The 72,089-nt window shown below is 43.6% G+C and overlaps 2 protein-coding genes across 7 annotated transcripts; one reads left to right on the top strand and one right to left on the bottom strand.

Annotated features, from left to right (window-relative positions):
* Window positions 1-35,876: 35,876 nt before the first annotated feature.
* LOC117269413 (uncharacterized) lies at window positions 35,877-51,896 on the top strand. Of its 5 annotated transcripts, none has more exons than XM_078165866.1 (16): window positions 35,877-38,244; window positions 38,352-38,609; window positions 42,305-42,382; window positions 42,480-42,605; window positions 42,708-42,848; window positions 43,014-43,109; window positions 43,217-43,334; window positions 43,420-43,597; window positions 43,682-43,969; window positions 44,255-44,439; window positions 44,523-44,743; window positions 44,831-44,953; window positions 45,387-45,445; window positions 49,048-49,143; window positions 50,799-50,859; window positions 51,297-51,896. In XM_078165866.1, exons 2-9 carry the CDS (start codon window positions 38,589-38,591, stop codon window positions 43,863-43,865), a joined length of 942 nt encoding a protein of 313 aa, XP_078021992.1. In that variant the 5' UTR covers window positions 35,877-38,244; window positions 38,352-38,588; the 3' UTR covers window positions 43,866-43,969; window positions 44,255-44,439; window positions 44,523-44,743; window positions 44,831-44,953; window positions 45,387-45,445; window positions 49,048-49,143; window positions 50,799-50,859; window positions 51,297-51,896. The 5 variants fall into 5 exon arrangements, with proteins under 5 accessions (XP_078021992.1, XP_078021991.1, XP_078021993.1 ...); XM_078165865.1 differs by having other exon boundaries at window positions 45,387-45,449; window positions 51,297-51,895; XM_078165867.1 differs by lacking the exons at window positions 45,387-45,445; window positions 49,048-49,143; window positions 50,799-50,859; window positions 51,297-51,896 and having other exon boundaries at window positions 44,255-44,420; window positions 44,831-45,256.
* Window positions 51,897-54,251: 2,355 nt separating this feature from the next.
* On the bottom strand, window positions 54,252-66,609 carry LOC144461936 (uncharacterized). 2 transcript variants are annotated; one of them, XM_078165911.1, is made up of 6 exons: window positions 66,475-66,609; window positions 62,288-62,478; window positions 61,635-61,806; window positions 61,318-61,496; window positions 59,822-60,219; window positions 54,252-54,394 (listed from the first exon to the last, which is right to left on the bottom strand). In XM_078165911.1, the coding sequence occupies exons 4-6, from the start codon at window positions 61,366-61,368 to the stop codon at window positions 54,259-54,261; spliced, it is 585 nt and encodes a 194-aa protein (XP_078022037.1). In that variant the 5' UTR covers window positions 61,369-61,496; window positions 61,635-61,806; window positions 62,288-62,478; window positions 66,475-66,609; the 3' UTR covers window positions 54,252-54,258. The 2 variants fall into 2 exon arrangements, with proteins under 2 accessions (XP_078022037.1, XP_078022036.1); XM_078165910.1 differs by lacking the exon at window positions 54,252-54,394 and having other exon boundaries at window positions 57,201-60,219.
* Between the last annotated feature and the right edge of the window lie 5,480 nt (window positions 66,610-72,089).

Here is a 72,089-nt window from a genome sequence, read left to right as displayed (position 1 = left end):
ACACTTGAAAAAGATCTCCATTATCCGTCCATCGCAAACTGTCTCTTCTTTCCCAAAAAAAAAAAAGAAAAAAAGATGCTTAGAGGAGTGTTTGAAGGTGAATGAGTGGAGGGGGTGTGAAGCTCTATAGGACTCAGGGGTTTGTTTGAGGATTATGAGCGCGTTTACATTCAGAGCTTAAGGCCTGGTGCGATGAGCTGAGGCCTCTGAAGGCTCCTGGATCAGCTCTGCATTCCTGTGAAGAGTGATGGACAGGTGAAGTTCACAAACAGTGTGGACGGGAAATGGAAAACATTTGTGGGTGAAAACTGGATTTGAGAGACACGTTTTCCAAATAAACTACAGATTTTCGTACCTTACACCCAATGTCATAAAGCCTCCTGTAGTGGAGCTATATAATCTCACTGATAATGCTTCTAAAAAACAGCTGCACACATTAAGACTCACATTTTAAATACAATCACTCACACTCTCATCAACTTCAGGTCTTCTGACTTTGAATCTGAAAACAGCGTTGTTTAGCAGTGAGATTAGCCTAATAGAATTTGCTAATGCTAGCAAACTAGTTTGTGTCAGTAGGCGATAAAGTAGTTTTGGTTTTGGGCCAAAAATTTAGAAAAGAGTTGGTAACCTAAAATGTCCAGATTGAGATTCTGGAGAGATGAAAAGTGGATCCTGCCAACAATGTGAATAGATTTTGCAGGTGCTAGCTACTTCTCATACACAGTGCATAGCCAAAAAGGGTTGAAGCCCAAATTGTAACCCTGGTCTGAAACACTTGTTTATAGTTACAAAAAGAGGTAGTGTGAATTAATAAAGCAAGCCAACGTTGGTTTGTTACAATAGGCAATCTACAGTGGGGGGGGTGGGGGGGGGGTCATAGCCTGACATAGCCTGACATATTTTACACAGCTCATTTGCATATTTAAATTCATTTCCAAAGAAACTTGTAATACAAAAAAAATGTTACTTTTCATGTATACTTTCATTGTGTTAAGTTTCATTGTGATAAGAGTTAAGGGAAAAATAAGCCTATTGGGGTGTATTTTTGGCCATATTTTAATGAGTTTTGAACTCATTTGCATATTCAAATTCATTTAAAAAAAACTTGTAATACAAAAGTGTTTACTTTAATTTTGGAAAGTTTCATTGTGATAGGAGTAAAAGAAAAAAATAAGCCCATTTGGGTGTATTGTTGTTTGGCCATATTGGCACACATCTAGGATTGATGAGAATTAAACATATTTCCGCAACTAGGATTTCTTAGGATTTTTAGTACGTTGTTCTGGACACCTCATAGAAATGATGTAGGGTGAAAAAAAATCTCTTACAATTAGTCTGATTTTTGGGTCCAAAATGAGCTAGATTTCCTGGACTAGTGAGAGCACACAGAATTGTGTGCGCTTTTACGCACGCGGGTCTAGGCAATCATGGATATTTAATGTGGGAAAGATGTAGCCAGATGTATTACCTGTTTTTAAGCGGCACTGGCTTGTCTGTCCATCTGTCTGTCCGTCCATCCATCCATAGCATGAGTCATCGGGCCACATGTGCTTAATGTCACCACAGGATACTGTTAAAAAAAAAGAGAACCTCCCCACTATCGGGGCTTCAGTGGTCCCTATTAAGGACTTACTGACCTTTCAAAAAGGGATGGCATTAAAAATAGCTCCACATCTCTCAGTTGCAGCCATTGAGCCAAATAATTTCGAAAAGACTGAAATACATGATGCAGCAAGAAAACCGCCCTCTGTCATACATGACCACAGCATGGCTGCTGGAGCAAGTTGATCATTGGTTCAATGTCATCTCGCCATCCAATCACAGCCTTGAGCAGGATCAAAATGGAGGAGTACAAAAAGGCCATCACCTTCCTCCAGGACTTCGTCCATCTGTTCAATGGGATGAAGATTGGCGACAAGGGAGGTTGGAAGCCTGTAACCCTCTGCAGTCCACAGCTGCGCCGGCGCGTCAAAATCACGCGACCGATTTGAGACGACGTAGCAGCAACATGCAGCCTCGCTGAGTCCCCGTTTCATTTTGTGTGGAAAGTGCAAACTTCAAACTTTGTACCACTTTTTAAATCGTCTTGATAGGCCATATAAAACCGGACTTATGATAAATAATAAACGCCATGATTTTCCTGAATATTATTGTCACGTTTGATCCACGTTTGATGCAGGAAGAAATGGTAAAAACGGGCTGTTCGGCCTGACGAAAGTGCTGAAGGCAACAACAACAGCAAAAAAAACAAAAACGACACCCCCTTTCCTATTGGTTGAAAAATGCACCACGTCAACCAATCACAAAATTGTATGGCAACACACATCATTTGTTGCTGGGGAAGAGGGGAAAGTAGTGGGAGTGACGGCAGCGAGAGACCGCGATCATAGATAGTTGGGATTTGTGACATTTAGCGTGTTTGGAGTGTATAGGTAGTGTGTGGTGTAGTGTGTTTTGGACGAGGAGAGAGGAAAATGAGCCTCTGACGACCGCACTGAGCAGTACTTGGAGGTCCGCACAGAGGAGCGGACGGTGTGGCAGGGCACGCCCACCAGATCCGGATCTCCGCTGGCTCAGGCAGCAGAGCCACACAGTGTGTGTCACTCCTCCCGTTGTCCTCCTGTTGTGTCCTCCTCCTGTAGTGTGTTGTGGTGGACAGGAACTGTTTTTCAGAGTGGCACAAATAATTTGTGTGGCATGTGATTGTTTTGTAAATAGTTGTTCAAAAAACGCCTGAGGCATTGCTTGCATTTTAATGTAAATAGTTAACTTTGTTGTTTGCTAAATTGGGACAAATGTTTTTTAGGTTTACAATTTATATTTCTATTCTAAGTTACAAAAATGGTGTGTTAGACATGTTCACAGTAAAAAATCAAACTTTTTCCTAGTCGAATTTTATGTTTTTTTGTGTGAATTTAGGTCCAGTGTGTTAATACAGTATGTCAAAATGAAAAAATAACTGTAAAGTCACACAGGTGAGGTTGTGCTGAAAAGAATGATACCAAACAAGGCAAGGTAAACAGTGTTTTAAGGTGAAATTTAAAGGTAAAATGAAAAGTAGTCAAAAACGGCCAATTATCCCCTAGACCCCATAGGGTTTAAACAGGGGTGATAATGGCAACAACATCAATATTGGCCATACAGGAGGAGATGTTGAATCAAGGACATAGGTTTGTGTTGACATTTTGGTTCACACAAGAAAACACATTTAGCTGTATGAGATCTAAAAATCCTGTCCCAACTCCAGTGGAATTCCATCATGCACTGCGAATGATATCTGTGGGGCAGTTCCTCACAACCATCAGGTCAGGAAGCTACCAGGAAGATGACAGTACCTTTTTGGCAGACTTCCAACAGACTTGGACACAGTGGAGCAAAATGTCACTCCGTCAGTCAGGGTGGAACAGCTGATGGTGGTGAACAGAACAGCACCTGACCTCACAAAAAATGGAGAAATGCATTCTCTTCCATCTCGCAGGCTACATCATCCACAAAGTCATCAAGTTTGCGAGCATTTGTGGAAAATGCAAAATTGCAACAGAGCACAATGATGACAGTCCTGCTGGAGAAAACCTTAGTGGACCTTAAAGAGTTTAAGGCAGGTGCTCTTTGTCGTTCCTCCCAAGAGGCCTATGATTTCATCCACAAAATCGAGGAACTGTTTAGGACCAGGACCGGATCCTCCTTCATGGAGCTCCCCAACGCAGTGGGTGCCTTGGAGCGTGAAGCTCAGGCACTCTCCAGCAGGCTTCCATCATGCTGTGGAGTTAAAGAAAAAATCATTAAAAGATTTATATGGCTGAGGTTCCGAAATGACAGAAAAAAACAACGCTTAAAAGATAGCCATCTTGGAAGCAAGAGCCAGTCCAAAAAGTTGAAAAGGAACAACAGTAGCCAAGCGTCAACATCCAGAAACCCCCACACAGCTCCAAAAGTGCTACCAACCCCACTGGTTATTGCAATGGAGACATTTGGTCTAACCATTGCTCCCACAAGTACTCCAACACCCAGTCAGTTGTCCACCTACCATGACCAACACAACCCACTTTTCCTCCACCTGCCAGCACCCAGCCAACAACGCTGTTCTCCCAACTACCAGAACCAAGCGTACAACAGTGCTCCTCCACATACGCGTACCCAACCTCACTGCTCCTCCACCTACCATCACCAAGTCAACATCACTGCTCCTCCACCTGCCAGCACCCAGCCGACAACAGTGCTCCTCCACCTGCCAGCATCCAGCCAACATCGCTGCTCCTCAGCCTCTAACATTATTGGTCCTCACCATTCCCCGACTTATGTAACATCGTTGGTCCTCACCACTGCTGACCTGCATAACATCGTTGGTCCTCACCACTCCTGATCTATAAAACATTGTTGGTCCTCACCACTCCTGAGCTATATAACATCGTTGGTCCTTACCACTGCTGACCTGCATAACATCGTTGGTCCTCACCACTGCTGACCTGCATAACATCGTTGGTCCTCACCACTCCTGACCTATAAAACATTGTTGGTCCTCACCACTCCTGAGCTATAACATTGTTGGTCCTCACCACTCCTGACCTATGTAACATTGTTGGTCCTCACCACTCCTGACCTATATAACATCGTTGGTCCTCACCACTGCTAAACCTGCATAACATCATTGGTCCTTACCACTCCTGACCTATATAATAGGGATGCACCGAAATGAAAATTTGTAGCCAAAGCTGAATATTATTAAACGCTTGGCCGAGTACCGAATATCATTGTTTAGTTTTTCATTAGTTTTTGTAGATGAACCCCCTCCAGATTAGTGTTGTCACGGTACCAAAATTGGGACCCACTGTGCGATACCAATGAGAATATCATGGTTCTGAGTAGTATCACGATATCACAGCGAAAATGAGGCAGATGTGCCTTTTGTCATTTATGAAAAGATAAATCACTTTTCTATAATACATCAATGATATTTCAATGGAATAAATTACTTATTGACTTATTCATACTTCAGAAACAGCATCAATAAGTGATTAACATAGGGGGGATCAAAATGAAATAAATAAATAAAATAAAAATCAACCAGCCACCCTCCTCCCCTGACAGTCCCTTGATAAGTAATGAACAGTCCCTAAAGTGCGGTGAGGTTTGTGGGCCGTTACTGCCAGAAAGAGAGAAATGTGAAAGGCTTGTTTCTCCTCTGACACATCACATATTTGTGTTAGGCTGGCTCGGCTGTTCAGGTACTTCTGGGCAGTCATGACACCAAGAAGAGGATATTATTGGAACCGACTTCTCCATCGCCCGGTAAGCCGATGGCCTCCGTATTTGACAGGAATACATTAACGTTACTGTCTGTGTCTGTGACCCCCGTTCAACCCACAATCGGTGGGATTCGCCTTTCGTTTCTGCTGCTGGTTGAAATCTGTAGGCTGCTTGCACAGCGTGCTGAATGATTCAAGCCTATTTTGCTCGCTCAAAACTATTTTTAGTCGCAAATGCGAGTGCCGTGACGGACGGATCGCCACACTACCGACATTTTATTCCGCCCGTCACGGCACGCCGTTTGATTGCATTATCAAAACGCCGCTATTATTTGGCCTTGCTTTTAACTTATTCCACCGAATACCGAATGTGTGTTTTTTTGCAATATTTGGCGGAATATATTCAGTTACCGAATATTCGGTGCATCCCTACTATATAACATTGTTTGTCCTCACCACTGCTGACCTGCATAACATCGTTGGTCCTCACCACTGCTGACCTGCATAACATCGTTGGTCCTCACCACTCCTGAGCTATAACATTGTTGGTTCTCACCACTGCTGACCTATATAACACTGTTGGTCCTCACCACTGCTGACCTGCATAACATGGTTGGTGCTCCCCACTCCTGACCTTTATAACATCGTTGGTCCTCACCACTCCTGACCTGCATAACATTGTTGGTCCTCACCACTGCTGACCTGCATAACATGGGTGGTGCTCCCCACTCCTGACCTTTATAACATCGTTGGTCCTCACCACTCCTGACCTGCATAACATCGTTGGTGCTCACCACTGCTGACCTGCATAACATCATTGGTCCTCACCACTGCTGCCCTGCATAACATTGTTGGTCTTCACCACTGCTGACCTACATAACATCGTTGGTCCTCACCACTGCTGACATGTAACACCATTGGTCTCATCACAGCTAAGCTGTAACATCACTGGTCTCATCACTGCTTAGCTCTATCATCACTGGACCTCCCCCCTCCTCACCTGTAACACCACTGGTCTCATCACTGCTAAGCTGCAACATCACTCGTCTCATCACTGCTTAGGTGTAACATCACTGGACCTCCCCGCTCCTCACCTGTAACACCAATGGTATCATTACTGCTGAGCTGTAACATCACTGCTTAAGGCCCATTTATGCTCCCTGTACGTACGGAAATGTATACATCCGTTTCAAACGATGTTACCGTCACTGCCCACATACTTCCATGCATCCTTTACGTTGGCAATATATCCACCAAGGGGCAGCCCCGAGTCAAAAGTTTATGACAATAACAAACTCAAAAACAAACATGGCGACTGTGGAGGAGATATTGATAATGTACCTCTTGCATAAAAGACAAAAACAGAGGGACCCCAGTCAGAGGGCGCGAGGGTCGGCCCTGGGAGCGGAAGGGGTATGTGCGGGGCTGGGAGGGCGGGCGGGCTCCGCGGGGAGGGAGGCCTCCGTGTTTGAGACGGGAGCGGGCAGCGGGAGGTCGGACGCTCCCAGAGAGGGGAGAGGGAGAAATATAACAAAATAAGATGAAATAGGAAAAACCTGTCTCCCTCTTTTATTTTATTTTCAGCGTTTCAAGCGAAAAAGTTCCGCCATTGTTATTTCTTCTTCATGTCTCACTAGAGCTACATATTGGGTTGTGACAGCAACACTGCCCCCACAGTTTCCCGTGGTACTGCTCCGTTTGGCCCGTATCCGTAAGCTTTATGGAAACGTGCAGAAATACGAACGAAATGAATGCGGAGCATGGACAGAAAGCTCTGTCCGTATCCGTATTTAACGTTGAGCATAAATGGGCCTTTAGCTGTAACATCACTGGACCTCCCCGCTTCTCACCTGTAACACCATTGATGTCATCACTGCTAAGCTGTAACATCACTGGTCCTCATCACTCCCGTAACATCGTTGGTCCTCACCCTACAGCACTGCTGGCAAAAAGCATGCAGCATCACTGCAGTATGACTCCTTATATGATTACTTATATATTACAAATTCAGTATTATTCCTTAATTAATATCAAATGCAGCAAGAGACATGTTACGTACAATTCCTATTTGAAACATACCTTGTCATGTTTTAGTCTCAACAAGGTCCACTCAGCACTGATCTGCAGCATCCTCCATCAAGGAACAGTCCTGCAGCAGTACAGCTCCTCCACCACCAACCAGCACCCAGTGCTTCTACAGTAGATTATCAATATATACGAACAGTTTATATAATTAAGTAAAAAATATGTTTTGTGTGATTGCTTACATAATTCAGTAGTAAAACACTTTTGGATTTAAGTATACTTCCCCATGCAGCCTAGAATGTTTCATTTTTCAAAATTATTCACCTTGGGTTTTTAATCTCACCCAGGTCCTCCAACTTCCGTGTCCTTTAGCCACCTATGCAAAATCAGTTGGGCTGCAACATAACATAGAAAGTGACATTATAGTCATCAGACACACAAAGCCTAAAGGCACTCACGTTTTTGTTTACATACAGTTCCATTATTGTTTGCTTTTTTGATGCCTCATATGCACTCTAAATCCATATCAACAGCCAGGCCTGGAATTTTGTCATTTTAGGGCAAGGCCACTTGGCCTTTCGCGTTGTCAATTTTTTGAGGGCACAAAGGTCAAAAGCCAGAGTAGCAAGGCAATAAAATAAAACATTGATTTTAAGTCCACGTTCACAATTAATTTAATTTAAGGACTAAGGATGTATAATTATCTGTGAAATGAATAAATAACACGAGCTCAAGTAATAATAATGAGTATAATAAGTAATAATGTGATTTATTTAATAGTATTAATGTGTTTTAAATATAGAGCAACCAGGTTTATATATTTATAAGCAAACAATCTTAAATATTAGGCCTAAATACTTTTTAAGTGTACGTGATGAACTGATTCACTGAACAAGACTGGCTTACAATTAGTTTTGATGTGCTGTTAGATAGCTAACAAACAAACAAACAAACTACAGCAGGGCTATTCAATTACTGTTTCATCTGGGCCGCATTTCAAAACCAGAAAATGTCAGTGGGCCACATTTTTAGCAGCGAGCAACCAATCCACTTTTTGTTTTTTGCATGCACATATATATTTATATACAGGCATGGCCCTCCTCAACATAACGCAGAAACAATAAAAAAGAGCTATCAATGCACAGAAGCATAAGTGACATTAACAGTATCTAATAATAATATCTCTCTACCAGCATCTCCCCATCTCCTCTCCTCCACACACACACATGCACACACCTCACCTCCTGATTCTTTCCTTATAGGTCAGTTACACAGGATATAGTTTTATACAGTCCATGGCAGCAACAGTCATGTTTACAGCAACGAAGTCACTATTTAAAACCCAGTAATATCTCACTGGAATATAAATATTCCTCCTGACATCACAATATTGAGTGAAGAATGTCACGTTATCTCAGCATGAAGACAAACATCAGTATCAGTCATTGATCCTGCGCTCTGTCCCTCCTCTACTGAGGACACTCACTGTCCTCAGTAGAGGACTCACTGTCTTACCCTACATTTAGACAGCTTTCATTTTAGTTTGTCTTTAACAGTTTGCTGTTAGCACCGCGAGCGAGATGTGCTTGTGTCGACCGTGATCGTAAATCATAATAGCGCTGAATGAGAGACTGCGGACAGAGCCGATTGAAATGTGGCTTTCTACACGCTAATCATGTGTATTGATAAAGTATTGGCTTGGCTGGCAGAGGTTTTATTGCACTTACTCACAGTAACAAGCGTAGTTGTCGTCAACTACATTAATCTTGGAGTTATATTCCCGTCATCTGCACCGCAGCCTCTCTGCTGTTGTCTGACTTCACTCTGGTGTGTGTGTGTGTGTGTGTGTGTCCTGTCCATATCAAAATAAGCAGACACACGCAGCAACGTAAATTTTGGTACGCTTGCGTGAGCACGTGCGTTGTTACGTGCAGATTGTATTTCACGCGTAACAAGAAGATGCGTACTGTACTTACATTGTGTGCACGTCCATCTGTCACTGTTGGGGAAATGTCAAGTGTCCACACACACATGCGCGTTCACATTTTTTGATACTACATAACCGGAAGTTTATCTGCATCACGTGCACCAGTCCGCGTGCTTGAACGCCTCACGTGGTTTCCTTTTCCATTTCATTCTATTTCTGTCTTCCATTTTCATCCAGTAGATGGTGCCATCGAGCCAATAATACACTCTACATAAACATATATAATTATAGGGTTTTTTTTGTTTTTTTTTTAAGTATTATTATTAGATGTAATTGGAAAAACACAGACACAAAGTTAGTAGCCTAGATACAGTTTTTTTTATTACTGTGGAAGAAAGCATTTGGATGAAATTTATTGTACTATTTCCTCAGAGAGCAGAGTTAGCTCACTGGGTAGGGTGCTAGGACTACGGTCTAAACATTATGGGATCGAATCCCACCGTAACCATGTTTTATTTTTTGTGTTTGTGTATTAAAAAAAATGTATTAGATCAAACTGCAAAAGAAGAACATAAAGTCTGAAGCCTAATTTTGTATTTTCCTCAATATCAGCCAATTTTGGAAGAAAATATTTGAAATAAATTATGGTGAAGCTCACTAGGCAAGGCAAGTTTATTTGTATAGCACATTTCAACAACAAGGGAATTCAGAGTTCTTTACATAAAATATACAGCAAGTACAAGCAATAGGCAACATAAAAACACATTAATCACATTAATGTAACTACAATTAAGTTAGAATTAAAACCTAGATAAGAGACAGAAATAAAACCTAAACAGAAGACAGATAAAACAGAATAAAAGTTACAATGCAGTGTGAGAAGAAGAAGGCTCAGATTTGATTTAATCAAAGGCAGCAGCAAACAGGAAAGCCTTCAGCCCTGATTTAAAAGAACTGAGAGTTGCAGCAGACCTGCAATTTTTAGGGAGTTTGTTCCAGATATGTGGAGCATAAAAATTAAATGCTGCTTCTCCATGTTTAGTTTTGACTCTGAGGGCAGAGAGCAGATCTGTCCCAGATGACCGAGAGGTCTGGATGGTTCGTAATGTACCAGCAGATCAGAAATGTATTTTGGCCCTAAGCTGTTCAGTGCCTTATAAACCATCAACAGCACCTTAAAATCAATTCTTTGACAGACAGGAAGACAGTGCAAAGATCTGAGGACCAGAGTGACACGATCCACCCTCCTGGTCCCAGCGAGGACACGAGTAGCAGCGTTCTGAATCAGCTGCAGCTGTCTGATGGATTTTTTAGGAAGGCATGTGAAGACACTGTTACAGTAGTCATAAACTTGTGTTTGCCACAGAGCTTATTGTCTGACAAAACGCAATGCAAAAATCCCATTCACTTTCTCTTCCTAGAACCAGCATAATGCTAAACTTTGTTAAATAGAAGTTCTGACAGCACACGAATGGGCTAATTGTAGACTTTATAATGTTGCACTATGTAAAACTATGACGTTAACGATCATCATTTGGGTACAAAGTTTAGATAAATGCATGCTTACCTGGTTCAGAAATGATATGCAGTCTGATAGCTGGTCTCCCCACAATGCGATGATCCCCCAGTTAACTATAGTTTGAGGATTTTTCAATCATCTCTCCCGGTCAACTATAATTCAATGACTATATAATAAAATGAAAACGAAAACTATATGAGGCGTTCATGCACACGGACTGGTGCGCGTGATGCAGATAAACTTCCGGTTGCGTAGAATCAACAAGTGCGAACGCGCGTGTGTGTGGACACTTAAAAACATTTCTCCAACGGTGACAGACTGACGTGCACACGCTGTAAGTACAGCACGCATCTTCTTGTTTCGCGCGATGTAGTTTGCACACGTCATAGTACGCGTGCGCGTGTGACAAAACTGTTCTATTATCTTCATGTGTGCGTTTATGCATGCGTTAGCAAAAAAAAAAACGTATAAATGTTACGCGTAGTCACTCCGCGTCGTGTGATTACGTGGCGTGCAGCAGTCATGCGTACACGTGCACACGTGACCATTATAAGTCAGTGGGGAAACTACATGACATGTCAGGCGTTGTTTTGCTGCACAGACGTCAAAGATCGCGCGTGTGACACGTTCAGTCGATAGCTGCGCACGTATAATAAAACGTATGGTACTCCATAGCGTGTGTGTGTGCGTGTGTCTGTGTGTGTGTGTGTCTGCGTGTGTGTGCGCCATGAGGAGGAGGTCAGCCCTGACATGCAGAGAGCAGAAGAGAGGATACAGAATGATGATACATGAAACCAAAACTTTAAAAAGTAACGCCGATAATGGCGGAGCTTACTGTTATTACAGACTTGATTAAATGTGCCTTGGGTTGTTTAATGCCGGGTCTCGGTACCAATCCCTGCCCAGGCATTTGATGAAGTCTCCTGGTTGGCCAGCGGGTGATAGATTGGTGTCAAACTGTCTTTATAACCCGTCCGAGCGGTTCATGCCAGGTTCGAATCAAACCCACCACTGGTGATGTACGCATCATCTCATTTGATGTTGCCCAATAAGAATCCAGAATGTCATCGCATTTTTTTCCCGAAGAGGCAGGTGTCAAAGCCTTGTCGACAGGAAAGAGGCAGAGGAGAAAAATGCAAAATCACCTGGGGCAGTGCGGGCGGGGCATCAAGGCCACTGTGGCCTTAAGGCAGATATTTTTTTCAAGGGCACTCCTGCCCGTGAAATTCCTGCACTGTTAACAACAATATATCACAAAATAGCCATCTTCTTTTCTATAGTGCAATGTAGTGTTGTCACGATACCAAAATCTTTGTTTCAGTACCGATACCAATATGAATTTCGATACTTTTCGGTACTTTTCCTAAGGAAAAGTCCTTTTGGATACAAATCTTTAGAACAATAAATAGTAGAGGTGTAACGGTACCAAAAAATCATGGTTCGGTAAGTATCTCGATACGGACGTCAAGGTTTGGTTGCTCAAATGTTTCACCAAGTTTGTGTTGTCTCCCTTTGCGAGGCAGACTTTGTCTTGTTTTTTTTCACGTGCACCAGCTGCAAATGTTGATATAGGTGTTGTCATACACACCACTTGCGCAATATGTGCTCCATAGGAACAAGGAAGGCGTTTGTGTGCATAAATGAATTAAATAAATTAATGAATTGAATCAATTTAAAAAGTACCGGTATTTTCCAAATGCAGTATAGTACCGTTTGGAATACTCTAGTACCGCAGTACTATTTTAGTACCAGTATACCATGCAACACTAGTGCAATGTTAACTTTATTGCACTAGCTTAATCTTCAAAATTATATCCTCATTTCACCTCCACCACTCTATCACATGCACCAATGTTATATATTAATTAAGTTAATATTTAACACCCACTGACCGGCAAAAACTCTCGATTAGAAGCGTTTTTTCACTGATTACCTAACGTTGGATAAAATGGTTTAAGAGAAAGGAATGTAAAACCAATAGGCTGCGTATGGTTAACGTTATGTGTTGCTAACTTTATCCAGTATGCTAGCCTAATATGTTAGCTTATCGGTTAACGTTCCATACATCTACTACAGGGCTTAAAGTACTCCAGCGTGGCGCACATTTCTAATATTTTTATTTTTTTGTGGCAACAACTTGGCATAAGTTCGCATTTAACGAATCATCTTCTGATTTTCAGCGAAGCACATGGGTAGTTCCACCAATAGTATAGTGTTATCAAATTCAGCTGGTCAATAAGAGCTGAGTGGGGAGAGTCTAAAAACAGCACACACACACACACACACACACACAGGGTTTCAACACACACTACTTCCAAGCGCATGCTGTTTAGGTGTCTCAAATGAGTGTGGGTGAATGTGCAACAGAAATGGACAATTGAACTGCGTTTGAGTGTTAGCTTGACCGCCAGCTATCGGACACTAAGAGAAAACAGCATGCCGTGCAGTGTTTCCCCTGTATGCAACTAGCAGTGGTGCACCGCTGATGCTGTGCGACGGATGCTTGATATGATAACATAACAATATACTATTTATCGTGTCATGTCATCGTGTCATTTCTGTCTCTACATGGTCAGGCGTTAACAGTTCTCCTCTGCTCTCTGTATCGCGCACGGCGGAGTTCCACCACACACACAGGTGAGCACGCTAGAGCGCGGCTCGGGCCACATTTTCCTGGCCAAACCAGACCCGAGCCCGGCGCAGTTTGTTACCAGACAGTTATTGTTATGGACAGTGTGTAAATAACCATCAAAGGACTGCTGTTACACACAGTGTTGCGTTCAGCCGTTGTCATGTAAATAACAACTTCCAGCGCTTCAATAGGTCATAGCACAAAACAGCAGCATGTCAAGTGACTTTTTACTTTTATTATGTTCAATAAAATTGTTTTTTCCTAAATCTTGAGACACTTCATATGTAAGCTAGACAGACATTTCACTTGCTCATTACTGTGCACAAATGTACTGTATGTACTTAGTTCTAAAGAGCCCTTCTGGTGCCAGTAGATACATAGAAACATCCCAGCAGACATACAAAAAAGTTTCATGCATGACGATTGACGAAGATTGCCGCTGTGCAAAAGATGTACATATCCCCCAAGTGAAACAAAGACTTTGACCTGTTCCTTTAAAATGAAGTACGCTCTTTGGGTACAGAGTCCTCTGCATAGAGAGGAGGTTGAGGATATTCAATTCAATTCAATTCAATTCAATTCAATTTTATTTATAAAGCCCAATATCACAAATCACAATTTGCCTCACAGGGCTTTACAGCATACGACATCCCTCTGTCCTTAAGACCCTCACAGCGGATAAGGAAAAACTCCCCAAAAAAAACCCTTTAACAGGGAAAAAAAAAAACGGTAGAAACCTCAGGAAGAGCAACTGAGGAGGGATCCCTCTTCCAGGACGGACAGACGTGCAATAGATGTCGTACAGAACAGATCAGCATAATAAATTAACAGTAATCCATATGACACAATGAGACAGAGAGAGAGAGAGAGAGAGAGAGATGCAGGTAATGACAGTAGCTTACAACAACATTCATGAAAGTAATAATATTATAGTTATAGTTCTGGCTACTGTGGTACAATATGTTGAAAGTATGTATTAATATCAGACAGTATACTTGTGTGACAATAGTCATATGTGTATAATAACAGTAGAAGTATGACTAATGACTAATGATGGCAGCAGCAGCAGGAGGCATCTGGCAGGACCACGGCAGCAGCACAACCACACACGTCACACTGTCCAGGCACCGCTGCGGTATGAGTTATTCTGAGAGACAGTGGAGCACAAAGGCTCCGGAGAAGAAGCCGAGTTAGTGACATCCAGAATGGCCGAGTTAGCAAGATGCAGTAATAGAATGAGAGTGAGAGAGAGAGAGAGAGAGAGAGAGAGAGAGAGAGAGAGAGAGAGAGAGGGAGAGAGAGGGAGCCCGGTGTATTATAGGGGGTCCTCCGGCAGACTAGGCCTAAGTCAGCCTAACTAGGGGCTGGTACAGGGCAAGCCTGAGCCAGCCCTAACTATAAGCTTTATCAAAGAGGAAAGTCTTAAGTCTAGTCTTAAATGTGGAGACGGTGTCTGCCTCCCGGACCGTAACAGGAAGATGATTCCACAGGAGAGGAGCCTGATAGCTGAAGGCTCTGGCTCCTGATCTGCTTTTGGAGACTTTAGGGACCACGAGTAACCCTGCGTTCTCAGAGCGCAGTGTTCTGGTGGGATAATATGGCACTATGAGCTCTCTAAGATATGACGGAGCTTGACCATTTAGAGCTTTATAAGTTAACAGTAGGATTTTAAATTCAATTCTGGATTTTACCGGGAGCCAGTGCAGAGAAGCTAAAACAGGAGAAATATGATCTCGTTTCTTAGTTCCTGTTAGTATACGTGCTGCTGCATTCTGAATTAGCTGGAGAGTTTTTAAGGACTTACTAGAGCTACCTGATAATAGAGAGTTACAGTAATCCAGCCTTGAGGTAACAAAAGCGTGGACCAATTTTTCTGCATCTTTTCGGGTCAGGATAGGCCTAATTTTCGCAATATTACGCAGATGAAAAAATGCAGTCCGTGAGGTTTGCTTTAAATGAGAATTAAAAGACAAATCTTGATCAAATATTACTCCGAGGTTTCTTACGGTAGTGCTAGAGGCCAGAGCAATGCCATCTGGAGAAACTATGTCATCAGATAAAGAGTCTCTGAGTTGTTTGGGGCCAAGAACAATAACTTCAGTTTTGTCTGAATTTAACATCAGGAAATTGGTGCTCATCCAATTTTTTATGTCTTTAAGGCAGTTATGGAGTTTAGTTAATTGATTACTTTCTTCTGGCTTCATCGATAAATACAACTGTGTATCATCCGCATAACAATGGAAGTTTATAGAGTGATTTCTAATGATGTTACCTAAAGGAAGCATATATAGAGTAAATAGGATTGGTCCGAGCACAGAACCTTGCGGAACTCCAAAACAAACTTTGGTACGTAAGGATGATTCATTACGAACGTCAACAAATTGAAAACGATCAGATAAATAAGATTTAAACCAGCTTAGTGCTGAACCTTTTAGGCCAATTAAGTGATCCAGTCTCTGCAGTAGAATTTGATGGTCAATTGTGTCAAACGCCGCACTAAGATCTAATAAAACAAGAACAGAGACGAGTCCTTTGTCTGAAGCAATCAGAAGGTCATTTGTAATTTTAACTAGAGCTGTCTCAGTGCTATGATGCACTCTAAATCCTGACTGAAATTCCTCAAATAAATTATTATCCTGGAGAAAATCACACAGCTGGTCTGCGACTACTTTCTCAAGGATCTTTGACATAAAGGGAAGATTAGATATTGGTCTATAGTTGGCTAACACCTCTGGATCCAGGGTGGGCTTTTTTAGGAGAGGTTTAATTACAGCTACCTTAAAAGACTGTGGTACATAGCCTGTTAATAGGGATATATTGATCATATCTAATATATGAGTGTTAACTAAAGGAAAGACCTCCTTAAGTAGCCTAGTTGGGATGGGGTCTAAGAGACACGTTGATGATTTAGATGATATCTCCTCTTCATCATAGTGCAGACTGTATACAGTAGTGCAGAGGTACAGGACAAAAATCAAAATGTTAAGGACTCTATCTAGTGGCTGTAACCTGTATTACCATTTTAGGTGAGCAACAAAAGAATCACTCTATGAAAATGTCATAGTGATGAGTGAAACACATTTTACCAAGTCATTATACTGTCACATATATTAAAGAAAAAATAAAGGAAGAATAGGAGAGAATTTATGTTTAAAGGTTTGAGCCCTGAATATCAAAGCCTCTTTTTCTGGTATTTGAGAGTATTTTCCCACATATTCTTTATTCTATTAGATTATTAGATCTGTCAAAGGGGTACAGGGACTTTGTATTGTGCACTTACATTTAAAAATATAGTCAGAATTGATACAGCAGAACCATAAAAAAAAACTCCAGTCATAGCATGAGTCAAGGTCTAAAAACATTGGATCCTACATTTCCCATAATGCAGCAGTCCTCCCGCACCTTCTTGTTGTCAAAGCTCCATGCCTGGTTCTGATATAATTTTACAGTCTCAACTTAGTTTGTTCTTGTATTATTTGTTAATTGTGTAAATAAAGTATTCGGATCTTTTACAAAAGTAAAAGTGGCAATACCTGGATGTAGAAATACTCCATAGCCCTGCATTTTCAACACAATTAATTCAAAGTAACTTTAACCCTATGGGCCCAAACGACGCATAATGTGTCCAAATTCACACCTGTTCTTTCTCTATTGATTTTCTCTGCAACCGTGCATCATAGCGAGAAGCCACGCATATCACGTGAAACAGTGGAATTGTACTTGTCACTAGTCCAATGTTTTCACAGCGAAAAAAAATGATAGTTACACTAAAATTATGTATAACAGAGCTTTCATAGAGCTCTGCACACACATTACTTCATATAGTGAGGAATATCGTATCTTACCACGTCTTAGGCCTGCGTGTGTTTCTCCCTGTCTATCCACATTTGTAGTCCGGCTTTCAAGATGCAAATATCTCCATATTGTCCAGTTGACACTCCATCAAACTTTGTATGACAAGACCAGCCATTTCACCTTTGCGCACCCAGACAACTGTAGCCTAATTATGCATGCATGAAAGGGCCGTAGTCACCATATACATTGAGGGGGGACACGTTTTTTACTGCAAACAAAGTGGCAAATATTATCTTGGAGGACATCATTGCACTTGGTTGACTATTTTTCTATGATCTTAGATGTAAAAACCCTAGGGCCCATAGGGTTAAGTTTTAACTGACCAAGGTGGAGTCATTTGTTAACATAATACTGGGCAGTTGTGAAATGTAACTAAATACATTTACTTCAGTACTGTGCTAAAGTACAGTACTGAGGAATTTGTACTTTACTTGAGTACTTGCATTTTCTGCTACTTTATACTTGTACTCCACTACAGTTTAGATGGAAATATTGTACTTTTAACTAGGGGTGTAACGATACATCGATCCACATCGATACATCGATTCTTTGATCAACGATTCGATTATATCGATGCAAAATGAAAACATCGATCCATATCATCATCTTAAAGATACACAGTTATTTAGAAATTCACATAGCACATCTGTGTCACCATTTCTGGGCAAGCGCGCCTCCGCTCAAACAACAAACAGAGCTCAGAAATAAAACGGTCAAATCGTATTCTAGTTGTTTTTGTGAGTTGATGTAAATCATTGTGTTAGATGGGCATATGATATTGCGTCATATCATATCGTATCGTGATGACGCTGGTGGTTTACACTCCTACTTTTAACACCACTTTGATGCTAATACTTATACTTGAAGGAGCTCTATACTGCTGAATATTCAGAGCTTATCTATGATTTTGAGGTTGTTTCCACACAGTTGCCAACATTGAGTTGGCTTAGCTGGTGGCTTGCGGCAAAAGATGCATATTTTTATACATACACAGTTAGGCGTGGGAAAAGAAATGTATGGTGAAACGTATGGTAAAATGAATCAAAGTTGACTTGGTTTTACACAGGTTTCCAAGCATTTTCATGAACAACATTTTCAAAACTTGACTTTTCAAGGATGAATAATTAAAATAATATATATATTTTCCTTGCCCTACTTACCCAGTGTTTTTCACACAATCACATTCAAACTCTATTCAAACATAACTGCAGCTAGAGGGCATACATGGAGGGAGAGGTTTAACACGGAAAGAAAAAGGATTACACACTGGTCTACTGGGTAAAGTCCTGTGTTATGTGATCCATCCACTACCACAACCCAACTCCCTCTTTACCCCCATTGGTGCATTGGTCACCATATCACAGCCTTCCAAAATACGTGGGTTATGGTACATGAGAACGGCCCGTACAGTGCTAACAATGGCAACAGTGCTGACAAAGCTGACAGTATTAACTGAGGGGGAACGAGAGGATGGGCGATATGACGCCGTCTCCTTATCAGCGCCAACTACCATATTAGTGCAGTGCAGAGCAGCGCCCATTAGCAAGCCAGTAGAATACACACAGGACTCAAATGCAACATGCACATGCAGCCAGACCATCTACCACAACAATGAACAGAGAAGCTCGGATTACAAAACACAAAGGTAGCATTGATGCTTTTAAGACAGGAAAAGGGAAGAGGCAACAGAGGCCAGCTGCAGTTTGGGGCGGTTTTCCAAGCCGCTCTCCACATGATTTCGGGAGGCCGGTTTTTGAAAACGGGGGCCTCCAGAGAAGCCGGCCCAGCAGCCTCCACACTCGTTCCCCAGACTGAGGAGGCCCCCTCTGAAGTGGGTCAGGGTGTCAGACCCGCTGTCTTATAAGGTTCAAGGCCAGGTAGGTCAGGGTGCTAAACGGTACCTGTTGCGGAGTACCAGGGTTCATCTGCCTGATCTGGAACCTTGCAGGTTGTGTGATGCAGAGGCAGGCACTGCCTCTAAGTTCGCGAGTCACCTGGTACATTCTCATGAGATGGTGTCTGTGCTGTGGGTGTGCGGTAAGTGTGGGTTGACCCGGCCTAACCGTCATCAAGTTTCCTGTCGGGGGCGGGTGACTAAGGGCAGGTTAAGGTGCAAACACTGTCATAGGGCATTCCAGTCGAGAAGAGGTCGGTCCTTGCACATGCTGTGTGCACACAGGGCTGCCTGCTTGAGGGAAGGGTTGGGTCGGGGCAGCCGTCGTCAGCGTGTCCTCGTGTTCTCCCGTGGACGCCCGAGGAGGTCAACGAGGTGACTCCTGTGTTTTGGGACATGCCCTCGGCTCCCTGGCCCCCTGGCCCCCTGGCCCCCCTTTTGTCCGCTAATTACGCCTCTAGAAGTCAAGAAAAACCTCAGAACTGTCAAGAACCGTTCCTCCCCAGGACCCAACGGCATCACAAAGATGCTCCTGCTGAGTTGGGACCCAAATGGGGAGAAGTTCGCACACGTTTTCCACATGGCTGGTCTCAGGGATTCTGCCGAGGGTCTTTAAAGGTTGCAGAATGACACTCATACCTAAGACAACGTCCCATCACTTTAGGGTCCTTGGTCTTGAGGCTCTTCTCGCGGATCCTGATGGTTAGGATGACGGTGGCATGTCCTATCCATCCGCGACAGAGGGGCTTAATCGCCTCCCCTGTCTACTCGGAGAACCTCATGATCCTGGATGGTGTCATGAGATTGAGTAGGACAGAGAAGTTATCCCTTGGGGTTGTGTTCATCGACTTTGCGAAGGCCTTCGATACTGTTTCACACCAGCACCTCCTGAAAGCTTTGGCACGGAAGGGGTTAGATCGGCACATGCTGGAGTAGGTCAGGAACTCGTACGAGAACTGTGTGACCAAGGTGCGATGCATGGAAGGGAACACTGCTGACATCAACATGAAAGTGAGAGTGAAGCAGGGTGATTCCATGTCACCTCTTCTCTTCAACCTCGCTCTGGACCCACTGATTCAGATCCTCGAACGCGAAGGCTGAGGATTTGTTGCGGACAGTAAATCCTTTACTGCGATGGCATTTGCTAATGATTTGGTTCTGCTGAGTAGCTCTTCGGAAGGTATGGTGGCCAACATTGACATCCTGGAGATAGACTGCGAGCTTACTGCATTCACCCCAATAAGTGCCACAGTTTCTTTGCTGAGACGGTGGGGCGGGTGCGTTTGATCAAAGGCTGAGCTCCTTGGCTGTTGGGAGGCATGCCCCTCCACTTGATCGGGCTGGAGGAGGGCATTAAGTACTTGGGCGTGAAGGTTAACCTGTGGAAAGGAATTGTCGCCGCGGGTATCGGTGAGCAGGTCCAGCGGTAGGTCACTGCCATCGGAGGGACACCCCTGGGCACAATCGAAAGGGTGAACCTGTTGGTCGACTACGCCCTACTGAGGGTGATCCTTGCTGCCGATCATTGCATGCTGTCTGCAAAGGCCTTGACAGGAATGGATGAACACATTAAATGGGCGGTTAAGCACTGGCTTCATCTGCCAACTTGCACAACCGACGGGTTGCTATACTTGCGGAAGTCTAGCGGTGGACCAGCCCCGCTCAGGTCTCCCTCCCCGGAGCCCGCCCTCAGAGCCGGCCAGAGCGGTCAAGGGTATTTAGCCCGAGGAGAGGTACTTAAAGGTGGGTACGCAGGACCAGCCGGTGGGCAGGGTTCCAGGCCGGAGCCATGGAGAAAGGGGAAGGGTCAGGTGGGGCCAGGTAAGAGGGCGCAAGGGTTGGCCCTGGGAGCATAGCTGGGCCGGGCTCCGGAAAGGGAGCCCCAAGCGGGGGCTGCCCGGGGCTGAAGGGCGGGCTCTGGGGAGGGAGACCGGAGCAGGGGGTGCCCGCGGCCGGTGGGAGAATGTTCGGGGCCCTAAGGGTGGGCTCCAGAGAGAGGCTGCGCCCTCTTGTCCTGTGCCATGACCGGATGAGAGGGGAGGAGGCAGCTCCTTCCATGGTTACTTGTGTAGGCCTGGGGCGCAGTGGTGTGCGGTGTTGTGCGACTGTCAGCTTCACTTGGGGCGATTGCTGCTTGGCCCTGTGCCATGACCAGGGCTAAGGGAGGAGGCGGCTCCTCCAAGGGCCGTTGTAGGCCTGGGGCCAGGCGGTATGCCATCTCGTCCTAATGTAGGGTGCCCTGTCTAGGTCGTTCGTGGCGGTGCTCGTGGGCCCTGTGTCATTTGCACAAGTCATTCAATGTCATTATGTGCTTTTTGGCAGACGACATATTGGTAATCTTTTTCATAGAGTTCCAAAGTTTTTTGTTGTCCATTGTGCAGAAGCTCTGTTCAATAGCTCTGCCTTCTGGCAGCCGGCTTCCTTTTCACCTCTAAAGGCAGGTGCTCTGGTGGCATGTCCCCCCTGCGCCGGCAGGCAAGCAGGAAATCCTTCGTGTAGACAAGGTCAGGGCGGTCGGGGAGGGAGACCCGAGCGGGGGCTGCCAGGGGCCGGAGGGCAATACAGAACTCTTTCGAGGCCCTGTAATTGGAATCAGTACACTTTAAATCCTTTAACGAGGATGGAGGGCAAGTCTGGTGCCAGCAGCCGTGGTAATTCCAGCTCCAATAGCGCATCTTAAAGTTGCTGCAGTTAAAAAGCTCATAGTTGGATCTCGGGGTCGAGCTGACGGTCCGCCACGAGGCGAGCTACCGTCTGTCCCATTCCCTGCCTCTCGGCGCCCCCTCGATGCTCTTAGCTGAGTCGCCTGCAGGGTCCGAAGTGTTTACTTTGGAAAAATTAGAGTGTTCAAAGCAGGCCCCGTCGCCTGAATACCGCAGCTAGGAATAATGGAATAGGACTCCGGTTCTATTTTGTGGGTTTTCTCTCTGAACTGGGGCCATGATTAAGAGGGACGGCCGGGGGCATTCGTATTGTGCCGCTAGAGGTGAAATTCTTGGACCGGCGCAAGACGGACGAAAGTGAAAGCATTTGCCAAGAATGTTTTTATTAATCAAGAACAAAAGTTGGAGGTTCAAAGACGATCAGATACCGTCATAGTTCTGACTATAAACGATGCCAACTAGCGATCCGGCGGCATTATTCCCATGACCCGCTGGGCAGCGTCCAGGAAACCAAAGTCCGGGGGGAGTATGATTGCAAAGCTAAAATTTAGAGGAATTGGTGGAAGGGCACCACCAGGGGTGGAGCCTGCGGCTTAATTTGACCCAACATGGGAAACCTCACCCGGCCCGGATACAGAAAGGATTGACAGATAGATAGCTCTTTCTCGATTCTGTGGGTGGTGGTGCATGGCCGTTCTTAGTTGGTGGAGCTATTTGTCTGGTTAATTCTGATAATGAACGAGACTCTGGCATGCTAACTAGTTACGCGGCCCCGTGCGGTCGGCGTCCAACTTCTTAGAGGGATAAGTGGTGTTCAGCCACACGAGATTGAGGTCTGTGATGCCCTTAGATATCCGGGGCTGCACGCGCGCCACACTGAGTGGATCAGCATGTGTCTACCCTTCGCTGAGAGGCGTGGGTAACCCGCAGAGGCTGAGGCCCCGTTTTTCAGCGCCTGGTCCACCTCAACGTCCTTGAGTGCAAACACCTCCCTCATTCGCTGCGCTCTTCCTAGGTTTTGCTTGTGCAATTCTATGCCATGATTCATGAAGTTCACAGCGCCCTCTCTGAGGGAGGGGTCCGTGTCTCTGTAGTTCTGTTAAGAAAAGCCTGGTCAAACCTCTGTTCCACTGAGCCACGTCAAGGCAGTACCCATGCTGAGGTTTTTTTTTTATTATTATTTTTTTTTTTTTTTTTTGTCTACAACTGCAGTTTTTCCTTTTTTTCTTTTTCTCTTTTTTTATCTGCAATTGCAGTTTTTCTTTTTTGTGCAACCGCACTTTTTTTTTCATCATTTCAGAAATAAAGATTGAACAACATTCAACAGTAAAACATGCTACAAAACTAACAATATGTAATAACAATGTAACAGTAAAAACAACACTGAACTGAACGGGGTGATGACTGGTCCTCACTCAAGGGAGCCAGAGGGTTTCTCTGTCCCCTGGCTGCAAGACATCTTGATGTAAGAGAGGCAGCGCATCAAGTTAGAGGTCCAATTTTCCTCTCCCCTTTCCTTTTGATTTCTTTGGCTGTGTATCAAATACAAAAAGAAGATATATTAAAGGTTGTAAACTTAGTGTGGGAACAATTAATCCAACCCAGGGCAAAATCCTACTCTTCCATTTTAGGCAACTTCACCATTACAGAAACAAATGAATTGAAGTATGAAGTCAGTATATCAGTATGAGTGCTTTATTCAGGTAAGTGAATGAACACACACACACACACACACACACACACAAACAGAAAACACACTATTACTCTACACCCAGGCATCATCATACATGAATTCTCATACCATTTGGGGACTCTGCTCAGTTTTTGCCGCTGGTGACCGCATTTTCGGCAGGCGGCGCTGCCTCAATAAGAAATGCGAAGGCCGGGTGGGGCTGGCTGGCAATGGGAGCTGGGGTTTCTTCAGTTTCCGGGGTGGACTGGGGCTCGATTCCTCATCATCAAAAATGTTTCTCCTCCCGCGTTGTTGCCCCGGTGGAGATGACCTCCTCTTTGTGGGAGTTCTTGGCCAATCCCGCCTCCACCTGCGTGGTGGAGAAACAGACCTCAGCCGAGCTGGATTCAGGTCCAAGGTGGAGGGGGCACCTGATTCACCCGGGGAGGCCGGATTCGGGTCCAGGGTGGAGGAAGCACCCGATTCACCCGGGGAGGCCGGATTCGGGTCCAGGGTGGAGGGGGCACGCGGTTCACCCGGGGTTTCCGGGGACAGGGCAGAGGCTGAGGCCAGCTTTTTGAGCGCCTGGTCCACCTCAGCGTCCCTCGACACCGACAAGAGAGCAAACACCTCCCTCATTTGCTGCGCTCTTCCTAGATTTTTGTACATGGCATAGAATCGCTTGTGCGATTCTTGTGCGATTCTAAGCCATGGTTCATGAAATTGGCAGCGTCCTCTCTGAAGGATGGGTCTGTGTCTCTGTAGTTCTGTAAAGAAAAGCCTGGTCAAACCTCTGTTCCACTTCACATCAACTCGCACCCCATAGAAACCAAATGTTAAAGATTGAAAAAGTTAATCGGACATAGTAAGTCTAACTCACATAAGTGCACACTGCTGTGCGGATGTTGTAGAAATTTGGGGATTTGGGGAGCCCCATCTCCCTCCAGGCATTTCTGAGATAATTGACTAGGTTTTTTGGGGGCCCCGTCCCCGCCGTCACAAAGAAGTAGGTTGACTTTGGAACTGACCGTCTCCGAAGGGCCATCCATTTTTTGAACCAACCCATCTCCTCCTTTAATAAGTAAATTTGGGCGTATCCATGGGATGCCATGGTCTTGTTTTCGGCGACATACGAAAGAAAAAGAGACAGAGAGAGAGAAAGAGATGCCCTTCAGACAGAACCGTAGAAATGATTCAAGAGCAATAACCGCAAAGTACATTGTTTCCAAAAGAATAATTTGTGGACAGTTTAACATGAGTTCTTAAACTTACATTGATGAGGTAACCGGTTTGGTCATCCCCTATGGCATTGCGGATCTCCATGACCCTCATGTTGGAGAAAACACCGGTCTGCTTGCCATAGATGGATGTAATGTATGCTGCCAGGTCAATCAATCAATCAATCAATTTTATTTATAAAGCCCAATATCACAAATCACAATTTGCCTCACAGGGCTTTACAGCATACGACATCCCTCTGTCCTTAAGACCCTCACAGCGGATAAGGAAAAACTCCCCCAAAAAAAAACCCTTTAACAGGGAAAAAAAACGGTAGAAACCTCAGGAAGAGCAACTGAGGAGGGATCCCTCTTCCAGGACGGACAGACGTGCAATAGATGTCGTACAGAACAGATCAGCATAATAAATTAACAGTAATCCATGTGACACAATGAGACACAGAGAGAGAGAGAGAGAGAGAGAGAGATGCAGGTAATGACAGTAGCTTACAACAACATTAATGAAAGTAATAATATTATAGTTATAGTTCTGGCAACTGTGGTACAATATGTTGAAAGTATGTATTAATATCTGACAGTATACTTGTGTGACAATAATCATATGTGTATAATAACAGTAGAAGTATGACTAATGACTAATGATGGCAGCAGCAGCAGGAGGCATCTGGCAGGACCACGGCAGCAGCACAACCACACACGTCACGCTGTCCAGGCACCACTGCGGTATGAGTTAATCTGAGAGACAGTGGAGCACAAAGGCTCCGGAGAAGAAGCCAAGTTAGTGACATCCAGAATGGCCGAGTTAGCAAGATGCAGTAATAGGATGAGAGAGAGAGAGAGAGAGGGAGAGAGAGGGAGCCCGGTGTATTATAGGGGGTCCTCCGGCAGACTAGGCCTAAGTCAGCCTAACTAGGGGCTGGTACAGGGCAAGCCTGAGCCAGCCCTAACTATAAGCTTTATCAAAGAGGAAAGTCTTAAGTCTAGTCTTAAATGTGGTGACGGTGTCTGCCTCCTGGACCGTAACAGGAAGATGATTCCACAGGAGAGGAGCCTGATAGCTGAAGGCTCTGGCTCCTGATCTGCTTTTGGAGACTTTAGGGACCACGAGTAACCCTGCGTTCTCAGAGCGCAGTGTTCTGGTGGGATAATATGGCACTATGAGCTCTCTAAGATATGATGGAGCTTGACCATTTAGAGCTTTATAAGTTAACAGTAGGATTTTAAATTCAATTCTGGATTTTACAGGGAGCCAGTGCAGAGAAGCTAAAACAGGAGAAATATGATCTCGTTTCTTAGTTCCTGTTAGTACACGTGCTGCTGCATTCTGAATTAGCTGGAGAGTTTTTAAGGACTTACTAGAGCTACCTGATAATAGAGAGTTACAGTAATCCAGCCTAGAGGTAACAAAAGCGTGGACCAATTTTTCTGCATCTTTTCGGGTCAGGATAGGCCTAATTTTCGCAATATTACGCAGATGAAAAAATGCAGTCCGTGAGGTTTGCTTTAAATGAGAATTAAAAGACAAATCTTGATCAAATATTACTCCGAGGTTTCTTACGGTAGTGCTAGAGGCCAGAGCAATGCCATCTGGAGAAACTATGTCATCAGATAAAGAGTCTCTGAGTTGTTTGGGGCCAAGAACAATAACTTCAGTTTTGTCTGAATTTAACATCAGGAAATTGGTGCTCATCCAATTTTTTATGTCTTTAAGGCAGTTATGGAGTTTAGTTAATTGATTACTTTCTTCTGGCTTCATCGATAAATACAACTGTGTATCATCCGCATAACAATGGAAATTTATAGAGTGATTTCTAATGATGTTACCTAAAGGAAGCATATATAGAGTAAATAGGATTGGTCCGAGCACAGAACCTTGCGGAACTCCAAAACAAACTTTGGTACGTAAGGATGATTCATTACGAACGTCAACAAATTGAAAACGATCAGATAAATAAGATTTAAACCTGCTTAGTGCAGAACCTTTTAGGCCAATTAAGTGATCCAGTCTCTGCAGTAGAATTTGATGGTCAATTGTGTCAAACGCCGCACTAAGATCTAATAAAACAAGAACAGAGACGAGTCCTTTGTCTGAAGCAATCAGAAGGTCATTTGTAATTTTAACTAGAGCTGTCTCAGTGCTATGATGCACTCTAAATCCTGACTGAAATTCCTCAAATAAATTATTGTCCTGGAGAAAATCACACAGCTGGTCTGCGACTACTTTCTCAAGGATCTTTGACATAAAGGGAAGATTAGATATTGGTCTATAGTTGACTAACACCTCTGGATCCAGGGTGGGCTTTTTTAGGAGAGGTTTAATTACAGCTACCTTAAAAGACTGTGGTACATAGACTGTTAATAAGGATATATTGATCATATCTAATATATGAGTGTTAACTAAAGGAAAGACCTCCTTAAGTAGCCTAGTTGGGATGGGGTCTAAGAGACACGTTGATGATTTAGATGAAGAAATCACTGCGGTCAATTCTTGAAGAGAAATTGGGGAGAAGCAATCTAAATATATATTAGGTTCTACAGCTGTGTTTGAGGTTAGATAGGTAGGCCTACCATCTGAGGGCAGGAGGTCATGAATTTTGCCTCTAATAGTTAGAATTTTGTCATTAAAAAAGCTCATAAAATCATTACTGCTAAGGGCTAAAGGAATACAAGGCTCAATAGAGCTTTGACTCTCAGTCAGCCTGGCTACAGTGCTGAAAAGAAACCTGGGGTTGTTCTTATTGTCTTCTATTAATGCTGAGTAATAGTTTGCTCTGGCATTGCGGAGGCCCCTCTTATAAGTTTTGAGACTGTCTGTCCAGATTAAACGAGATTCTTCCAGTTTGGTTAATCGCCAATTCCTTTCAAAATTTTCACGATATTTGTTTTAACCTACGGGTTTGAGAGTTATACCAAGGAGCAAACTTTCTTTGCTTTGTTAACTTCTTTTTAAGAGGAGCTACAGAGTCGAGCGTTGTTCGCAGCGAGCCTACGGCACTATCAACAAAATGATCAATTTGGGAGAGGTTAAAGTCGGCACGGGAAACCTCTGTTACTGAAGGTATTGGTATTGAATTTAACGACGAAGTAATCTTTTCCTTAAATTTTGCGACAGCACTATCTGATAAACATCTAGTATAGTAACTGTTGCTGAGTGGCGTGTAATCGAGTAAAAAGAAATCAAAAGTAATCAGATAATGATCTGATAGCAAGGGATTCTGTGGAAAGACTTTTAGGTTATCAATTTCAATTCCATACATCAGAACTAGATCGAGGGTATGGTTAAAACAGTGAGTGGGTTCATGTACACCCTGACTGAAGCCAATGGAGTCTATTAATGAGATAAACGCGGTAGCCAGGGAGTCATTATCAACGTCGACATGAATGTTAAAATCGCCTACAATAATAACTTTATCTGATTTAAGAACTAAACTGGATAAAAACTCTGAGAATTCAGATACAAATTCAGAATATGGGCCAGGAGCACGGTACACTATAACAAATAAAAGTGGCTGCGAGGTTTTCCAGGTCGGATGTAAAAGACTAAGAACGAGGCTTTCAAATGAATTATAATCTAGTTTAGGTTTAGGGCTGATTAACAGACTAGAGTTAAAAATGGCTGCAACTCCCCCTCCTCGGCCGCTGGAATGTGGGTATTATTATGACTGGGAGGAGTGGACTCATTTAGACTAACATATTCATCTTGACACAGCCAGGTTTCAGTGAGACTGAGTAAATCAATATGATTATCTGATATTAATTCGTTTACTAACACTGCTTTAGACGATAGAGACCTGATATTTAACAGTCCGCATTTAATTCTCCTGTTTTGTCTTTCTGTCACAGAAGAGGTTTTAATTTTTATGAGGTTGTTATGCACAACTCCTCTTTGTTGAATTTTAGATTTAAATAATTTAGGTGGTCGGGGGACAGACACCGTTTGTATAAAACTATGAAAACTATGGCTGGGTAACTGAACTAAAAGCTCAGAGAGGCGTTTAGGACTGCAACTCTCTGTCCTGGTCTCAACTCTGGGTTGTCAGGGATTTAAATTACTAATAAAATTTGCCAGGTTCCTAGAAATGAGGCAATATTAATTTTAGTGACCTCCGATTGGCGTAACCGGGTGTCATTGCCGCCGATGTGAATAACAATCTTACTGAATCTACGTTTAGCTTTAGCCAGCAGTTAGCCATACAGGCGGTAGATTGAAGCCCACTGTGGGTCTTCACTGGGTGTGGAGATTTTTCAATCTCCTCTGAAATAAGACAATAGCACAGGAGAGAGCAGGTTGGAGGAAAGGAAAAGAATGAGGGGGAAAAAGGGGAGGTAGAGTAATGGTTAGCCATTCAATGAAGTATGAGGTGTGTATGAGTTTAGCCAAGGCACTGACTTCCAGGCTGTTCATTGAAGGGGAAGGAAATGTCAAAATTCAAGGTAAATGTTGAAATATTCTGCTTTAAGTCAGATACCACAAGTATCACCCTTACCCAGTATCTCTGGAATGGCTTTACTGGCCCTCTCCTGGCACAGTCTGAATGATTGTTTTGAGACCAGGCTCTCTTCCTTCCTGGCCTTCACCTCACAGTGGTGCAGAGGCACCACCTGGCCCACGCCTTTCTGGATTCTCCTCAGCTCCATGATTATGGAAGTCAGCTCTCGGTCGCTAAGGCGCTTGTCCTTGGGGTTTTTATTTTCAGATACTGGACAAAGCCCAGTATTTTGCTGACAAATATGAGCTGCGTTGTTGGCGCATATTTCAGTCGCCTGAAAAGTACTGTAAGACTGTGGAAAGACGAATTTGTGTTTAGTAACTATTATGTCGTAATTAATGCCGACATGCCCATACAGGGACCACATGGACTCTATGGCTAGTTATTTATTACTATCATAGCTACACGTACCTTCTCAGGCGAAGGGTGTTGCCTAGAAAGCCCCAGGTCCACCAATCCTTGGAGCCCCAATTTAGCATCGTGAATGCTAAAAATGCCTTTGCATGAGAAAGTGCCGTTTGATTGTTTTCTCTCATTTTCCGAGAGGCCCCAACAGGAAGGCTAAATTCTGTCCACTGTTGGACAAATTTGGCTGTGAAGACAAATGACAAATATGTGATTGCAATTTAATTTACACCACTCCACAGATCAGTAAACACACAGTGTGTGTTGAACCCTCACCGGTCGTGGGCGGAAGTTCGATCGACCTCATAGTGGAGGCCTTCCCCGTCCCCTCAAACAGCTTTGCCAGGGCGGGGGGAGATGTATGGTCCTCCCCTTGGAGAAACTCTTCTGGGAAAGAGAGAACATTTAGAAGGGTTATTGTTCTGCATTTAAAGCACGACCCAAATGCATTCCCTCTCCATTTTGGGGTGATTGTGCTCCCCAAAAAATACCGCTTTAGGTCAACTTAATATCCTGAGTAACACAGTGTTACTCACCTTGCTCCCCTTGGCTTTGGCCACTGGAGGAGGCACCGGTGGAGCTTCCTCCATGAGGACTGGCTCCTCCTCCTCCGCCAAAACCCCTCCTTCTTGCTCCTTCTCCTCCATTTCCAGTGAGCTGACCAGGTCAGCTACAGGATCATCGCCCAGCTCAACAAGCTCTTCCAAATTCTTGCTGAGGATCTGACAAACACAATAAAGCCACGCCAAGACTGATTGTGCCCATGTCACTCTCATCCTGTATATCAAGAAGTCAAATTATTGTTTTGTTTCTCCAGGTGTGAGATAGACACAGTGTATCAACATACATGTGTTTTGTATTTCAGCCATAAGGTCAATGCAACATTGTGTGGGTGCACTGACCTGAACCTGCGGCTCAGGATTCTTTGAAGTCTGAGGAGGAGGTGCCTCCCCCTCCCCTTCCCTCCCCTGTAAACAATCAGCAATGAACAAGTCGAAACTTTAAATATGAACAATAGAGGATCAAAAACACACAACACACACTAAACAAAAATTACATTTTTTTTCAGCACGACCTCCTCGCCTTGCCGTCTTTCTTGGGGAGAAGCCCACCTTCTTCTTTTGACCTTTTTGCCTAAGGCCTGTGTGGTGAGCCTGGGCTTCTTTGGCGAAATCACCTTTGGAAAAGAGAACAGGTTGACACTGAGCGCAGTGAATTTGGATTGTTGTGTGATAGTGATTACATGGTTTTCACTTACTCTGCCCTCAGCAGCGGAGGTGGAGGCTGCAGCGGAGGAGGAGGCCGCGGATGAGGAGGAGGCTGCAGCGGAGGTGGAGGCGGCAGCAGAGGAGGAGGAGGCCGCGGATGTGGAGGAGGCTGCAGCGGAGGTGGAGGCGGCAGCGGAGGAGGAGGCAACTGATGAGGAGGAGGAGGCAGCCAATGAGGAGGAGGCGGCAGCGGAGGAGGAGGCAGCTGATGAGGGACCTGCCTCTTCCTCTCTCAGTGAGAGCCACACAAACATGTCCCTCATTTGTTTCACTCTCTGAACAGTCTTGTGTAGAGCGTAAAACCTCTCCTGGGTCTCGGCACTGTGGCACATGAATTCGGAGAGGTTCTTACGCATCACGTCATCGTTTTGTTGAAAGTTCTACAAAAGACAAGGAGGCTGGGGGAACCTGGGAGGCCCATCTCCGACCAGGCCCGACGAACATATCTCACCAAGTCCTTGGCCTCCGCGCGACCAAGCGACGTGAAAAAGTAGTTGTTAAGCGGCACAGACCGGTTGCAGAGCTGGAGCCACCGGGTGAACCACCCGTACTCCTCCGGCTCCAGGTATATTTGCACGGTCCCAAATTTACAGATGGTTTTGTGGTCCATGACCTGCAACAGACAGAGATGACAGAAAACAGAGAGAGCAGTCAATTGATAAAGCCATGAAAACAAAATTTAACCTGATTTTGAAAGTGATCACATTATGAAAGGGTTTGAAATTAAACTGAAATTTACACTGATGAGGTAGCCACTGTCAGGGTTCCCCACAGCCTCCTTGACCTCAGACACCTGCATGCGGGTGAGGACCCCCGCCCTGTGTCCGTAGATGCTACATAAATATGCAGCTGAGTACCCGAAAAACCGGTACCTGGTTTTTGGGTCTTTCGGGGGGGACCTGTTCGATGTCATTTGAAATGAGAGTTAAAGAGAGAAGAGAATAATGAATAATGATATGTATCAGAAAAGTACAGTCTGTCTGTGTCTGTAGCCCATTCTAACACCTCTTCCTTTTGGGCGACTTTTTGGATTTGAAAAAGCAACCCAAATAGGAAGAGGTGTCTGAATAGGCTACCTTTTAACTATGGAAAAAGTAGCCCAAAAAAGGAATACGTCAAAATGGGCTACCCTTTAACTATGAAAGGTATCCCAAAAGCCCGAAATGAATAATAACACATTCAACTTCATTAAATTAAATAACTTGCACATAACACCCTGGCAACCTGGAAAGGAGGTAAGTTGTGGTTTGGGGCACTTTGGTTTGCCTGTGTATCCAGAGGCTCTAAGATCACACAGGCAGTAAGCCTCCACGCCACGTCATGGCAGTACCCATGCGGAGGTTTTTTTTTTTTTTTTTTTTTCATAAATATCAACAATGGATAATCGACAATATGAAGAATTATAGGAGAATTTTGAACAATATGAACAATTTTAAATAATTTTGAACAATGGGAACATTCATCAACCAACTTGGAACTTTGTACAACTGAAAAAAAAAAAAAAAAAAAAAACACAAAACACACACTAAACACAAACTAAATCTTTTTCAGCATGACCAGGGCCCTCCTCGCCTTGGTCATCTTTCTGGGTGAGAGGCCGACCTTTTCTTTCACCTTTTGGGCCAGTGCTTGTGCAGTGACCCTGGGCTTCTTTGGCGTTGAGACCTTCGGAAAAGAGGACAGGTATACAATGAGCTCAGTGAATTTGGACTGTTGTGTGATAGTGATTACATGGTTTTCACTTACTCTGCCCTCAGCAGCGGAGGTGGAGGCTGCAGCGGAGGGCGCAGATGAGGAGGAGGCAACCGAGGGGGAGGAGGCCGCAGCGGAGGAGGGACCTCCCTCTTCTTCCCTCAGTGAGAGCCAAATGAACATGTTTCTTATTTCTTTGGCCCTCTGTACCGTTTTGTGGAGGGCATAAAACCTCTCCTGGGTCTCTTGGCTGTGGCACATGAACTGTGAAAGGTTTTTCCACATTTCGTCATCGTTTTGTTCAAAATTCTACAAAAGACAAATTCATGCTTGGGTGAGTATGGATTAAATTTACCCCGTGAAAATCAAACGTCAGGTCTCTGTCATACTCACATATGTGGATGCGGCCGTCCTGAGATCAAGGAGGCTGGGGGAGCCTGGGAGGCCCATCTCGGACCACGCCCTGCGCACATACCTCACCAAGTCTTTTGCTTCGGCGCGGCCAAGGGAGGTAAAAAAGTAATTGTTTAATGCGACAGTGTGGTTTCGGAGTCGGAGACATCGGGTGAACCACCCATACTCTTCGGGCTCCAGGTAGATTTGGGCAGTTCCATACTTTCATACGGTTTTGTGGTCCATGACCTGCAACAGACAGAGATGACAGAAAACAGAGAGAGCAGTCAATTGGATAAAGCTGTGGAAACAAAATTTAAGCTGATTACACTATGAAAGGGTTTGAATTTAAACTGAAATTTACATTGATGAGGTAGCCAGTTTCCGGGTTCCCCACAGCCTCCCTGACCTCAGACACTCTCATACGGGTGAGGACCCCCGCCCTGTGTCCGTAAATGCTGCAAATGTACGCAGCAAGGTACCCAAAGAAAAGGTACCGATCTTTGGATCCTTGGGGCGGGCCTGTTCGATGTCATCTGAAATGAGAGTTAAAGAGAGAAGAGAATAATGAATAATGATGTATATCAGAAAAGTACTGTGTGTGTGTGTGTGTGTGTGTGTGGGAGAGAGAGAGATAAAGAGAAAGAGAGAGGCAGGCCTGGCATTTGGCCAGGTCTGCTTTTGCCACCAGTCTTTGCCCCTTTTGTTGTTTAACCATGAACTGGTGGCCCAGTACGGTGCGGCCCAGGTCTTTGTAGAGCTTTTTTAGCTCCTTGAATATCATAGTCACTTTCTCTGGGGCACCCTCGAATACTTCGGTTGTATGTCCCACACATACTCGACAAACGATATGGCCTGGCCCACATACAATATAATGGTTGTTGGGGCCAGACCAAATGATCGTAGCAGAGCAGGGTAGCTGTGGAAAGACCAGTCTGGATTTAGTCTCTGTCATTCATTTGTTTTCAGTGCTTACTAAGGTTACGTCTTTCAAAGTTCACTACTTATGACTTCACCAGAAGAGGGTTATCTAGGAACTCCCAGGTCCAGTACTTTATCGAAGACCACCCGAGCATCATGTATTTGATAAATACTTTGGCTCGGGTGGTCTTCGAGGTCGCATTCTCCTTCATTTTGTTCGTGCCTTCGGGGCACGAAACAAAATCAGCATACTTGTCAGTGTATTTGTCTGTAAAAATGAAACACGTGATGATGAATGTAGCATGAAAACACTCCACACACCTGCACAAATATAGAATGTATAATTTCTTACCAATTGAGGTGCCAAAGCATATATTCCTGAGGTTGGAGGCCTTGCTTTTTCCAGCAAAATACGGCTTCAGGGCAGTGTGAATTGTTCTCAGTTGAGGACTGAGCCGTTCTGTTTCCTCCTAAGAAAAAAAACAATACAAAACAAAATTAACATGACCACACGCTCTCCTTGGTTCAAACCCTGGTAAAGATTTGTGAAATTATTGATGAACTAAACACTCACCTCACTGGTGCTCTGCTCCTGTCTGGAAGCAGCAGCAGCAGGAGGCATGGAAGAAGAGGTCTTCCTCTTCTGAGACACTGGTGGCTGCTGCTCGGCCTCTTCCTCCTGCTCCTCCTCCTCGTCACCACTGTCATGGGCAGAGGTGAATAACGCTCCCTCCTGCTGCTGCTGCTGCTGCTGCTGCTGCTGCTGCTGCTCCTCAGGGTTATGGGCGGAGGAGGATGAGGTTCCCTCCTCCTGCGGCTGCTGCTGCTGCTCCTCAGGGCTATGGGCGGAGGGGGATGAGGCTCCCTCTTCCTGCGGCTGCTGCTCCTCCTCCTCAGGGCTATGGGTGGAAGGGGATGAGGCTCCCTCCTGCTGCTGCTGCTGCTGCTGCTGCTGCTCTTCCTCCTGCTCCTCCTCCTCCATTGATGAGCTCTCAGAGGAGGAGGCTCCCGCCTGCTGCTGCTGCTCCTCTTGCTCCTCCTGTTCCTCCTCCTCCTCCTTTGAGCTGTCGGAGGAGGTGGATGAGGCTCCCCCCTGCTGCCGCTGCCGCTTCTGCTTAGTCAGGAGGAGGAAAGACAGGATAGATAGATAGCTTTTATTGTCCAGTGTGCCATGCCATGACAACAACCAGCAAGAGAAAACAGGACTGCAAATTAATGATGATGTACTCATTTTTCATTTACTCACATTGAGGTCAGCAATGATCTTGCACAGGTCCCGCACCTCCCGCTCCAATTCGGTCACCTGGCGGCAATTGTTCCTGCAGGAGGCATTTTGGCAGAGGTTTTGCCCCTGCCTGGGCTCTTCCTCTGAATCCTCCTGCAGGTCCAGTGTGCCTATCATAGGTGGGGTGGGGTTTGAGGCCCTCAGGGCGGCCAACTGCCTCATGGCAGAAGCCCGTTTGAGGGCCTTTATTTTTTTACTCACCCTTCCTCTGGTGACATCTTGGAGGCGCCTAATGTGCTTCTCCAAGTGTAAAATGTGTGGGGAGCACAGGGGGAAAGGGCATGGCCCAGCATCAACTGTGATCCGGCCAGTCGCCAGATTGTTGAGGATGCTCCTTTCTTTTAGGTTTAGAAGCCCGTGGCTCTGCCGGAGGTGCTTGGAAAGGGCTCTCAGCTCATGTCCACAAATGGGGCATTCCCCAGAGACCTTGGTTTTGGTCATCTATAAAAGTAAAGAAAGGAAAAATCATTCTGTGATGAGGGAACTTTCTCTGTCAGCTGCAACATCCCTCAGCAAGTGCATAAGTAAAAAGGAAAGGAAATTAAGAAAAAAATTACTGAAAAAGGAATTAAGAAAACAATATGAATAAAAGGGATTTAAGAAAATACTGTAGCGGGGCGTTGGTGGCTTAGTGGTAGAGCAGGCATCCCATGTACAAGGCTGTTGCTGCAGCGGCCCTTTGCTGCATGTCATCTCCTCCCCCCCCCCCCCCCCCCCCCCCCTCACGCTTACCTGTCCTGTCCATTAAAGGCAAAATGGCCAAAAAAAAAAAAAAAAAAGAAAATACTGCCACACACGGCTGCACTGCCTTTCACTCTTTCTTTCACCTTCACATGGCCGCCCCATGAGAGAAAGAGTGAAGGGCAGTCCTGGCAGACCTGAGTTTCTGTTTGCTTATTTAGTTCAAAAGATGAGACATGAAGCAAAGTTTTAATCTTGTGTTTGCTTTCTACCCATCACTAGAATAAGTTAACCTCCTCCTTTACATCACTGTAACCTTAACTTGACCCATGCACTGCTGCTCTCTCCTCCAGCGCGCTCCACACTCACTGGTGGCCCAGCACCGTGCGGCCAATGTCCCGGTATAATTTCTTGAGTTCCTTGAATACGATGGTGATCCTTTGCAGGGACACCCTGGAATACTTGGGCAGGATTTTGGATCTTGATGCTTTAAATTGGCTGCTTCTCCTCCTAGAAAAACAGAACAAAACAAAACAAAACAAAAACAAAACATCATTAACACCACTACTACATGACTACATATCCTCATTGGTTCTACACTTGGTAAAGATTTGTAAAATTATTGATGAACTAATCCATCTCACTCACCTCATCGGTGCTCTCCTCCGACTCCTCTGCAGCCGCAGAAGCAGCAGGTGCAGAGGAAGAAGAAGACTGTTACGGCTGTGTATGTGTTCCTTGCTGTTGTCCCTTTTCCCTCCTTGTAGATCTGCCCAGGTGTGCTGCATTACCTAAAGAGGTGCAGCACACCTGGCGTGGAGGAGGTGCTTAAGAGCTCCTGTGCCAGCAGCAGAGGAGAGAGGCTCTGGTGTGGGGACTGCTGGTTCTGGTGCCTCTCACCGAGGGATTTTTGTTGTCTTGTTTGCCTGTTTTAACTCTAATAAATCCCATGGATTTGAGTGTTTTAAAGGTGTTCATGTGGTTATTATTGGGTCTGTGATGGAGTTTTGTTAGCCCCGTAGGGCCGCTTAAGGGTGGGGCGTAACAAATGGGGGCTCGTCCGGGATTTGAACATCCATGAGGTGATGTAAATGTGAGGTTTTTGTGTGTATCTCGTGTAAAGGTATTCTCTTTTGTTAAATCATTTGTGGTTGTTGCTCTGTGTTGAGTTGAAACTTTAGTTTTAAGCACCCTGACTAGGTAGTCACCGGGCAGGTAAGATCTTGCCACTTTGTTGTTTTGCCTTTTTTATTTTTGGTGGTAATCCTGAGTGGGGGCACGCTTCAGTATATTACAGTTGGCTATTTCTATGGTCTTCCGCGATGCACTGAGTTCAGCGTTTAAAGCCGCCTCGAGCTCGGCAGGCCACTGAAGACTAGCTAGGTTAGGTAGCTGTCTTGGTAGGTACGTCAGGGTTGGGGTGCCCCAACAACTTGTTTCCCAGTTTTTGGCACTTTACAGAGCAACTTGATTGTGATTTTGTTTTGCTTGAGATGATTAGTTTGTTTGGTCACGGTTTTGTGTAGCTGTGCTAAATACTTGTGTGCAGTAAGTTGTGGTTTATGACCGTTAGGGTGGTGGTCACTGTACTCCACATTTGGTGGGTCACTTGTGGGTTGCTGCTTAGGTGTAAGTTGGCAACATTTGTGTAGTGGTTGACTACATTGTGACCATTTTGTTCTGTGGTTGTTGCAGTCCACTTTTTGGTATGGCATGGAGGAGGTGCTTAAAAGCTCCTGTGCCAGCAGCAGAGGAGAGAGGCTGCTGGCACAGGAGGCCTAAGGGTGGGGCATAACAAAGACACTGATCTCTTCTTCTGAGGTGGCTGAACTGACAGCCGCTTCTTACTCTTTATCTCCCTGGCAGCCTTGTTCTCGCTCGTGGTTGCCTGGGTAGAGAGAAAAACAATAAGAAGACATGTTTAAGTTACATACTTTGGCCTTGGGCAAAATGATTATGGCACTGTATTACACTAATCAATTATCTTCTCACCACAGCGGGGGAGGCCATGCTGAAAGGCAGCTTCTTTTTGGCCGCAGCTGACCCTCTGCTGCGGCTGCTCCGTCTGCTTGGGCTGCTGCTGCTGCTGCTCGGGCTGCTGCTGTTGTGACAGCGGTGGCGGCTGCTGCTGTTGCTCGGGCTGCTGCTGTTGCGGCGGCTGCTCCTCATCCGAGGACACAATCAGGTGGACCTCACTCTGGGGCTCTTGCTGGTGGTTCTCCTCTTCGGAAGAAGAGGAGGAAGAGGTGAGAGAGCCAGACGAGGATGAGCCATCTGGCTCCTGTTGTTGCCACTGCTGCGGCAGGGGCTGCTGGTCATCATCAGAGCTCTCGACCTGGAGTGGAGGGGGCTGGGGCCCGGGCTGTCCCTGCAACTGCTTCTGCAGAGGAAGAAACAAACAGCAAGAGAAAACAGGACTGCAAATTAATGACAATGTAATGATTGAGTTATATAAAGAAACTGAGTATGGATAGAATGTATATTTGCTATGTATTTTTCATTCACTCACGTTGAGGTCACCAATGATCTTGCGGTGTTGCAGAACCTCCAGATCTAATTCTCGGACCCTCTGGCGAGCGTGAACACATGTCCTGTTCTGGCAGAGAGATGTCCCCTCCTCCGGGTCCTCCAACTCATCTGCCAGATCCAGGGTGCTCACCATCGGTGGATCTGGATTGGTGGCCCTCAACTCTGCAAGGAGGGCAATGGCGGCACTCCTTTAAAGGTCCCTTATCTCCCGTTTCAGCCGTGCCGCAGTACACTCCTTGTGGCCCTTCAAATGTTTCTCCAGGTTGAGAAGGTAAGGGGCACACAGTGGGAGGGGGCAGGGTCCTGGGGGCACTGGCTTTCGGCGGTGGCCAGGTGGTTTAAAATGGCCCTTTCTTTATGATTTTCCAGGTTGTGGCCCTCTCTTAGGTGCTTGGCTACCATATTTAATACGTTTCCACATATGGGGCATTGTCATCTGTAAAACATTAAAAAATTAAAAATCGGAATATTTTCAGCAAACACTGCATAATACACTCACATTTACTCACTGTAAACATTGTTATATCACAATCACAATTTTATCACAATTTGCCTCACAGGGCTTTACAGCATACAACATCCCTCTGTCCTTTGGACCCTCACAAAAAACCCCTTTAATGGGGAAAAAAATGGTAGAAACCTCAGGAAGAGCAACTGAGGAGGGATCCCTCTTCCAGGACGGACAGACGTGCAATAGATGTCGTACAGAACAGATCAGCATAATAAATTAACAGTAATCCGTATGACACAATGAGACAGAGAGAGAGAGAGAGAGAGAGATAGAGAGATGCAGGACAGAAGGTAATGACAGTAGCTTACAACAACATTATTGAAAGTAATAATATTATAGTTATAGTTCTGGCAACTGTGGTACAATATGTTGAAAGTATATATTAATATCTGGCAGTATACATGTGTGATAATAATCATATGTGTATAATAACAGTAGAAGTATGACTAATGATGGCAGCAGCAGCAGGAGGCATCTGGCAGGACCACGGCAGCAGCACAACCACACACGTCACACTATCCAGGCACCGCTGCAATATGAGTTAACCTGAGAGACAGTGGAGCACAAAGGCTCCGGAGAAGAAGCCGAGTTAGTAAGATGCAGTAATACAGTTGCAATCAAAATTATTCAACCCCCATTGCATATTAGGCTTATTGGCAAAATGTACAATTTTTCAGCTGTTTGCAATAAACAAAGTAGATAAGAACAGTTAAAATAGTTTAATAAAACTAATATTACCATGGTTTTTATCCAAATTCAACACAAAATGCTACTTTTAATGACTACTGCAGTCTCAAAATTATTCAACCCCCTGTCTCAAGCACACCTGATGCAACTAATCACAATTATTCAACCCCCTGTTTCAAGCACACCTGGTGCAACTAATCAAGGGCTTCATTAGTTCAGGTGTGCTTGAGACAGAACACATAAATACCTGGACTGGCTAGGGGTTTGTTGAGAGTGACGTTTGATTGCATGTTAGAAATATGGCTAAGTCAAAAGAATTGTACAAAAAGTTCAGAGAAGAAATCATTGCCTTGCACAAACAAGGATAAGGATACAAAACGATAGCAAAAGCTCTGAATGTTCCTAGAGATACAGTTGGAAGCATAGTTCGCAAGTTCAAAGTTAAAGGAACAGTGGCTACACTACCTGGACGTGGCAGAAAGAGTAAACTATCAGTGGCTGCCACCAGATTCCTGAGGAGGCAAGTGTTCAAAAACCCTCGAGTGACTGCAAAACACCTGCAGCAAGACTTGGTGGCAGCAGGCACTGAGGTTTCAGTTTGTACAATAAGGCGCATACTAAACACCGAAGGGCTCCATGCCCGGACTCCAAGACGTACACCGCTACTGACCCAAAAGCACAAGAGAAGTCGGCTCCAATATGCTCAAAACCATATAAATAAGCCACAGAAGTTTTGGAATTCTGTTCTGTGGAGTGATGAAACAAAACTGGAACTCTTCGGGCCTATGGAACAGCGATATGTCTGGAGGAAGAAGAATGAAGCATATGCTGAAAAGAACACCCTGCCCACAGTGAAGCACGGCGGTGGCTCAGTGATGCTCTGGGGCTGCTTTGCTGCCTGTGGCACTGGAAACCTGCAGCGTGTGGAGGGCGCGATGGATTCAGTCAAGTATCAGGAAATCTTAGGTAAAAACGTCGTGCCGTCTGTGAGGAAGCTGAAGCTTGGGCGTCATTGGACCTTCCAACAGGATAATGATCCCAAGCATACCTCAAAGTCCACCAAGGCTTGGTTTCAGAAGAGTAAATGGAAGATTCTAGAGTGGCCGTCACAGTCGCCTGACTTGAACCCCATAGAAAATCTCTGGTGGGATTTGAAGAAGGCGGTTGCAAAACGCACACCCAAGAATATTACTGAACTGGAGGCCATTGCCCATGAGGAATGGGCTAAGATTCCTCAGGAACGTTGTCTGAAGCTGGTGTCTGGCTATGCATCACGTTTGCAGCAGGTCATAACAGCAAAAGGGTGCTCTACTAAGTACTGAAGATGCTTGTCATGAAGGGATTGAATAATTTTGAGACTGCAGTAGTCATTAAAAGTAGCATTTTGCGTTGAATTTGGATCAAAACCCTTGTAATATTAGTTTCATTGAACTACTTAAACAGTTCTTGTGTAATTTGTTTACTGCAAACAGCTGAGAAATTGTATATTTTGCCAATAAGCCTAATATGCAATGGGAGTTGAATAAATTTGATTGCAACTGTAGGATACGAGAGAGAGAGAGAGAGAGAGAGAGAGAGAGAGAGAGAAGGTGCCCGGTGTATTATAGGGGGGTCCTCCGGCAGACTAGGCCTAAGTCAGCCTAACTAGGGGCTGGTACAGGGCAAGCCTGAGCCAGCCCTAACTATAAGCTTTATCAAAGAGGAAAGTCTTAAGTCTAGTCTTAAATGTGGAGACGGTGTCTGCCTCCCGGACCGTAACAGGAAGATGATTCCACAGGAGAGGAGCCTGATAGCTGAAGGCTCTGGCTCCTGATCTACTTTTGGAGACTTTAGGGACCACGAGTAACCCTGCGTTCTCAGAGCGCAGTGTTCTGGTGGGATAATATGGCACTATGAGCTCACTAAGATATGACGGAGCTTGACCATTTAGAGCTTTATAAGTTAACAGTAGAATTTTAAATTCAATTCTGGATTTTACAGGGAGCCAGTGCAGAGAAACTAAAACAGGAGAAATATGATCTCGTTTCTTAGTTCCTGTTAGTACCCGTGCTGCTGCATTCTGAATTAGCTGGAGAGTTTTTAAGGACTTACTAGAGCTACCTGATAATAGAGTGTTACAGTAATCCAACCTAGAGGTAACAAAAGCGTGGACCAATTTTTCTGCACCTTTTTGGGTCAGGATAGGCCTAATTTTTGCAATATTACGCAGATGAAAAAATGCATGCTATTTTAAACATAATAAATTACTCTCTTGAGACGGGTGTCTTCCCTGCTGCCTTCAAAACGGCAGTGGTAAAGCCCCTTCTGACGAAGGGTAATTTAGATCCCAACATTCTTAGAAAGCTTTCACTTGACGCCTTTTCACTGTATGAGCATAAAAGAGTGTATTTTGGGCTGTTTTATGTTCATTCTGGTGTGTTTTTGTGCATTTTGGTGAAAATATGAACTTATATGTTTTATAGTCAGTTTTGATGCATTTCTTTGGAACTCAACGTTTTTCAACTGTATATGCATAGAGGTGTGTGTGTGATGTTATCTTCTGTTAATTATGGTGTGTTTTGAAGCATTTTTGCCAAAATATGACCTATTAAAGATGCGTGCGGGAGTGTGACGGTCTTCAAGAGGTCTAATTAAGTTGCAAAAGACCTTTAGAAAGCTTTCACTCGACGCCTTTTCACTGTATGAGCATAGAAGAGTGTATTTTGGGCTGTTTTATGTTCATTCTGGTGTGTTTATGTGCATTTTGGTGATTCTTTCTTCATGATCAGGTCATCATAAGCAGCAGCAGCGGCAGCGACACCAGCGGTGGTGCTGATGCTGAGGAGGAGGAGGCTGCAGCTCCTTTGGTTAGATTATACTAGAATGAAATGTAAGGTTTGATTTATTTTTCAATGCTTACACATTTAATGCAAACATGCTTTATCATTCTTTCTTCATGATCAGGTTAGCAGCAATGCTGCGGAGGAGGAGAGTGAGCAGGAGAAGGAGGAGGAGAAGGAGGAGGAGCAGAGGATGGAGGAGAGCGAGGAGGAGAAGGAGGAGGAACAGAGGGAGATGGAAGAGAAGAAGGTAAGAAGAGAAAAATAAATATATAACAATCAAGTATTTCACAAAAGTTTGTGTTGCAGCTTTCTGTTCCTATGTTCTCTAACTCCTTCTTCCGCACCTAAGAAGAGCACATCTGGTCCTTCAGCACCCACCAAGAAGGCCAAAAAGAGCAAGAGCTTGCCGGCTCCTTCAGCTCCTTCGTCGAGCAAGAAGCCCAAAAAGAGCTTGTCTGCAGCCTCGGGAGAGGAGGAGGAAGAGTCCGATGTGAGTGAAATCATGTTTTTCAGTGTATCCCATCTTGTGGGCCCCGGGCCCCAAATCCACTGCAAAGCAATTGCCATTGGGCCATTTAAGTCTTCTTTGAAAATCAATATTATTTTGTATTAACTGGTAATAATGACATGCCATGTTGCACATTTTCTGTTACAGGAAGACAAGGAGGCGATGAAGAAGGGTCTTTCAGCCATTGTCGCTGAAATACTGGAGGGGAAAGAGGACGACTGCGAGGAAGCCATCAGTGAAGATGTGAGTGAGACTAGAGAGCAGAAATGTTGAATGAAGCTAAATTATATTTACTAACAAAGCTAAACAACACATTTTACATTTCTCTCCTGTGATTTGTTCTGTAACAGGAGGATGCACCCACCATTATCCAAGAGACGTCGAGCCTGTATAAGGTGTTAGCTCCAATCTTTGGAGGCTGCTCAAAGGCCTCCAAGATGAGAAAGCTCTCCTTCCCTCCCTCCATCGGTGAGAAACAACACATTTTCTATGTGTGCAGGTGTGTGGAGGGGTGTCATGCTATGTTCATCACATCTTTGTTCTATCTTTACAGAAACGTACATGGACGAATACAGATTTGTCCTGGTGCCTGAGGGAACATCAAAAATCCGTCAGAACGCCATATCAAAGGCATCCAGGGCAAAGGCATTCGTCAAGTACATGATGATTGGATGGAAAGACATCACCTGCTGGACGTGGGAGTTTATCGCCAACGTACAGCTGATAAAAGTGTAAGTATTGAACTCTGAAAGCAGTAGCAGAGTAATGTAATTACAAGACTTATAGAAACTAAATCCAAACTGCTCTTTCCACAGATACCCTTCCTTTTTGAGGAAATTTGGTCTGGCGCCCTCCACTTTACATCGGCCATGCACTGGGCTTCATCGAATATATGACAGACACTCCCCCCCACCACTGCCGGGTCCACAAAGGGAAGCTGCGGCAAATACACAGGGAGCTGAAGAAGGTGTTGAGGCTGGTGGGGCGGACGGAAACTGAGTCACCAGTCCGCTGTCAAGCAGGCAAAGCAGTTGCGGCTGGTGACCCGGAACTTGCTCACGACCTGCCAGTCCCTCCCTAGAGCTAAGACGCCCAGCTCCTGGGTAAACTCATACTCATCCTTTGTTTCCTATTCAAAATCATTTGAATATTCTCATCTCTCTGTCTCTCTCTCTCCCTCTCTCTCCCTCTCTGTCTGTCTGTCTGTCTCTCTCTCTCTCTCTCTCTCTCTCTCTCTCCCCCTCCCCCCCCTCTCTCTCTCTCTCTCTACCTCTCTCTCTCTCTCTCTCACACTCTCACACACACACACACACACACACACACACTGCTCTTTTCATTTACATAATTATGCAGATATAATGTAACCTCTCTATTCTCTCTCATTTCAGACGACATTGAGAGAAGACGACAGTGGCAACAAACAGTTATTTCTTCAGCTCATTTGGATGTGGACAAGCAAAAGACATGGTCCGATATGTCCGAAGGGCGTGGGTGGAGATGGGTCTTCCGGGCAGTCCATCCCTCCTGGACATAAGAAGTGCTGTAGCCACATATGTGGGTATTGGCCGCACATGTGAGTATCACAGTATCCGTACACTAGATTTCCACCTAGTCAATGTAATCAATACTGAGCCAATTTTGATCTTCTCTTTTTAGAACTTTGAGCAGAACACCGCTGAGGCCAGGGCAGAAGTGGCCAAGTTTATGTGTCACTCAGTGGCGACCCAGGAAAGGTTCTACGCCCTTCACAATACTGTGGCCCTGGCAAGCAGAATGAGGCAACTTTTTGTGTGGACAGCCCTGGATGACCAGAAGCCAGTGGCAGATCCCCCCCCACATCCTCAGCTCCATGCACGTCCTCAGCTCCCGCCACGTTGGTAGGTCCAAACCTTATAATCACAATCACAACACAGTGAATTTTCAATGATTCTGAGCCCTGTGCTTACCTGCTCTTGTTCTTACAGCCATCTCCCAAGAAGAGTCTGACTGTAGTGATGGCGGACAGAATTAAAAAGAGGATGCTGAACCCGGCCAAGGGCTCGCCTGCCAAGCCGAGGACCTCGTTCGGCAAAAAAATAATGGCGCAGGTCGTGTTGAAAGACCTCTTCAAGGAATAGTGGGCCATCAGCACGGAATAGTTGTAGTTTAGTTTAGTAATTTAGTTTAGTAGTTTCAGTTAGTTTAGTTAGTTTTAAGTAGTAGTATTTGTGTTTGTAGGAAATAGTTGTTAGTAGTTAGAGTTCTGTAAATTTTGTAAATTGTGTGATGTTTGTAAATATGTTTAATCAGAGTAGTTCTGTAAATAGTTCTGTAAATTTTGTAAATTGTGTGATGTTTGTTGTTGTTTGTTGATGTTAATAAATTTGTTGTTAATTAAACATTTGAACCTCCACATGGGCACTGCCTTGATGTGGCGTGGGGGCTTACAGCCCCAGCGATCTCTTTGCGTCTGGGCATATTCAGAAGCAAAAAGATCACACAGACTAACCAAAGTGCCCCCAAAACATATCTTCTTTACAGGTTACCAGAGGACCGCACCTGACGTGGTTACCAGAGGCGGTGGATCAGCGCTCGATATGGTAGGTGGGTATGTTTATTTCATTTTAAAACTTCAATGTCTTCTTCAGATTGGGCCACTAATTCAATAAGAATAGTGTCCCATTTTGACTTCATCAGTTTTGGAGGGGTTTGGGGGCAAAGTGTCCCAAATTGAAAAAAAAAAGTGTCTGTTGGACCACTTTTCTCATTGAAAGAGTGTCCCAATTTGGAGAAGTCAACTTGCTGTATTTGGACTTGACATGGGGCAGATTTGATGGAGTGAGAATGGGACACTCTTGTCATTGTAAAAGTGTAATGGCTCATAATGTAATAACGCTTCATAATGTAATAACAGAAATGTAATAAAAATTCATAATGTAATAATCGGCTCATAATGTAACAAAATCATGAGCGTATAAGGTAATGACAGCTTTGTGCATAATGTAATAATGTAATAACCTATTAAATTATGAGTCTTACTGGCGTCGCTCATAATGTAATAACAGCTTATAATGTAGTAACAGCTCATAATGTAATAACAGTTCATAATGTAATAACGGCTCATATTGTAATAACAGCTCATAATGTAATAACAGTTCATAATGTAGTAACAGCTCATAATGTAATAACAGTTCATAATGTAGTAACAGCTCATAATGTAGTAACAGCTCATAATGTAATAACAGTTCATAATGTAATTATGGCTCATATTGTGAGAAAAAGTGTTGCATTATCATAGTTTTTACATCATAAAGGTGCAAATAAAGCAAACGACATGGGTTTCAGTGCATAGTTAACTAAATTAGTGAAACCAAGAATTATTTAATCATAATTGCATTCTCACATTTTATTATGTAAGATGTATAAAGTTGAGCCACTAGAAGAACCTTGTTAAGCCTTGATCTGAGTGAACACTGGCACAGTCACTGACAAATGGAGCCCCCTGGACTTGATTTTTGTTGGCAACTATGATTTATGGTTATGTATTATTTATGCATATTGTTTAGATACATTTATTTGGACTTCTGTTTTTACTTGGGTGTCCTGACAGGCTGTGTTTACATTTTAAGAACTTTTGAGCTGGTCCATTGTTATTACATGGTTCTAAAACGCTCTTCTCATTCTTGCACAAGTTAAAAGAAAAAGTAAATTGAATAAATATGTTACGCTGCTATCATGTATTTAACGTAAGTAGTAGGAAAACAATGCTTATTAAAAGTCTTACTTAAATTGGCATTAAGACCAACAATAAAATAACAGCAACATTTTGACTGGAAGGTCTTCACTAGGTTGTATGGAAGGAGAGAGTGTTCACTCGTGTTATTTGAAAAGACCAATCTTAAATGTGTTTTTATTGTAGACGTTATTGTGTCCTGCATTTATTGTAGCAATAGTAAACAAAGGAAATGCCATTTTAAAGTACATGAACTGCAGTCCCCCTCCTTCTTCCCTAATCCACCCTCTTCTCCAGCCGGCTTTTGAGTTGGTTACGGTCGCGCCACCTATAAACAAATAGTCAAACACAAACACAGACCTCTGCCCTTAAGTGCACTCTCATTGTCAGTGTGTGCAGTTTTGACCTAAAAATGATGATAATGCAACACTTTTTCTCACAATATCAGCCATTATTACATTATGAGCTGTTATTACATTATGAGCTGTTATTACATTATGAGCCAATTAACACATTATCAACTTTTATTACATTTCTGTTATTACATTATGAAGCGTTATTACATTATGAGTTGCTACACTCTTCTCATTGAAAAAGTGTCCCAATTTGGAGAAGTCAACTTGCTGTATTTGAACTTGACACAGGCAGATTTGATGGAGTCAGAAGGGGACACTCTTGTCCTTGCAAAAGTGGCCCAATTTTACCCCAGGAGCCAGGGGCTACAACCAGAGTGCTTTACCCACACTTGAGAGCCCCACACTGGGCTAAGACAAGGACAGAGGGCCCCTGTGGGCTCCAGGAACCAGGGCCTACACCTAGAGTGCTTTACCTGAACAAAGTGCCCGAAAAGAGCAGGTGGAATTCGGACACTTTACCGATGGAGGACGTGACCCATAATTACTCTTTTTTTTTCGGTGTACCAGGACAACGGAGGACATCTTCATTTTGGGTCACGTGCTCCATAGGCAAAGTGTCTGAATTTCACCCGCTCTTTCTCAGACTCTTTGTCATATAGAGCAAGTGTCAGAATTTTACTACTTGTTTTTGGGACACTTGCTCGAGGTAACAAAGTGCCCGAAAAAGAGCAGGTGAATTTCGGACACTTGACCGATGGAGGACGTGACCCAAAATTACTCTTTTTTTCGGTGTACCAGGACCACGGTGAACATCTTCATTTTGGGTCACGTGCTCCATAGGCAAAGTGTCCGAATTTCACCCGCTCTTTCTCAGACACTTTGTCATATAGAGCAAGTGTCAGAATTTTACTTCTTGTTTTTGGGACACTTGCTCGAGGTTACAAAGTGCCCGAAAACGAGCAGGTGAAATTCGGACACTTTACCGATGGAAGACGTGACCCAAAATTACTCTTTTTTTTTTTCTGTGTACCAGGACCACGGTGGACATCTTCATTTTGGGTCACGTGCTCCATAGGCAAAGTGTCCCAATTTCACCTGCTCTTTCTCAGACACTTTGTCATATAGAGCAAGTGTCAGCATTTTACTTCTTCATTTTGGGTCAGGTGCTCCATAGGGTTAGCGTTTTTGGGGTCTATGTTGGGTCTTTTTATATGCTGTACTTATAAAGTGGGTATAAAATCCAACAACAACCTTTGAATTTTTCAGTGATTGTGTATTGCGTCCAATATTCCATCTTCTCCGTTGACCCAACTTGTAAAGATCCAACTTCTCTGTATGCAAATGACCACCAGATGGCACTATTATTCAGGTTTGTAGTAAATATTCAGGCTAAAAGCAGCAGGACATCTGGAAAAATGGGTGAATGTGTGAATGAGCAAGGTATAATATTTTCATCAGGGCAGATCTGACTATAATTTTTTTTTTTTTTTTCATGAAATGAATGAGTTACTTAGATTTATTCTTATGGTATGTGTCACTGTTTCAGCTGTAGTAGTATAAAATGGATTTTCCAGCACCTAGATGATATTTGTAGTAGTAAATATTCAGTAAATATTCGCAGTACAGAGCTCTGGTTTTAAGGCTCAGGTTAGATTTTTCTAAAGATTGGTGAATGTTTTATATCTGAGGATCCTCACAACTTTCAAGACAATATTAGATTTATGTTGTCCTTATTCTGATATTAATCTCATCTGTCCAAACATGAGTTTAACTATCTACTAAATATCATGTAATATTTATATATCTAAGGTCATGTTGGGTGGAGATAAAACTGTAATAATTAGCTGTTATATCATGTTATTGTAGCAATGTAATACAATAATTAGCTTTTTGTTTTCTTTAACATTTCTACTCTATTCATTTTAAACGTTATTGCTACATATATATGTAGTACAATATATATACATATTCGTTCTGAAAGTTATAAAATATTTAAGCCACTAAAATATTTTGTGTTTCAGATAGAGATGGAGAAGTTTTAGTGGTGCAATGTCATCACATTGGAGTGAAGATGATTTTACAGAATGATGGTGATGATGGTTTATTTTTTCAGATGAGGATGGAGACCTGGTGGCATTTTCCTCTGATGATGAACTGATGATGGGTCTGGCCTGTATGAAGAACGACACCTTCCGCCTCTTCATCAAAGGTACTAACAGGTTATCCACTCACCTGAAACTCACCCTCATGTTCATGGCTGTTTGAGTTAAACATGTCCAACATGTTCAGGATCATTAGACAGTAGTTTTTTTTATACCCACTGAATGAAAATACAGATTTATAATGAATCAAACAGAGAGATTCCTTTTTCATAAATCAAACAACCACAGATGAATTATAATTTCATTGTATTTTTCTGCCGAGTATTTGAATTTAAATTTCTCGCCTTTATTCTGAAAGTCAGATTATGGCTGAGTATTGGATGTACTGTGAAGAAAAAAAGGTTTAAGAATGAAAACTATCACTAAAAAACAAACAAAAAAAACTGATCCTATGAGAAGATATTTCATCAAAAAATAATTTAATTCTGTTTTTATAAATATTTCTGACGCCACATGAACATGTAACCTTTTGAAGTTTTTTTGTGATATTGTTTTAACAGTGACTGATGGTTCATATCAGATGATTATTAATAAGTACAAATTATAATAGTAATAATAATAAAGTAGATAATAAAGTTTTAAAACTGTTACAGAGAAGAAGGATAATGTGGAGATGGACAGAGGCAACAGTGAGGGTGGTGCCAGAGAGGGGTCAAAGGTCAGTTGTATGGTAAATAGCATAAGAAGTCATAAAAATGTCGTAGTTTAGTATACTCAGTTAAAAAACATAAAAATCTTCGAGTCTAAATTTAAATCACAAAATTTAAATGACACAACACCTTCTGGCCAAAACCTCTGACATCGGAGCTGCACTCGACACCATCCAGTATGCCAAACAGCCCTGGCCACACCAGCCCTGATGACTGTCCCTGACATCACCTATACTAAACCAATAGTGTAACCAGAGATCATTTATACTATTTCTTGCAATCTTGGATCAGTTAGCTGAATACTGTTGTCATTAATCAGTACTTTAACTCATTAACCAACACTAACTCATTGTTTGTACTTCTTTAGTATCGTCACTGACATTTTTCTGTTTTGTGTAAATTTGAACAATGAAAACATGAAGAACTGAACCGTCTGGATCTTTCCTAAACTCAAGTTTAAACTGATTAACAAACATCTGTGTCACTGATCTGTTCTAAAATCATCAGGTCAATAAACAAAACAATAAACTGACAGTTTCCTCTGATCTGCTCATTATTTTACATCACACAGAGATGAAACAGTTCACAGAAAATTAACCCAAAGGGGATTTTATTATTGAAATAGAAACTTGAACACATTCATATTTGAAAAAGCTATTTTACAGTCTTTTTTTACAAGAGACTAACCAATTAATTTCAGAACAGGTGGAGAGTTTCAGTCAGTGTTAAACTGTCCTGTTCGTTTTTCTTAGTGACCCAATAGTTAAAAACTAAATAAACAGTTTTACCTCCCAGGTGGTTTAAGATAGTGTGTAAGTGAGAAAAGTGGTTTATGTGCATGCCATAAAATAGTAATTAAAAATTGTTATTCTGTTGAAGCAAGACATCTATAGAATGCTTAAACAGTTTTTTGACCAACAGAAGGACAAGATTGCTGTGAAAGTCCCTCCTGGTGTAAGGGCACTCCAGTTTAACAAATATGAACACTACAGCTAGAGCTACATGAACTAGAATATATTTTTGATATTTTCTTATTTGTATTTGTTTTTCAGATGCAGCAGCCAAACAGGCAGCCGTTTCCTCATCCTCTGTGGTACATCAATGCATTTAGGGGTAACTATGGGAATAAATAGTGATAGGGGCCCTGCTTTTGTTGCAAAAATTACTCAGTCTTGCATCAATACTGGGGATCCAGTGGAGATTGCATGTTCCCTATCACCCACAGAGCTCAGGTCAAGTGAAGAGAATGAATTCCACCATCAAAGGAAAGTTAACAAAGACTATGATGACAACAGGGCTAAAATGGCCTGATGCCCTGCCACTAGTGCTGTATGCTATTCGCAGCACGTCAAACTCCACAACGGGACTTAGCCCCCATGAAGTCTTGATGGGCAGAGCTATCACCATTGGAGTCAGTGCACCTCTGACCCCGCATCAAGTCACCCTATTATGGATGGATGATTACATGGTCATGTATGTCATGTAGAGATGTGCATCTGCTTACAACAAAATTCAAACAAACTTCTGTTGTCCTTTGTTTTTAAACACAGAATAGCAAGCCCTTGGCCAGGACCACTGCTGGCCTTCTGGCCAGGAGAAGACCAATGTAGGGGGTCCGGGCCCCAGCATGGAGGTCTTCAGACTCCCTGTGAAGGAGAGGTGGAGGTTGGAGCTGCAGAAGGGAGTGCTTGATGCTATGGATTAGGGTGCTGAAGCCAAACAGGACATTGTTGTCAGCTCACATGGTCACACAATTATTATCTTTGTCTTTAAAACTAATGGATGCTGATGGCATGGATAAGGGGGAAAAGGAGGGGCGGGAATGAGGACAATGGAAAGAGAATTTAAAAAATAAAAACTGGCCTTAAAAACATATAGTTTGGATTGTGTTTTTTTTATTATTACAGTAATCACAATTATAACTGTGGCTACTGTCATTCAACATTGTTTAAATATTCAAGTGCAATAATAATACTCTGCTTAGGGCCTATATGATAAATAAACATGTTGTTTACATGACCTATGCCTGACACTGGCAGTCATATCTTGCTCATGTCTTCAGAACAGTCATTTTTGAGAGGAGGAAGTTGAAATGTGTTTTCATGCCAGGGCCACTAGATGGCAGCAAGAGACTGCACATTAAGCCAGGATCAGTCACTGACACTTGATGAAAAGCCTCTAGGAAAAGACAAACACGTTAATGTGGCTTGATGTGATGGCAGCCTGCGCGCGCTTGCACGCATGCATTTACAGCTACTTTGCCTTTATTGACAGAGCTCACTGTTTGTGTGAGGTACAAACGGTTCTTCATGGTTCTTGATTTTTATGCTTTGGCACAACAGTGATGCAGTCAGGACCAACGCGCTTGCGCCGAGGTCTGTTGGCATCACTTTCTGCTACGTTTTATGTCCAGCAGCAGGTAGATCCTCCTTAGTAACGGCCATAGCAACCTAGATGTTACTGTGTACACGCTGTCACAGACTCACCACGCCAGCTGAGAGAGAGGAGAGACGCATCCAGTGAGGTCAAAGCTGAACAGGAATATCATTTCAAGACATTTTTTCCAGACATTTTTAGGGGCTTTTGCTAACACAGTTTTCATGTACTCTTGATAATGATAATAGAAAGTTCAGTGCTCACAAGCTTGAGCTGCTGAGATTTTAAACATTTTAAACCCAATCAGGATCCCATATGGGCAGAGGTTCTTCTAATTTTTTTGAAGTTAAGCTTTGTGTAACACTCAGACTCAAGTGTGCATATCACACTTTTGCAGTGTATATTACACTTTCACCTTTCATGTCTCTATTTTAAGAGAATACCTTCTTAATCCCTTGTGTTGTTTTTGTTCTTTTAAACAATTTTTCTGTGGTGTATGGTAGCTCTGCGCGAGCACCCTCAATTTTTTTGTACCCCCTGTACAATGACAATAAAGACTGTTCTATTCTATACTATGATATGTCCATCTAACAACAGGAAGTGAACTAAATGGGACCCCAAAATCATTTAAGACCACCATCTCAATATGAACAGCCTAAAACACCCAACATGTGGGCTTATCCTCCAGAATTCTAAAGCCCAATCTTCTACCACTTCTGCAAGTGGGGACTTCTCTTCAGGGGCCATGTAGGGGCCTCAGACCAGGCTGGCTTAATTCAACATCCCACACAGATCAACAGATACAATTTTGGAGCCACAAATCCACTTACATTGTGCTAAATAGCTACAGTTGCCTAACAATCATTGAAAGTCACCTACCCATTCGCTGAGGCCAATTTCTGCAGTATACATGAAGATCAGGCTTTGCAAGTGTTCGGCTGATACCTGTTCAGCCAAATCTTGGTGTGTAGACTAGCAGTGAGTCTTGCCATAAAGCTGACTGTTAGAATGACCATAGTGGCTGGATGATGCAGTAAGACAGCAGTCAAAAGGCAATTGTACGGTGCACCATATCATGGGTGTTATTCACCAAACCAGAAAAAAACCACATACAGCGGTACAGGCATGGCAGCATTTACACATGGGAGACCTGACCAGCAACAAGGACAGATGGAAACTGGCGCCTTTTATACCCTATCACTGGTGCACTTGATTGGATGCTCCCATTAACAGTTTTTTTTTTAACAAAATATATTATCTCATGGCTAATCACCACGGACAATATAACCAGCATACAATTACCATAATATTTACCATGACTGCTGTACTGCTATTTACCCCCCCCCCCCCCAGAATAAATACAAACCCACTACAATAAATATACATATACACACCAACTACCAAACCCCCCTCTTCCTATCCCATCACTTGGTCTCTCCCGGAACATTTAAGTTGGTGTTCGTACCCCTGGGGACTCTTTTGGCCGAACACCCTGGAGGAGACACAGGAAGGACAGGTAAGAATCTACACAAACAACTCAAACACAGGCCGCAACTTGAACACACTAATGAACGCTTTCACACTGCAATATTAAAGCACATTTATGTTATGTCTGATGAACCAAAACTCAACAGCACTTAATTTTAACTGTTGTCTATCAATTATGAACCTTGTAGGTACACACACAGTATTGTCTACTCTAACTCCCCCCCCCCCCCCCCCTCAAGTGAAGCAGATCATCCACAACCGCACCTGGCAGAAGACAACATACGTCACCAATCACTACTCATCAATTTCACCATGGTTTGAAATGTTCATCCACATGCTTCACATATTCAATAAAGCTCATGTGCAAATATGCAATGTGCAAACTGCTCTGTGCAAATCATGCTAATAAAGTGCAACTATCACCATCAAAGTGCCATGTGCCATTATTAAAGTGCCTAATTAAGTTGTTTGTTTAAAAGTGACATTCATACACAGACCCAGTTGTGCAATATTTACAAGGCCAAAGCCATCAGTCACTAGTAACGAAGGGCTCTTCGTCACACTGACACTAGGACCTGTGACATGTCTTAGGGCTGTAGTTTTGGACCCAGAAGCAGACACAGTATAGCATGTTGCAGTAAAGTGGATTTATTGTGGAAACTGGTGAAGGAAATGAGGGGCACTGGGTAAGGCAGGGGACAGGAAGGTAGTTGAGCAGGTTGGAGAGGTTGAATTTAATGAGCTGAGTTGTAAGATGGTTGGAGGTGAAGCTGGCACTGGAATCCTGGGGCATAGGAGAAAGTAACATTAGCACAAGGAAAAACATGAGAATCACAGTTGAAACTATTCTTCAAAAACGTAAAAACTTCAAACCTTAGGAGTCTGTGAGACCTGATGAGATGTTAAGCTACAGCTAAATCATAGCAAAACATCTGGCAAATGTTGGATACAAGCATGCACTTACACCTACATAGACACACACAGCAGCAGACAGTCCCGTAAAGACACACACACAACTCACATACAGATGCACACACAACAGACACCATTGTGCAGAAACATACACCCATACAAAATCTGTTCATTTTTAAATGCATTTTACAATGAAATATTCATTGAGCTTTTTTAATCTGTGAAATGCATTTACAGTGTTATTATCACAGTGTTATTACTATGACACAACAAAGACACTAATTTATATCAATTTACTGTTAAAATGATTACAGTTGAAATTACTGTGCTTTCCTTTTTCTTAATATCGGCCCATTTTACCTGAAGCTTTTGTTGTAGCTCAAGAGTGAACCTGCTAATACTCCAACTCTCACAACACCAAAATAGTTTTCACATTGTTTGAACAAATACATGTTTAAAAGGCTCATACCAATTCCTAAAAATATCATTAGGTCTTATATATAGCTCATTTCAATTATTTTATAAATCATTTACCAGAGAGTGGCCCCTTTTAACTGACTTCACCCTATGTGGGTGCTAAAAGAACACATCTGCAGTGATGTTACCCGAGACTGGAGGTGTACTTCCCTGAAACTTGATTCCTCAAAGCTGGACATCTGCTATTGGAGAAATACCTGCTGTTTATAAGTAAATACTGGAGTGTTCTCTAAGTAAGTACTGGAGTGTGCTCTTAATTCTTATTTTTTATTTGTAAATTGTTATGGTTAATCTGTAAACACTTCAATTTTATTTTTAAGCATTATTGTTTTTAAACACTCCACTAAAATCTGTACATACTTACTTTTGATCTGTATAACCCTAACCCTATATATATATATATATATACATATATACAGTACAGGCCAAAAGTTTGGACACACCTTCTCATTCAATGCGTTTTCTTTATTTTCATGACTATTTACATTGTAGATTCTCACTGAAGGCATCAAAACTATGAATGAACACATGTGGAGTTATGTACTTAACAAAAAAAGGTGAAATAACTGAAAACATGTTTTATATTCTAGTTTCTTCAAAATAGCCACCCTTTGCTCTGATTACTGCTTTGCACACTCTTGGCATTCTCTCCATGAGCTTCAAGAGGTAGTCACCTGAAATGGTTTCCACTTCACAGGTGTGCCTTATCAGGGTTAATTAGTGGAATTTCTTGCTTTATCAATGGGGTTGGGACCATCAGTTGTGTTGTGCACAAGTCAGGTTAATACACAGCCGACAGCCCTATCGGACAACTGTTAAAATTCATATTATGGCAAGAACCAATCAGCTAACTAAAGAAAAACGAGTGGCCATCATTACTTTAAGAAATGAAGGTCAGTCAGTCCGGAAAATTGCAAAAACTTTAAATGTGTCCCCAAGTGGAATCGCAAAAAACATCAAGCGCTACAACGAAACTGGCACACATGAGGACCGACCCAGGAAAGGAAGACCAAGAGTCACCTCTGCTTCTGAGGATAAGTTCATCCGAGTCACCAGCCTCAGAAATCGCAAGTTAACAGCAGCTCAGATCAGAGACCAGATGAATGCCACACAGAGTTCTAGCAGCAGACCCATCTCTAGAACAACTGTTAAGAGGAGACTGCACGAATCAGGCCTTCATGGTCAAATAGCTGCTAGGAAACCACTGCTAAGGAGAGGCAACAAGCAGAAGAGATTTGTTTGGGCCAAGAAACACAAGGAATGGACATTAGACCAGTGGAAATCTGTGCTTTGGTCTGATGAGTCCAAATTTGAGATCTTTGGTTCCAACCGCCGTGTCTTTGTGAGACGCAGAAAAGGTGAACGGATGGATTCCACATGCCTGGTTCCCACTGTGAAGCATGGAGGAGGAGGTGTGATGGTGTGGGGGTGTTTTGCTGGTGACACTGTTGGGAATTTATTCAAAATTGAAGGCACACTGAACCAGCATGGCTACCACAGCATCCTGCAGCGACATGCCATCCCATCCGGTTTGCGTTTAGTTGGACGATCATTTATTTTTCAACAGGACAATGACCCCAAACACACCTCCAGGCTGTGTAAGGGCTATTTGACCAAGAAGGAGAGTGATGGAGTGCTGCGGCAGATGACCTGGCCTCCACAGTCACCGGACCTGAACCCAATCCAGATGGTTTGGGGTGAGCTGGACCGCAGAGTGAAGGCAAAGGGGCCAACAAGTACTAAACACCTCTGGGAACTCCTTCAAGACTGTTGGAAAACCATTTCAGGTGACTACCTCTTGAAGCTCATCGGGAGAATGCCAAGAGTGTGCAAAGCAGTAATCAGAGCAAAGGGTGGCTATTTTGAAGAAACTAGAATATAAAACATGTTTTCAGTTATTTCACCTTTTTTTGTTAAGTACATAACTCCACATGTGTTCATTCATAGTTTTGATGCCTTCAGTGAGAATCTACAATGTAAATAGTCATGAAAATAAAGAAAACGCATTGAATGAGAAGGTGTGTCCAAACTTTTGGCCTGTACTGTGTGTATATATATATATATATATATATATATATATATATATATATATATTATATGTATATATATATATATATATAATATATATATATATATATATATATATATATATATATATATATATATATATATATATATTCTTCTTTTGTTTAAATCTTTATTTTGAATCTGTACATATGGCATTTTTATGGCATTTTTATCTGGACATAGTTAATTATTTGTAAATTGTTACTTTCAGTCTCTTGAGCCACTCTACAGCCTGTATTTGTTTGTTTGTTTTTTGACTGAAGTGAAGAGGTCAATACAGCCTCTCCCCACCAGCAAGCCAGGGCTCTTGTCATGCCTTCTCTCCCCTCAGGAGCACTCCGTCAGCCAGCAGAACCTCAGGAGGGAGGCCTGGACACTGCAGTGGGCTGCATGATAGGCTCTCTAGGGCAGACAGGGCATCCTGGTCTCGCTGAGGCCTGTTGCTAAAGAGAAAAAGATGCTCTTCCCCAAACCTCCCCAGGAGCTGCTTTATGAGGCCACTGCCCTGGCCCACACAGAGATGCTACTGCACGCAGAGGGTATACCTGCACAGTCAGTTATGCCTGCTAAGTTTGGTGCTGCCATTTGCCTTATATGAGAACACCTTTCCACTGGCCTGTGGCAAACAATGTGGGCTATGTGAAAGAGTAAGTAATTATTTGTTTAAAACCAATCTAGGCCATGCATTTCAAACAGAATTTTAATGGTGCAAATAAAATTACTTCAACTGTTTACACTCTTCTATTGCTATAATCAGTGTTTATCATTCACCTTCTTAACTCATTATTACGGTGACATTGGTGATGACAGCACAATATGATGTACATGAATTCAACATGCTCAACAAGCATGGCACGGAGGTGTCAAATCCACAGAGACATGGGGTGATTGTGAACCAGTGGATGAAAGACTACCTGCACATTAAAAATGTAATTTGAGAGTTAGAGGCACTGCTGGATGCTTTCACTCACTTCCAGACAGTGCTTAATTTGTAAAATTAGAAGTAGAGAAACACTTTGGGCCTCTGAGAGAGCAGTGTTCCCCCACTCCCAAAAGTGGGGGAACACTTTTTTAAGCAGCACCCAAGCCGCCTCACTGCGCGACCTCGAATGGAATGGTTGTGACATCTAGTGTTGTCACGGTACCAAAATTGGGACCCACGGTACGATACCAGTGATAGTATCACTGTTCTGAGTAGTATCACTATACCACAGCAAAAATGAGGCAGATGTGCCTTTTGTCATTTATGAAAAGATAAATCATTTTTCTATAATACATCAATGATATTTCAATGGAATAAATTACTTATGACTGACTTATTCATACTTCAAAAACAGCATCAATAAGTCATTAACATAGGGGGGATCAAAATAAAATAAATAAATAAAATAAAAATCAACCAGCCACCCTCCTCCCCTGACAAGTAAAGAACAGTCCCTAAAGTGCGGTGAGGTTTGTGGACCATTACCTGCCACAGAGAGAGAAATGTGAACGGCTCGTTTCTCCTCTGACACATCACATACCTGTGTGCCGCCACGGCTCAGTTGTCCAGGTACTACTGGACAGTCATGACACCAACGAAAGAGGAAATTACTGGACCTGGAGTCGGACTTCTAAGCAGTTATGTTGCGGCGCGTATCCTGTCTGTGACCCCCGTTCAACCCACAACCGGCAGGATTTGATTTTCCTTTCTGCTGCTGGTTGAAATCTGTACTTGCACAGCTTGCTGAATGATTTAATTTGCGCGCACAAAACTATTTTTAGTCGCAAATGCGAGTAAAATGCTCGCAGGTAGAGCTCTGTGGAAAACAAACAACTGCCAAGTACAAAGAAATAAATAATAACTTTCACTGCTCAAAGATACTCACATGTCTGGAAAACAAACCACTACAGCAGCATATTGAGTGCCAGGTGGCCATGAGTGTCCATGCTGGTCAATAACGGCGCGCCGGGACAGCGCATGGACACTCACCGTCATGTGATTGGCTTTGAACTATCGTAGGCTACTGTGGAGTTTTAGTACCGCGGTCTACCATTACCAGTATACCCTGCAACACTAGTGACATCAGCCAATACTGTATGTAGTTTTTAGATGCGAAAAGTTCTAGACTCATGCAAATTAGTTCTGGAACGCACCAGGGCCTTTTCTGAAAAGATCCTGGTATGCGTTCCAGTACGTTCAGGCTCAAATTAAGCACTGCTTCCAGACATGTGACGGCATGGTAGATGTATGGGTAGAAAAAGACTGATCTCTTTTTTAGTTTTTGCTATTTGATTATGACGATCTTCATCCAAAGGTTGACAATAACTGTGAATCCATATTGTCCATTGTTTTGCAGATAACCACCTCGTGAATGCCTGATCACCTTCAGCTTTGTATTTTAAAAGCTGGTCAAGGTTACCTTGATGATGTTCATGACCCCTAAAGGCCAATCCCTGCCTCGCCAGAAACATCTCAGCTCCTATTATTTTTAACAGGCTAGCTCTGTTTTCTGCTTGCTGTGTACTGACTGCACTGCTCAACTGTGTAGTAACAGGCCTGGTTTCATATGCAGCAGTTGTAACAGCTACTTTGTGACCCTCTGATTTCTCATGCATGGAAAATTTTTCAAGTGCTTTTTTCCAGTTTTGAAATCCAGTGCTGACAAAAGCTGGGTCTATACTCTTGGCTTGTGCTGGTTTCCCTGTCTTAAAGTATTTAGAGCAGTGAAAACACAGAACACCCTCAGTACCCATACTAACATACTTCTCATACCATGCTTTTTGGAATGTCAGTGTCCGCTCTTTGTGTCCCCCCCTCCACGTCCCCAGTGCCATCTGCACGCATGTGTGGGGGGTGTTGGGCGGGGTGAGGAGACAGGAGGGGTCCATCTCACTGCTCTCTCTACTCTGCAGCTCCAGATTTCTGAGCTTCTGGGACAGAAGGAGGGCACCACAGGAGCTGAACTCATCCAGGTATTCGGTGGAGGAAGGAGAGGGAGGTGATGGGGGTGATGGAGGTAAGGCACCAGGGGTAGTAGAAGGGGACTGGTGGTCATGAACAGTTGCCTGAGATAGGATGATCTCAACTGGCGATGTATACAAGGTTTCCAGACTGGCTTTTGAAAGGATATCTGTCTTCAATAGTTTAGCCTCCATGGGAAGGGTACCATCCTGGATGACAGACAGAACAATTAGGAACAATTTAAAATAACACATTTGAGAACTGGCACACTATAGAGGGGAACGCCATTAATTTGGCAGTACTTGGGCAGTACGGCAAATGTGAAAGAAGGCCCCTTTGTGTCTCCATAGGTTTTGTACTCTGTAGTCTGAGTATTATTGACCAATGGCGTTTTTGTGGCAGGTAAACAGTCCGCGTGCAAAAGAGGCATAAACATGGGCCAAAATGCATTCTCGGAACCAATCGCCTATTGCCCGATGACAATTTAGCTTGATATGAGGCATACATATGCAGATAGTAGTTTATATTGATTAGCCGAAATGATCAGCACATGGAGGAGGAATTCTTGGCCCAGATACACTGGATCTCTCGAAAACATTGGTCATTGCCCCCTGAAGCTTATTGTCATGAACAGTGGTGTACCCGGAAATTTTTTATAGGGCTGGTCAGATGGGGCCACTGAAAATCTCAGGTTGGCACACCAAATCTAAAACCATAACTGATATTCAGGATATAAATTATGCTGTTGAGGTATATAGGCTAGCCGAAAAACAACAGTTACTGGGAACAAGCCTTCTTCTCAAGTTTAGGGAAGACTCGTGGGTACCCATACAACCTATTTTTACTCAGATGTCTTAAGGTGAGAGTTCAAGGGACCCCTTTGAAAATGGCCATGCCTGTTGTTCCCTCACCAAAATTTAGCCTAACTTGGAGCATTTTTTTATCCCCCTACCCAAGAAGCTAAACTGACATGGTTGGTAGTGGATGCCTTAGGTTGTCTAGTTTTACAAGATACCACTACCTTTGCGCTAGCTTAATAAATGAGTGCACCACAGCCTTTGACCCAGTAATTTCAGTCTCTGGGGGAACCAGATATATCAGTGGGCCATGGCCCCCTATGAGGGGTGCCACTGGTCATCAGACCGGTAGCCAATGGGCTCTGAGACTGCCATCAGCCTTTATGGCACCCGCTCTTTATGGATTTATCACCTTGGCCAAGTGCAGATGTTAGAGTCATCCAACTTTTTTCAGTATTATTTATTTTGTTTGTATACCTCTGTAACAATCGAAAGGTGTGAATGTTGTACCTTTTGCTCCTCAGTAGCTGTGACCTCATCTGAGTCAGAAAGGGTGGACATGAACTCTTTGAGCTTGTCTAGCTGTTCCCTCAGGGCTGAATCTGTCACCTGGCCGCTCAGTTGGAACTGGTAACCCCCATCGGGCAGCACCAGAGGATGGTGGGTGTCAAAACTCTCCAGGATATCAGCTGAGGGGAAAAAAGGGCCATTATGCATTGAAAAAAGAAAAGAAATGTGTATACAAGAATCTTGCAGATTATCATATTCATAATTGGTATTGTGAAGGAAGACAGGGTTAATAGCTGACCAGTATGTAGACCTCTCACCAGTTTGATGTGCTGCAGCCTGGTCATGAACAGATGGAGTCCAGGTGTGTCTGCAGGCAGATGCTGGGCTGTAAAGACTCAGCAGGTGGTTCAGCTGAGCTGGACTCAAGGCAGGGTAGACAGACCGCAAGGACAGCCGGATTCAGCTTCTCTCCCTCATCCTCATCAGTACCTCATCAGATGATCATTGACAGTTCAGTATATATAGTGTATAGCTATAGTGTCAGTTTGCGTCAATGTAGCGAGTGTGACAGTTGGTTAATTAACGGTTGTATTTATATTTATAACACCTGTGAGCGGAGTGATTTTACTGTTACATGTCCCAGTGATGTTATATCAGCACTCATGGAATGCCTCTCGTCCAATCAAATTATTCGGAACTAACTGTTGTATAATCATGGGTATCAAACCTTGTGTGAAATGTATTAAGATCCTGAGCCAAGTGTTTATCTGATATAGCACCATTGAGATGAACCCTGGAGTTGTTTTTGTCTGTTGTCCAGCCTTTTCATTGCTGGTGCAAGGCTTAAAAGAAAATGTTCCTCCTCTCCCATGTCTCTATTCAAAGCATCTAGCACGCTCTCCTGGAACACAGAGGTTGTGGTGGAGGTGGTGGTAGGGCTTTTCCCCGATTTGCACTCCTGTTGACCTACCTGGAGGAGCCAGACCGGGCACTGTTCTCCCTCTGTGTTCCAGCAGGTGCAGCGGCGATCTCTGGGGGTGGTGGGGGTGGTCCTGAGATAGAGCACGGTGAGGTTTGGGCAGTACCCGGGGCAAAGCGGCTGACCTCAATGATTTGTGTTCTTTGTTGCTCCTCCTCCTCGCTGCTACAACCTTGGGTCATCTGTTTGATAAAATATTTCAATTACTATAAGAATTAAGCTATACATCCACGAGGTGGGGAGGGCGCATGCTCGTGCAGCGACCGGCAGCAAGTACATCTGTGTCTGTGTACGTGTTATAAGTGTTTTCTTTAGTGACCCTGGCTTTTAATACAGTGGATCTGGACTGATCAACAAGGTGGATATGGTCCGGGACTAAAACTTGACTGGAAGGTGTGTCTCTTAATGAACAATGGAGTTTACAGTGTGTTTTCTCCTACTGTGGCTGGCGTTCTGCCTTTCCTCTGGTCTACATCTGTCATATGATCAGCCGGCTCGGACTCAATATAGCAAGGAGTTTCTTCTGCAGTGGAGCGACCCCCCGTCAGTTCCTCCCCTGGATCTAATCTTTCCAAGCCTGGACTCCTTTACTGATCATAGGGATGGCGATCAGAAAGACTTTAATGCTCCGCTACACAAAATGAGGAAGCGGGGCAGACGTGGTGGTTTACTACAACGCCTGCGGAGACAGTCGCTCTCGCGCATCCCACTACCGTCTATCATCCTTGCTAACGCACAGTCTCTCCGTTAATAAACTTGATGAACTCCAAGCCCAAGCACGATTTCAACATGAATTCAGAAACGCATGTTTACTGGCGTTTACTGAAACTTGGCTTTCGGATTGAGACTCAAATGCAGAAATGTCCATTGAAGGATTTGGCGAGCCGGTCCGCCTAGATCGGGATGCCGGTGTCACTGGCAAATCACAGGGCGGGGGTGTGTGCCTGTATGTTAATGAGCGTTGGTGCAAAACCGCCATTATCAGAGAAAAAGTGTGCACTAAACATATTGAACTGCTGTCCGTGTCCCTGCGTCCCCACTACCTCCCCCGGGAATTCCCCCAGATATTCGTCACCGTTGTGTATATCCACCCGAGAGCCAACGAGGAGGAAGCCTCGGAGTCTATACTAAAAGTGACCCAGAAGCTGCAGTCTCTATCTCCCGATGCTCCTATCTTTGTCCTTGGCGACTTTAACCACTGCTCATTAAAAAGAACTCACGAAAACTTTTATCAATCCTGGACCTGTGTTATGGTTCTGTCAAAGGAGCATTTAAGTCCCTCCCCCTTCCTTCACTGGGTGGGGCTGATCATAACTGTGTGCAGCTCATGCCAGCTTATCGCTCTGCCCTCAGGAGAGGTAAAATCATCACCAAACAGATCCACAACTGGACTGATGATTCCAAACTGAGCTTGTAGGGTTGCTTTGAAAAAACTGACTGGGACATGTTCAAGGAATCATGCAGTGATATTGATGAGCTGACTGATGTTGTGAGCAGCTATGTGACTTTTTGTGAAAACTGTGATTCCAAAAAAATCAGTCAAAATATTTCTTAATAGCAAACCCTGGGTGTCAAAAACTTTGAAAAACCTGTTAAACAATAAGAGAAAGGCATTCCAAGAAGGTGACTTTGTAGAGCTGAACCTGCTTACAAGGGAGATTAAGAATGAAATAAAAAAGGCAAAATTGAATTACAAGGAGAAGCTGGAAAGAGAACTTGCCAACAACAGATTGGGCCCAGTTTGGAATGGTTTAAAAACTATAGTTGGTTCAGAGATCAAGGGCAATAAAAAGGTGGCTCTTCCTGGTTTTAATTCTGATAAGCAATTGGCACATGAGTTCAACAAGTTTTACCTTAGGTTTGATTGCTTTGATTTTAGTAATGAGATTTTAAATCTGAAAAACAAACTTTCCTGTTCTGGTCATACTACTTTTGATGTTCTCTCTGTGGCCAAATCTTTTAAACACTCTAAAGTTGGAAAAAGCCTGGGTCCAGATAATATAAGTGGTCGACTGCTCTCCTCCTGTGCAGAACAGTTAGCTCCCATTTTTTATCATATCTTCCAGCTGTCATTTAACCAACAGAAGGTGCCAAGGTGCTGGAAGCAGTCCATAGTGTTACCTGTGGCTAAGACCAACCACCCTACAGTTTTTAATGATTTTAGACCTGTGGCACTGACTTCCCTCGTTATGAAGTCCTTTGAAAAACTGATAAAGAGAGATCTTCTTATTAAGACCGAACACCTACTGGACCCTTTACAGTTTGCCTACAGGGCCGGTCGTGGAGTTGAGGATGCCACTGCCACTTTATTAAACTGGGTTTTTAAGCATCTGGAAGGTAACAAAAACCATACTTAGCTGCTATTTGCAGATTTCTCGTCTGCTTTTAACACAATCCAGCCCCACATTCTGATCGATAAACTTCTTAACAATTTTCATTTAGATTTTAATGTCGTGGGCTGGATTCTTGACTTTTTAACATCCAGAACACAGAGAGTGAGGGTGAATGAGATGAGAGATGACATTATCCACTGGGTCTCCCCAAGACTGCGTCCTCTCCCCTCTCCTCTATATTCTGTACACTGACGATTGCCGCAGTCGGTATGATAACAGATTCATTTTAAAATTTGCTGACGATTCGGTAATAGTCAGCCTCCTTCATGATGATGAATATGCCCATGGTCCTGTGGTTGATGAATTTGCAGACTGGTGTGAAAATGTTTTTCTCCAATTAAATGTATGGAAAACTAAGGACATGTGCATTGATTTTAGACAGAAGCCCAATAACACCAATCAGAAAACAGTAATCAAAGGCCAGACAGTAGACATTGTCGAAAATTACAAATATCTTGGGACTATTCTGGATAATAAGTTAAATTTTACCTGCCATTCAGAGAACCTGCAAAAAAAAAGGCCAGCAATGACTGTCCTGTCTGAGAAAACTCTCCAAGTTTCAGATCGATAAGTCCCTGATGATCTTATTTTATAGATCATATATTGAATCTGTGCTGACCTTTTCTCTCCTCTGCTGGTTTGGCAACCAACCAGGTCAAAAAATGCACTAAGCAGTGTGATAAAGACAAGTAATAAGATTCTGGGAGTTCAACAGTGCACACTTACAGATCTGTTCAATAGACAGATAATCAGGAAGGCTAATGCCATTCTTTCTGACAGCTCCCATCCTTTACACTCTGAGTTCCAGTTTCTGCCTTCCGGCCCCCGGCTCAGACTTCCTCGTATGAAAAGTAACAGGTACAAGCACTCCTTCGTCCCTACAGCCATTTCCCTTTTGAATTCAGGACAGGGTAGGAGGAGTCGTACCTGATTGGTTGATATTCATGGAGCTTCTTATAGGCAGGCTGATTTTTGCTTTTGTCTCCATGTGGTGTTATTGATGTTGGCAGAAATTGATAATTACGCACTGTTTGCACTTTCCCTATCTTGTATGGGCTATTTGAGTCACTGCTACTGATGTTGTTTCAGCACACTGTATTATCCCTCCCCCCTCTTAGACTTTTAATTGTATGTCTTGTACATTTTTTCTGTCTTTTTTTACTTGCTGCAACACTAATTGCCCTACGGGAACACAAATAAAGCTGAATCTGAATCTGAATCAAGTAACATGCAGTTATTCAACAAATATTAGATATTTTTTCTATGTAAACAAACGTGCATATTTCTGCTATTATGCTTAATAATACAAACTTGTCTATATCACCTACAATCCCTGATTGCACTCAAGTGATCATAATGATGATAACCTCAAGTAAATCATTACCTCTGTCATATTAAATGATGGAGACATGGACAGCAGCAAGGACTCCACTGTTTCTGCCTGTGTGTCCTCCCAGAAGTTGGAGCTTGTCTCCCTATCTTGGATGTGAGGCTCTAAAAAAGCCAATATGTTCATAAATTTCCATCGTTTTTTCTCCTGTCCACCTTCTGCCCCACTCTTCTTCTCTTTCTCTGCCTTTCTTTCCTTTCTATACTTATCCCTTAAATAGTTCTACTTGGACTGGCAACGTTCACCTATAATCAGATATTAACAATAAAAGGAAGCACATTGAAACCAACGGCAATAACGTAAAAACGTTACGGTTAACGGTTAATAATGTTAATGGTTGGCTATAGATAAAAACAAGCGTACTGCATGTAGGGTGATAAAAGCACAAAACTCACCAGCAACATTCAATGTCCAGCCGATCTCCTCCCACAACTGAGCTTTTTTGTCTCTGTTATGGTAATGTCTGTGTGACATGTCATACAACTCCGGATAGACGGACACGGCCAGCACCAGCTTCTCCTCCATTTTTTCTGGTTACCAGGGTGACGAGTTCCACAATATGATTGGTTGCCTGGAAAAAGCGCCAGTGACGACACCAGTGCCTCTCTGAAAGGTTCAGAGATTTTCAACTCAAAACGCTCAGAGCGGCCGCACAAAAGAGGAGGAGCGCTCGGAAAAAAAGACGCTGGGCGCAGCGCCTTTTCCAGACGCTCTCTCCTCATTGGGAACAATTGGAAAAAGATGCTGGCCTTCTTCTGGCACTCAGAAAACGGCGCTATGTGGACACAGGGCCTAAGGGGTTATAAATAAGAATGGATCACACACGCATCACAAAAGTTTTCAGATTCCACACAGTCAGAACTTTTGAACCGCATGTTGGGAATAGAATGATGTTATGTGTTTTACTATAAGTTGTGTTTCACTATATAAGTTTTAGATGTATATAATAAACCAATTGATGGACTAAGAGTCTCATCCTACTCTCTAATGTGCTATGTGTGAGCTCAGTCCTGCGTGTTCTTTAATGAAGCAATAGGAGAAGATATTCAGTCTCAGTTAATGTAGTTTATTAAGCAGTAAAGGAATAAAATTACAGAGCTCTGGGTCTCAACTTCACATCCCTGACGAACAACAAAGGTGTGTCAGTTCACGAAGTCTGACCTCCTGTCCTTTCCCTGACCCAGTATATTTGAGCGTAACAGAGTGTCATTGTGCACGCAAGGCGTTGTCCTCTTCTCATTGGCAGTTCCACTTCCTCCTTCACCACACCACGCCCCTGCCTCGTGTTAATCTGACTCCTTCCTGCTGGCGGTGGGGGCGTGGTTCCTGTTTTGAAAGACAAGAGAACAACACAACTCCCTACACGTGCTGTACCTTACTATCTGTATATCACTTTCTATTCTTTTTACCATATATGAAACTAATTATCTAAGCATTGCGGTATGTGCTCCTCAGACTTCATGTCTCTTCCTCTCCTGTACTTCTCCACTTCTGCAAAGCAAACACATTCAGATCAGCTGAAATCATCTCAGTATTCTCATTGTTCACACATCTAAAACTTATATAGTGAAACACAACTTATAGTAAAACACATAACATCATTCTATTCCCAACACCCTCTAACATCATAAATATGCTGGTGAGAGCAGACTGTCCCCCTGACCCCCCGCCCACTCCTTCCACATTCCTGGGAACACCCAAACCTGGCAATTACAAATGTGGTAACTGCACACTGCAATTTCACCCACAAAACACACACATTCTCTCACCCCCATACAGGAAAATCTTATTCCATTAAAGGCATTATCTCATGCAAAACTAACAATGTGATATATCTACTCAAATGCCCCTGTGGACTAGCATATGTTGGTAAAACCTCACGACCCCTCAAGAACAGAACTGCAGAACATAGAAGCAACATAAGGACACAGGATCAGAGAAGCCCTGTTGCTACACACTTCAACCTCATGAAACATAATGTTGCCTCCCTGAGATACACAGGCATTGAACACGTACAGCTTCCACGGAGGGGTGGCAACATAAACAATCTCCTCTTGCAACGTGAACTCTTTTGGATGTACACTTTGGACACTGTTTCTCCCAGGGGCTTAAATGAGGATATGGATATTCGCCCCTTCCTTTGAATCTGTCTCCATTCAAAAATCCCCCCCTTGCTCCTACGAGTTACCTCCTGGTGGATTGGACTTTTGGTAGCGACCTGTATTTCGATTTATGCGCCTTTTTATAGAGGCGCCTTGAGATGACACCCACCGTTTATGACGGCTTTTCTGGCCCGATACATAGCTTGGGCTATGTTGTCTTTAGAGTATGCCCTCTATTTAGATCTTTATATATTGTTATTATTATTGTACATTGTATTTTTGGCTTGAGCCCACATTTTGAATCACATTTCAGATGTGTGGATATATAATGTATTGTGCTCGCTTTTGGATGGGTGTTACGACATGTTTTACACTTATATATGTTTATACATAAGTGTAAAACATATTTAAGTGTAAAACATGTTTATATATGACTTAGGTGACTTCACACTTGACTCCAGACTCTCTGACTTGTTGACACCTTTGTGTGTGTCTGGATGTATTGCTTTTCCTCTTTTTTCATTTAAAGGAGCTATATGTAAGAAATCTAAAGCAAATAGTTGTAAAATCCTCCTAATATGTCACAGAGACTAAGGAATAATGTTCATATAACTTGCTGATCTCACCGACAACAATAGTACAGCCAGAATATTTGCATCCAAAAAATGCAGTCTGCAAATCATGTTTATGTTTTGAATTTATGTTTTGGCCTGTTGCGCCACCCACTGCCGTCTACCAGTCACGCAGTCAGTAGAGTCTCAGCATCAGTTACAGTTACGACTGAGCTACAGCAGCACGGCAAGCAGCATTAGCAGTGTCCCAGTACATAGCATTAGCAGCCGGCTCCTCCTCAGCTGTATCCCGGCAGCAACGTTAGCAGTGTCCTGGTACATAGCATTAGCAGCCGGCTTCTCCTCAGCTGTATCCCGGCAGCAGCGTTAGCAGTGTCCCGGTACATAGCATTAGCAGCCGGCTCCTCCTCAGCTGTATCCCGGCAGCAGCGTTAGCAGCAGAGAACCTGGACTTGCTCGAACGGTCTGCTGGAAAACCAAAGATCAAGGACACGGTGACGAGGCTCTGCCACGGCAGCCGCCCGTGGGCAAACAAATCAGTCTCCAGCGTGCCGCTGTCCAGCAACCTGTAGGGGGGGTGGGGGTGGGGGGAACACGACTCGCAGCAGTATTTTGAATTTGAGTGCAGTAACTGTTTTGGCCACATTCTTACATACAGCGCCTTTAAGGTAATCAACACATCAGATCTCTGTCATGTAATCACTGCAGCTGTTTGTCATGTGACCGTAATTGCATCATGTGATCAGCTATATTTAAGATGGCCTCTCACAGTATTTGTTTGTCTGACGAAGAGCACACAGCTTGAAACGTACATCACGGTGCACTAAATAATATTTTTTTCTGCAAAGTGTTGTAAGTCATTCACCCTTTTTACACTTTGGCCAAAACCCATGGGAAAGTGACCCGATTGACCGGGGTGGATCTGAGGTTTTATTGTTCCAGTCTACCTGAAAGGTGAGCATTGCACCCTGAACAATTTCTCTATTTGTTTAAGCAGAAAGATGAAGATGAAGCAAAATCCGTTTTGTAGCAGCAAATTCAGCAAAAACTAGACGTTTTTCAACTGTATATGCACAGAGGTGTGTGTGTGATGTTATTGTGAGGTCTGTTAATTATGGTGTGTTTTGAAGCATTTTTGTCAAAATATGACCTATTAACATAGGGTGACCATATTTTGATTTCCAAAAAAGAGGACACTCGGCCAGCCACAACATAGCCTACTTAAATGATACTGATGCCTTATAATTTTAGTATATTTAAAATTTATATGTATGGATAGAGGGCGGCACGGTGGTGTGGTGGTTAGCACTCTCGCCTCACAGCAAGAGGGTTGCCGGTTCGATCCCGGGTGTGGGAGCCCTTCTGTGCGGAGTTTGCATGTTCTCCCCGTGTCAGCGTGGGTTCTCTCTGGGCACTCCGGCTTCCTCCCACAGTCCAAAGACATGCAGATTAGGTTAATTGATAACTCTAAATTGTCCGTAGGTGTGACTGTGAGTGCGAATGGTTGTCTGTCTCTATGTGTCAGCCCTGCGATAGTCTGGCGACCTGTCCAGGGTGTACCCTGCCTCTTGCCTGATGTCAGCTGGGATAGGCTTCAGCCCCCCCCGCGACCCTCAAGAGGATGAAGCGGTTAGAAGATGAATGAATGTATGGATAGAAAATTCAGTTATATTACAAAATAATATCTCTCAAAGACAGAAATTCAGATAGACACATACACACACTAGAGTGTGGCGATCCGAGCCCGACGGTACCCGGCGGGTTGGGCCGGGTTTGGTCAGAAATGTAGCTATAAATTGTATTCGGGCTCGGGTCGGATTCGGTCAGCTTTCAGTGAAAATATAGTGTAAAAATAAATAAAATCCTATTGTCTGTCCTGTTTATTGCTTGGGCACTGTTATTTACGTGACAACACCTGAACATAACACACACAGACACACATTGGCGGTTTGTTTCTACCTCTCCCCTCTCTGGAAGTCTCGGACCTCCAGCCGCCTGCCTCCGCCTTGATTAAACGCTGAAAATAAAATAAAAGACAGGTTTTTCCTATTTTATCTTATTTTGTTTTATTTCTCCCTCTCCTCTCGCTAGAAGCGTCGGACCTCCCGCCTCCCGCTCCTGTCTCAAACACGGAGGTCTCCCTCTCCGCAGCTGAGCACCCACGGCGCACGCCCGGCCTGTTAAATAGCCTGTAACCACTGTGTGACACAAACTCAGTGCTTTGGTCATTAAAAAATGTCGGGCTCGGTTCGGGTTCTGACAGAAATATAATGCCCGTGCCGCACTCTAACACACACACACACAAGCACACGGAAAACCGGACATTATCATCAGTTTATAAAAATCCCCCGGACGCCCCGGACGGGACGTGAAAAGTGGACATGTCCGGGCAAAAGAGAACGTTTGGTCAGCCTATATTAACGGATGCACGCGGGACGCACGTGAAGGGCTGGTGTGACGGACTTCAGAAGGTCTAATATACGGTGACCAGACGTCCCCGATTTCCGGGGACAGCCCCCGATTTGGTTGACCTGTCCCTGGTAAAAGCTGTCCCCGAAAATGTCCCCGATTTTGACACTGAATGGGGGAAAAATGCGTGCAGACTCAAACCCCAGTTATTACGGTAGTCAGTAAACGCATCGCCAGAGAAGACGTCGTAAGACGTACAGACGTTATCAGGAAGCACGACCAGACGCAGCAGCATCAACAACAACAATCTTGAGGCGGCAAAAACGAGAGAAGAGGAGACCAGCGGCCGCGTTAAATGGTATGTTGTGTGTGAACTTATTTATTTTGTGTGAGCTGGCAGTAGACTTAGCTGTGTGTGTGTGTGTGTGTGAGAAGTGAGGTAAAGTAGGCATGTCTTTGGACTGTGGGAGGAAGCCGGAGTGCCCAGAGAGAACCCACGCTGACACGGGGAGAACATGCAAACTCCGCACAGAAGGGCTCCCACACCCGGGATCGAACCGGCAACCCTCTTGCTGTGAGGCGAGAGTGCTAACCACCACACCACCGTGCCGCCCTCTATCCATACATATAAATTTTAAATATACTAAAATTATAAGGCATCAGTATCATTTAAGTAGGCTATGTTGTGGCTGGACGAGTGTCCTCTTTTTTGGAAATCAAAATATGGTCACCCTATGTTAATAGGTCATATTTTGACAAAAATGCTTCAAAACACACCATAATTAACAGACCTCACAATAACATCACACACACACCTCTATGCATATACAGTTGAAAAACGTCTAGTTTTTGCTGAATTTGCTGTTACAAAACGGATTTTGCTTCATCTTCATCTTTCTGCTTAAACAAATAGAGAAATTGTTCAGG

The sequence above is a fragment of the Epinephelus lanceolatus genome, chromosome 24 (assembly GCF_041903045.1).
Source record: "Epinephelus lanceolatus isolate andai-2023 chromosome 24, ASM4190304v1, whole genome shotgun sequence".
In the NCBI taxonomy this organism is placed as follows: domain Eukaryota; kingdom Metazoa; phylum Chordata; class Actinopteri; order Perciformes; family Serranidae; genus Epinephelus; species Epinephelus lanceolatus.
The sequence above is the reverse complement of the archived record's forward strand: the minus strand, read 5'-3'. Positions and strand labels throughout refer to the sequence as shown.

Coding starts and splice junctions, on each gene's coding strand:
- LOC144461936 (XM_078165910.1), bottom strand. CDS start 61,368: ATGTCCACCCTTTCTGACTCAGATGAGGTCACAGCTACTGAGGAGCAA. Junction 60,220..61,317: donor CAGCTACTGAGGAGCAAAAG/GTACAACATTCA, acceptor TCTGTCATCCAG/GATGGTACCCTTCCCATGGA.
- LOC117269413 (XM_078165866.1), top strand. CDS start 38,589: ATGTTTCTCCAGGTTGAGAAG. Junction 42,606..42,707: donor GGGAGATGGAAGAGAAGAAG/GTAAGAAGAGAA, acceptor TCCGCACCTAAG/AAGAGCACATCTGGTCCTTC. Junction 43,110..43,216: donor AGGAAGCCATCAGTGAAGAT/GTGAGTGAGACT, acceptor GTTCTGTAACAG/GAGGATGCACCCACCATTAT.